This window comes from Apodemus sylvaticus, chromosome 8, assembly GCF_947179515.1.
Source record: "Apodemus sylvaticus chromosome 8, mApoSyl1.1, whole genome shotgun sequence".
Classification (NCBI taxonomy): domain Eukaryota; kingdom Metazoa; phylum Chordata; class Mammalia; order Rodentia; family Muridae; genus Apodemus; species Apodemus sylvaticus.
The window spans coordinates 51634880-51706420 of record NC_067479.1 but is presented as its reverse complement, the minus strand read 5'-3'; the positions used below and the strand labels follow the sequence as shown (position 1 = coordinate 51706420).

Below are 71541 nucleotides of genomic sequence, written 5' to 3'. Positions count from 1 at the left end.
AGCAAACAGTGATGGACTAGAAAGCAGAAGGGCTCTAACTGGGCAGACAGTCGATGGAGGGATGGAGGGAGCTGGAGGTGGGTGGGTGGGGTGAGGAACAAAAATATGAAGCATGTGTGATGAAACTCACTGCTTTATATGATCATTTTTTAAAATTGATACAGCTAGTAGTACTTCTGAGGGCCTTCCAAGTTCCTCTTATATAATCAATCAATCATCTTCATTTTAGTCTGTTCCTTCAGTCTACAGTCTTAAACTGTAAGCACACACTCTTCCCTTCATGTTCTCATAAATCTCTCCCATTACACTGTCTTTTTATAATCCTTTCCTATCCTTTATTGAAAGTGCACAGTGAGGGGCAGAGAGATGGCACAGCAGTTAAGAGCACTGGCTGCTCTTCCAGGGGACTAGGGTTCGATTCCCAGTATCCACATCAAATGGCTCACACCTGCTTAGAACTCCAGCTTCAGAGAATCTGATGCTTTCTGACTCCAAGGGTACTTTGCACACGTGTGCATATGAGCTCACAGACACATAAATAAGTCTGGAAAAATCTTTTTTTTTAAGTGTACAGGAAAAAACCAAACTCAACACATACTTACAAAATATGGTGTTTTAAAAACAGTTTAGAAATGGGACCATTTTTTCCACGAGATAACTGAGCCCATGTTACAAAAGTTGGCAGTACCAATGTTAAGATCTAAATCCACACCTTTCAGCTTCACAATAACACATATCCGAATGCAGAATCTACAAGGGCATTCGTTCTACCATTGTTTTGCTATTCTTAGGCAAGAACATTGCCTATTGAATGTTTTGCCTGAAATTACACCCAAAAGGGCTTTAAAACGCATTAGCACGTTAACTTCTCCAAGCAATTCATTTGGCAGATTCTTGCGAACTCGCAAGCTGCAACCTGGCTTGTCCACGAGCAATTTGTGTGTGTGTGTGTGTGTGTGTGTGTGTGTACACGCGCGAGCGCCCGCGCGCCCCTGCCTTAAAGAAAATGGAAATTGCTTATTATCTGTCTATTTAGCAACGCTGATGATTGAACCCGGGATCCTGTATACGCTAAATAGCTCAACCCAACCGCTGAGCTACATCCCCAGCCCTCCACCAGCAATTCAATGGGTGAAGCCCTATCCCGGGTACAGAGCTCGCGGGTGCTGAAGCTATACTGTCTCTTCCCAAGGATGGGAGGGACGCACACTGGTGGTGGGAGGAACAAGTGCCGCAGCAAAGGGCTCAACCCTTGAGCCTCCCTCCGCGGCTCCCGCAAAACCACCCGAACCCCGGAGCGAGCCCGGGCCCCGGAGCCTCGTGCCCACCGAACGAAACACGCGAACCCCAGCGAACTTCGGGTTGGAGCAAAGCCGCCGCAGCGGTTCTCCCGCCGGGTCCACAAGGCAGCAGCGCGGCCGGGAACTCACCCCGCAGCAAGCTCCTCCTGCTACTCTTCCGAGCCAGTGCAGCCGCCTGGGAGCACCTGGGGTGGGAGCGGAAGAAAAGGCCGCCGAGAGGCGGGCGCGGCCCAAGCCTGGTACGGCTCCGCCTACTCCCGCCTGACACGCCCACACCACGTTCTCATTGGTTACTGCCGACACCGGCTCCCTCAAGGCCACGCCTCCTGCCACAGTAGGGGACTCAGGAAGAGCCGATTCCAGAAGCAACCAGACTCGGGTTCTCAGGCTCTCACTGCTGGAAAACGAGCTCGGGCTGCTCGTTGCTCCCCACAGCCATCCGTCTGTGAAGGAGAAACCGGGAAACAACAGGACCGAATGACTTCTCCAGAGGGGCTTCTCTGTGTCTCCCAGATTCTCTGCAGTCGCAAAGAAATCATCTTGCATTTATTTACCCTAGAGCTTTATAATTTGAAATGTGCTGACTGAAAACTGAGAACCCAGAGTCACCAACCCTAGCATTTTGCAACTCTTGCATTCTTTGTGTGCATATTCCTTTCACACCGAACTCTTGAAAAATTACCACTTATCATATACAAGAGACTGATTACATTTTCAGTCATATCCCGTACACTATTATATTTATATCCCTTTGCTGTCTCAAAAGATCATACACTCATGTGCACATTAAACTTGAGAGCCACTAAAAATTAACCCAGTACATCTGAATTCACCTCTTGTAAACTTCTTAAACCGGAGCTCTCGTTTTCTTTTTCTTGTTTTCATTAATTATTTATTTACTTTACAACCGGACCAGAGCTTCTCATTTTCTAAATTCTTCTTAACTTCGGCATATTTGCGGTCCAGACCAATTGTCTTGTCATGTTCTGGACTCACGGATTATCTCCTTGTGATTAGATGTGGAAGCATTTAGAACAATGATGGATATTCACAAGACTTCCTCATTTCTGGACGTGCACGCTGCCAGTTTGTCATTGTTGCCGCTGCGAAGCAAGATGCAAAGACTCTGCTTGCTCAAGACGCCTCTCTGCTCAACAACGCCCCTCCTCTTTGCTTTGAGTAAAGACGCGGACTGCTGGGTTTGTTTCGACTTCAATAACTCAAGTCAAATACCAGGTCTGTTTCTGGCATTCCTTTGCCAGCCTTTGCCCTGGCCCTCTGTCGTTGCTCCTGTGTCCTGGGGGTGTCTTATCTTCTAGCACTCCAGCACAATGCCAACCAGTTCTCAAAATGTCTTCCTTGCCTATTGTGCTTGGAAAGTTTTGTTATAAAGTCCTTCTACATGTTTCCTTTTATATTGTATTACATAACATAAAACAGAGTATAGTTGGGTTCTCTTTAGGAAAAGAACCAATATATTAAAGGGGGATTTATTCAACAACCTTTTTTGGGAGGGAAGGATTCGAGACAGGGTTTCTCTGTATATCCCTGGCTGTCCTGGAACTCACTCTGTAGACCAGGCTGGCCTCGAACTCAGAAATCTGCCTGCCTCTGCCTCCTAGAGTGCTGGGATTACAGGCATGCGCCACCGCCGCCCGGCTATTCTTAGATTTATTTATTTCCACTTATGAGTGTTTCGTGTGCATGTGTGTTTGCAAGTGCATGTGTGTTCGTGTGTGACCACGACCTCTATGGACACCACATGGATGTCTGCTGTCCACAGAGGTCAGAAGAGGGCATCAGATCCCCTAGAACAGGAATACAGGTGATTAAGAGCTGCTGTGTGGGTGGTGGGAACTGAACCCTTTAGAAGAGCAACAAGTGTTCTTAACCACTGAGCCATCTCACCACCCTTCCCAGATATTTTTAAATCCCGAGTGATAGATCTCTCTAATTTAGACACCTGTGCCACAGGCTTCATTCTAGTCTCCTCCTTTCTCGGAGTCTTTCATCTAAGCTAGTAAATTCCTATTCCCTGCCCCCCTCCCCGGCATGATTACATTTATCTATTCCTTCTGTCCTATAATCTATACAAAATCAGGAGTGGCAATAACAGGCTAGTAGTATGTGGGCTGTGAATGAATTCACCAAAGACTAAAGGCAAAAGCAGAGTTATTAAAGTAAACGTCAGGAAAACCACGGCAGAAGAGACAGTGGGGAGAACTACCTTGACAGTGGCTTTCTAAGTGACTCTAGAGATGGGGAGATCTCCGCAGGCTGTCGGCAGGGGTTCAATGTCACACTGCACTGGGGAAATTGCAACTGAGGTCCATCATGGTTTGCAACAACCTGACCTTGAAGTAGCAATGGTCTTGCCTAAGTCAGCTCAGCACAATCTCCAGTCCTAACTGGCATCCACACTTTGCAACTAAGGATTGTTATGATTAACTCTTTCTGCCAAGATAACGGTCCTGCTTGGAGGCAGCAGGGACCTTGCCCTGAGCTCAGCCTGCTCTGAGGCAAAACTGCCCTGTCCATCTCAGAATGAGCAGAGCTGAGACACACCAGGAGCACCACCAGCAGCAAACTCAGTAGATTAGAGATGTCTTTGAAATTGTTTTAATCATTATAACCTTTTAAATACAATGCAATTAATGTACAGGACTGCAAAGTTCTTGAATTAATACACTTTTTGTTTTTTTCGAGACAGGGTTTCTCTGTGTAGCCCTGGCTGTCCTGGAACTCACTCTGTAGACCAGGCTGGCCTCGAACTTAGAAATCTGCCTGCCTCTGCCTCCCAAGTGCTGGGATTACAGGTGTGCGCCACCATTGCCCGGTAAAGAAATCATTTGACATATTTATTTATGTATTTTCTGCTTATGAGTGCTCTGTTTGCATACACGCCTGCATGACAGATGAGGGCATCAGATCCCATTACAGATGGTTGTGAGCCACTATGTGGGTGCTGGGAATTGAACTCAGGACCTTCAGAAGAGCAGTCAGTACTCTTAACCGATGAACCACCTCTCCAGCCCCAATACACTTTTTAAAACTCTTTAAACATTCACTTGTGGTGTGTGTGTGTGTGTGTGTGTGTGTGTGTGTCCAACAGGAAAACTTGAGGTATCAGTTCTCTCCTTCCATCATAAGCAGTAGGGTTTGAACTTATGTCATTAGATTCGGTGCCAAGCCTCTACCCACTGAGCCACATAGCAGGCTTTTCCATATGTCATGGTATCAGTTTGCTGACTATTTTATTCTATGTGTATAAATGCTTTGCCTGTATGTATGTCTGTGCCCCACCTTTGAGCAGTACCCAAGAAAACCAGAAAAGGACATCAGGTCCCCTGGAATTGGAGTTACAAACCATTGTATGGAGAAGGTCCTGATCCTGGAAAGGATTGATCTAGCATTGGAGGAGAATATAAGGACAGAGGAAAAAAAGGAGGGGGGTGATTGGAGAATGGATGGAGAGAAGAAAGTTTATGGGACATATGGGGAGGGGGGATCCTGGAAAGGGGAAATCATTTGGAATGTAAACAAAGAATATAGAAAATAAAAATATTAAAAAATAAAAAAAATTTAAAAACAAACCGTTGTGAGCTACCATATGGGTGTTGGGAATCAAGCCCAGGACCTCTGAAGGAACATCCAGTGCTCTTAACTACTGAGCCGTCTCTTCAGCACATACAGTTGGAAACTAATTGGATTTGTCATCTTTCTAACTGATACTATATTTGTCGTTTTTGAATTTTGCATCCATTTCAGAGCTATTGTCTTGCTCCCATTTCCTGAACTCTGCTCCCTTGCTCCTATCAGGAAGCACTGGAGTTGGTAACTAACCATCATTAACTCCTAAGTTACCTTCCTGATTGGCAGGGAGGAGAGACAGACACACTTAGATTAGTACTTCAGCTCCAGATGTCTCACGAGTCTGCTGATAAGGGTCACTTGGGGTTGTGGTCTTCTCCAGGCTTGTCCGCGGAGTGAGAGTGGAATGCTTGCAAGTTGGCATAGCCTGGCTGCTGGCACCCACTCCTGCAAGGTCCTCTTTCAGGCACACGCTGGGCTGTTGGCAGGCTTCCCATCCAGGCTGGCCAGGGACAGATGAAATCATTTCCTGGGACTTCATAGCAAAGTACCACAAAAAGGATTGATTTCTCTCCAAGTTCAAAAATCAGACAGTAACAGAATGATATTTTCTTTTTCTGTTTTTTTTAACATGTATCTATTTAGTTCATATATGTGAGTACACTGTGGCTGTCTTCAGACACACCAGAAGAAGGCACTGGGTACCCATTACAGATGGTTGTGAGCTATGGTGTGGTTGCTGGGAATTGAACTCAGGACCTCTGGAAGAGCCACAGAGACCGCTGAGCCATCTCTCCAGACAAGAATGATATTTTCTATGAAGGCTTTAGGGCACAGCTGATGACCTACAGCCTCTTTCTGGCAGCTTCCTCAGTTTACCTCTGCCGGGGGCCTTTGGATAGTGTTCCCCATATATGTCTCTACTCCTAAATTTCTTTCTTAAAAATATAATGAACAGTTGGGCTAGAGAGATGGCTTCAATAATAAAGTAGAACTTCAATCCATTCTTTTCTCTCTGTCACTTCCTATGAGTTATTTTTTTTAATTTATTTATTTATTTTGGTTTTTAAAGACAGGGTTTCTCTGTTTAGCCCTGGCTGTCCTGGATCTCACTCGGTAGACCAGGTTGGCCTCGAACTCAGAAATTCGCCTGTGCTCTTTTCTCTTTGCAAGTAAAGGTATCCCCGGTGTTTGTTATAGTCACAGAAAGCTGACTAATATTTCCGGTATGACCATACCTAAATTTATTGTGTTAGTTAAAAAAAACAAAACAAAACAAAACAAACAAAATAAAACCCAACAACAGTCATAACCAAAAAAAAAAAAAAAAAAAAACCGCTGTCTCCAAGTAATAATATCTCAAGACTTTATCTTTGGGGTTTAGGAAACATGTTTAAACCAAAACAGCTGAAGGTGGCAGTTTCTTGCATCGTGGACCTCCCCATACAACTGTTCATGACTGCTTCACTTAAAACAGAGGCTCAAAGACAGAAGCCACAGTCTTCTGTGTGTTAATAGTGAATGTGGTGGTTTGAATATGCTTGGCCCAGAGAGTAGTACTATTTGGAGGTGTGGTGTTGGAGTAGGTGTGTCACTGTGGGTGTGGGCTTTAAGACCCTCACCCTAGCTGCCTGAAGCCAGTCTTCTTCTAGTAGCCTTCAGATGAAGATATAGAACTCTCAGCTCCTCCTGCACTATTCTTGCCTGGATGCTGTCTTGATGATTCAGAGGACTGAACCTCTGAACCTGTAAGCCAGCCCCAATTAAATGTTGTCCTTATAAGAGTTGTCTTGGTCATGGTGTCTGTTCACAGCAGTAAAACCCTAACTAAGACAGTGACATTCCATCATTTCTGCTGCATTGTTTCCAAAAGCAAACCGATAAATCTACCCCATATTCAAGGGCAAAGGACTGAACACAGACACAAATACCAGGAAGCAGGAATCCTTGGGTCCCACCTTCAAGAAGGCACACCACAACATACATACTTTGTATTACCTCTTAGTACATGAGAAGTAACACACTTGTTCCACTTCTGTCCCAGTCTGTCATTGAGGGAATTCAGGGCAGGAGCTCATTCAGGAAGTAAAGCAGAAACTGTAGAAGAGTGCTGCCCATTGGCTCCCTCTTTCCATGCCTTGCACTCTGCTAGCTTTGATAGACAGCTTAGGGATACCTCGTAGGGAAAGTGTTGTCCCGGGCGGTGGTGGCGCACGCCTGTAATCCCAGCACTCTGGGAGGCAGAGGCAGGCGGATTTCTGAGTTCGAGGCCAGCCTGGTCTACAGAGTGAGTTCCAGGACAGCCAGGGCTATACAGAGGAACCCTGTCTTGAAAAAACCAAATCCAAAATACCAAAAAAAAAAAAAAAAAAAAAAAAAAAAAAGTGTTGTCCCTGAGCCCCACCTCAATCAGACACAGTCAAAATTCAATCTGATTGAGTCATTCTCTAACTAAAGCTCACTCTTCCCAGATGTCTGGGTTTCATCTAGTTGACAACAAATATCAATCAGAATGATTCTTTTTTCATTGCTGTAATATAATGCCAGATGCTAAGTTAACTTATTTTTTTAAGATTTATTTATTTATTATATGTAAGTACACTGTAGCTGTCTTCAGACACACCAGAAGAGGGCGTCAGATCTCATTACAGATGGTTGTGAGCCACCATGTGGTTGCTGGGATTTGAACTCAGGACCTTCGGAAGAACAGTCAGTGAGTGCTCTTAACCACTGAGCCATCTCTCCAGTCCTGCTAAGTTAATTTAAGAGAAGAGATTTACTTTGTTCATTTCTGGTAGCTAGAAGGTCCAAGCATCATACCATCTGGTATGGGTCTTCAGATCGAATGACATCTGGAGAAACACAAGCTGCGACTCACATGTCTTGGAGAAACAAAAGAGAGCAAGCTCACTTTATCAGAGGACTTCCCAGGGAACGAAGTCTCCTGAATCTGTCACTCCTAAAATAGAATCCCTGCAGGGGGGTGGAGCTCCTGCTACCTAATTGCCCTCTCTCAGGCCCCACATTAATGGTTCTATCACCTTAGGTCATCACACTGAGGCCCGCGTCTAGAATAATGTATGTAGAACCACAGCAGGGCCTTACCCTGTCATAGAAGCCCTATGAAAGTCAAGAGTTTTCCTCCAGGTAATCACAAAATGGGAGTCAGAAATTCAAATCCTGAGAAGGATCTGACACATCACTCACTGATGGTGTGAGTCAGGGAGTGGTTGTATAAAGTACCCAGATATGCAGCTGCCCAGATATGCCAGTCTCTCATGGAACTCCACCGCTTATACCTGCTGAGTCCTTTCTCCTGCCAATTCCTTAGTGTGTGCATGTATGTGTGTGTGTGTGTGTGTGAACTATAGTAAACATATCCAGGTAGCAGAACAAAGTCTGTTTCTACCCAGGCCTGCCTGCAGCTTGAGCTCTCTGCCCTTAGCTAACTGTCTCTGTTAATGAAAGTCTTCAGTTACACAACGGAACCAATATTGATCCTACAGGATGTCATGTGAGGTAATGTGTGCCTTAGTTTTCCATCACTATTACAAATACCTGGGGTATCTTTCAGCTTGTAAAGAACAAGATTGATTTGGGATCACCATCTTCACACTTCCCATCCAAGATGAAGCCAGCACATTGCCTTCAGGTCTCCAGTGGTAGGCTGGCACAGCACAGCAGGAGCATGTGGGATGAAACTGCCCCGTTCAGGACAGGGAAGGGAAAGAGAAAAGAAAGGCCTGAAAACCCCATGTTAGCCTCGCCTCTTAAAACTTCCACCCTTTCACAGTAGCACAAGCCTGAGGGCTAAGGGTTTAATACATGGCTGTTATTGTCAGCTCTGCAAACTGCCTCAGCACCTGCTGAGTGCTTTCTCTTCACGTGAATTTCTCCCCAATCTTGGGTCTCGGTTTTGGTTTCCCCTTCTCTAGGAAGCCTCTCCTAATCCCTCAAGCAGGGTGAAGCAGCAGACTGCATCCAAGCGACTACCAGGACTCACTGTGTCACAGCAGAAGGAATAGTTTCCATTCATCTTTCTAATACAGTGAGCTCCCTGGGGTAAGGACTCGGCAGAGAGTCTGTCATCGTCTGAACCTAATCAATACAATCATATTGGAAGGACCCATAATTCGGGAGCTGGCAGGGAAGAGAAGCCTCTGATGCAGGTTTGTCCATGATCTATTCTTTCCCTGTTAGCATCACCACATGTGAGCCCTGTTCAAAGTACACCTGTTCCTTCCAGCATATTCTAATGGGGTAAATGCATGAGGCCATAGCACGCGGGTTCTCTTGTGGAGTCTGGTGTAAATCTTGTGGAGTAGCTGTAAATCTAGTCTTCTTAATGTCAGTTACTATCTGAATGTATTTGTTGCTAATACAGCACTACAGACAGAGTTACAAGGAAAGGAAGATTCTTTCAGTGTATGGTTCTGGAGATGTAACATTGAAGGGCCATGTCTTGTGATGACCTTGGTGAAGTTCCCAGAACACAAATGTGTGTTAAAAATTCTACAAGGCTGGCCTACTGATTCGAGTTTTGTCTGTGATCGCAGAGGATTGAAATGTTGCAGATCCAAAGATAAATTATCCTGAGCTACCTTTAGCCTCGTAAACAGCCATTCAGTGTCCGCCACCATCAGTGCCGGAGCACACACACACACACACCGCTTCATTGTAAATCTGCCTGTCTGGTACCTCCACCTACGCATTTTAGTTTTTTATGCATATGTATGAATGTTCACATCCTATGTGTGCACATGAACCTATGCATGTGGTGAACATGTGTGGGGACACACCTTCAGATGTCGTTCTTGGGAATGCTGACCACCTCCTCGAGACAAGGTCTCTCATTGGCCTGAGGCTCACTGATGAGGCAAGGTAGGGCTGGCTGGCCAGCAGGCCCCATGGGTCCCTCTGTCTCTGCCTCCTCAGTGCTGAGATTAGAAGCAGGTGCTGCCGCTATGACCAGAATTTTAGATGTGGGTTCTGGAGACTGAATTCGGTCCTCACGACCTCAAGGTTAGCACGTTACTGACTGAACTCTCTCCCAGACCTGACCAGGGTACTTTTAAAGTCTCTTCATTTTCATTTTCTTTGATCCATGACTATAAAAAAAAAAAAAGCAAAACAACCACAACAACAACAACAAACTCAATGAAACCGTTACCACGTTGGAACGTGGCTCTTGGAATCACCTGAATTTATGTTCCCAAGCCATGGTTACTTATATTTGGCTCCAAAGAAACCACTACTGCACATGACAGAGCCTTGAGGCTGCACAAGCTGTCATGTGACAAGAGACAAGGAGTGTGGATGTCTTTTCCTCTCTTTTCTTATAAAACCACCAGGATTTGATTGTCTGGCTCTTCCTTATGGCCTTATCTAGAACATAAGGTCTCTGCTGATGTATCACACAGAACTTCTCTATAGATAGACAAAGGGACAGTGGACACTGTGTATCCTGTGTCCTTGGCCCAGTGTCACATCTCTTAAAGGTAAACAATCTCATCTATGTCCCTTTATTTTATTTTTCTATCTAATCAGGTTTAAAACACCCACTGCTAAATCTCATAATCAGTCAGTTTCCCTCCCCACCCCACCCGGCTCAGGACAAGGATTCTATGTCACTACCTGGGGCTTTGGGGGTACACTCAAACCTGATTCACACCATAACACATAATCTTTATCTTTGCTTGCTTGTTTGCTTGAAACAAGATCTCTTTATTATGTAGTTCTGGCTGTCCTGGAACTTACTATTTAGACCAGACCGGCCTCGAACTCACAGAAATCACAGGTGCCTTTGCCTCCTGAATGTTGGGATTGAAGGCACTTGCCACAACACTCAACTATAACACACACTTTTAACTTTATGCCGGGAGTCAGTACACCATAACTCAAGGTCCAAATTCAGATGCTTGTTATTGTACAACCCCAGAACTAAAAATGGTTTTTATAGTCTCTACATAATATTCTGGATTTGCCTCCTGGCCTTAGGAATACAGTATTTGCAATGTAGTCCTTGACTGCAAACATTTGCAGTTTCGTGACCCAGCCTTCAGCAAACTGCTCTCGCAGGTTCTTATCTGGTCTTTTCTGTGTGTTGGCTACTGTATTGGCTGGTTTTGTGTGTCAACTTGACACAGGCTGGAGTTATCACAGAGAAAGGAGCTTCAGTTGGGGAAGTGCCTTCATGAGATCCAGCTGTGGGGCATTCTCTCAATTAGTGATCAAGTGGGGAGGGCCCCTTGTGGGTGGTACCACCTTTGGGCTGGTGTTCTTGGATTCTATAAGAGAGCAGCCTCAACAAGCCAGGGGAAGCAAGCCAGTAAGAAACATCCCTCCATGGCCTCTGCATCAGCTCCTGCTTCCTGACCTGCTTGAGTTCCAGTCCTAACTTCCTTTAGTGATGAACTGCAACATGGAAGTGTAAGCTCAATAAACCCTTTCCTCCCCAACTTGCTTCTTGGTCATGATGTTTGTGCAGGAATAGAAACCCTGACTAAGACAAATTGGTACCAGCATAGTGGAGTATTCCTGTGACAACCTGACCATGTTTGGGGGAGGACTGTGGAAGGACTTTGGAACTTTGAGCTAGAAAAGCCATTAGAATATTAAGAGCTCAGTGGAAAGTTCTGTAGGAGCTTAGAAGACAATGTTAAGAACAGTGCAAAAGATGGAGGCCTGACTTGTGAAATTTCAGAGGGAAGATTAAAGACTATTACAGTGTCCGTGTTTTGATTGTGAAGAGTCTGTGGTTTTGGTTAGCTGGGGCTGAAGAATCAGCTGTGAGTAATAAGATACCAGAACCACTAAAACAACCCTTTGTGTTACTGGGACTATTAATGCTGGTTAGCTGGAGCTAAGAAATTAGCGGTGATTAAGAAGAGACCAGCATCACTGAGGTGAAATCTTCTGGGAGGTGTTTTCTGAGAGCACAGAGAGTGTGTTCCAGAGATAGCCACAGTTGTATTTTGTGCTGTGGCTGGACTTGGTACTGTGTAAGAGTCACCCAGATGGTACTGGTTTTGAAGGCATGAAGGGGTCATGAAGAGCAGCTGAGGCTCTTGGCACAGTGAGAAGCCACAGAAGGCCATTGGTGAAGGGGCAGCCTCAGTTGCAATTGATGGTCCAGTGTCCCTTCCCCCACAACATTGAGCCGGCTGGCAGCCCCCACTCATCCGATGGTGTTACCTCCGGCCTTTGTTCCTTGGAACAAATGCTTTCACCTTGACTACCAAAAAGGCCTCAAGGCAATCTCACCTGCCTTGACCTGGCAGAGACCCGGCCAGACTGGAAGCAGGCAACCCGCTGAGAATTGGAGTCAAGGAGTTCTCAGCCTGCCTTTTGATGTGACCACCTTCTGGGAGGCTGGGTTATTCCCCTAAGACTATATATCTTGACAAAATAATATTAAAGTCAGTCTTGACCAGCACTGTCTCCTTGACTCAGTTTCTCTTTTGCCCCCTCCCATCACCCCCAGAATTCTCTTTCAGGTATTCCGGTTCGCATGTGGCCGCGGGCGGCTACTTATTGGTGCCTGAACACGGACAGACCTGATACGGGAGAATTTCCTGAGGTGACCCTATCTGGTGAAGCTTCGCAGAAAAAGTGGAAAGAAGATGGTATCCGCACGGTAAACAACATAGGAGTCAAATGCTAGCGCTAGTGTAAAATTTTATCCTTTGAAACTATTGTTGTGGGTGCAGATGGATACGGTTTAGCAAGCAAAATTGTGTTGACCCGGCACAGTGGCTGCTTGGGATAGATAGGGAAAATGGGATAGGAAGTTTGCTTCCAGCTAAAGGGAAAGGGTTTGACTCCCCACCCTAAGTTACAAAAACGCAGAGATAGTGCTGATGAGCTAATTGTAAAAAAGGCAGCTCATCCCAAAAAGAGAACAGCTGAATCTCATGGGGAAGAATGGGCCCCTATCATGCCATCTGCTCCGCCTATGACTTTGATGGCAGAAGACGAGATCCAGAGAGATATGCAGTTACAAAAGTTGGAGTTTGAAATTAAATTGCAGAAATTGACTAATGAATTACAGGAGCTAAAAAGGGTGTCAAATACTAGAGAGAACAATAATTCTGAGACCCGCCAATCGCTACTAGAAAGAGTGATAAGCCAGGCTCGTGGAGAAGGGCAGGATATGTCAGAAAACTTAGCCTTTCCCGTCCTTGAGATAGAAGACCAGAAAAATGTGATTAGACAATATCAGACTTTGGAATTTAAAGTGATAAAAGAATTAAAGGTAGCCGTAGCTCAGTATGGCCCTACAGCCCCTTTGACACAAGCTTTATTGGATACTGTGATAGAGTCGAATTAAACTCCACAGGATTGGAGAACTTGTCAGGCTACCTTGTCAGGAGATTTTTTGCTTTGGAGTTCTGAATGGCGTGAGGCTAGCAAAAGAACTGCCACCACAAATACTCAGGCAGGCCATCCAAAATGGAATGCTGATATGTTACTGGGAGAAGGTGTATATGAAGGAAATACTAACCAGAATGGGTTTCCCATCGCAGTGTATGCGGTAGCTGCCCGCCATGCTTGGAATCTTTTACCATCAAAGGGAGATCTTAGTGGAAACTTAACAGGTGTCAAACAGGCTCCTGATGAGCTTTTCCAAGATTTTGTGGATCGATTGTTAAAAACAGCTAATAGAATTTTTGGAAATTCTCAGGCAGAAAATCCGTTGGTTACTCAGCTAGCCTATGAAAATGTTAATGCAGCCTGCCGGGAGGCGATCAGACCTCATGGGGGAAGACTGACTTGGCTGGTTATATCCGTCTCTGTTCTGAAATTGGTCCCTCGTATAATCAGGGTCTAGCAATGGCTGCAGCGTTGCAGGGAACCACCATCCAGGGAATACTTTCGCAGAGACGAGGAAATAAAAGGTGTTTTAAATGTGGCAGTCTGGGTCATTTTAAAAGTGCTTGCCCTGATAACAGGAGTGCTATAAGCGGGCAATCAGGTTGTTCCCCAGGAACCTGTCCTAAGTGTAGAAAAGGAAACCATTGGGTTAAGGGATGCAAGTCCAAAACTAATATTCAAGGCAGACCCGTGTAGGGAAACGGGAGGAGGGGCCCGCCCCAGGCCCTGATTCATCCAGGACAGACAGTTTATGGGGCAACACAGCTGCTGCCAAGCCAAGAAAATCTATCTTCGAGCTTACCAGAGCAACACCAGGGAGCGCTGGACTGGATCTCTGCAGTATCTTCCATGTCGTATTAACCCCAGAAATGGGTGTCCAGATCCTGCCTACAGGAGTTTTTGGACCATTACCTGAAGGAACTTGGGGATTACTGCTAGGACAGAGCAGTTCTACTGTAAAGGAACTGCAGATTTATCCAGATGTCATAGACAGTGACTATGAGGGAGAAATAAAAATTATGGCTGCTTCCCCTCATGGTGTCATAACTATACCTGCTAACCAAAGAATTGCTCAGCTTGTCTTGGTTCCTTTACATCCACTGCCTTCCAAATTCATTAAAGATAAAAGAGGACAAGAAGGCTTTGGCTCCTCCGGAGTGTATTGGGTTCAATCTATTACCAACAAGAGACCTAACCTTAAATTGACTATTGAAGGAAAGAGTTTTGAAGGATTAATAGATACAGGAGCTGATGTAACAATTATTAAAGGACAAGATTGGCCGTGTAGCTGGCCCTTGACAGAGACACTTACACATCTCCAAGGCATCGGATATGCTAATAATCCAAAACAGAGCGCGAGACTTCTAACTTGGAAAGAAAAAGAGGGAAATTCAGGGCAAATCCAGCCTTATGTTATGCAAAATTTGCCTACTACCCTTTGGGGAAGAGACCTCTTGTCACAAATGAATCTAATTATGTGTAGCCCTAACGAAATTGCCTCTAGGCAAAAGATAGAGCAAGAATCTTTGCCCGCTCAGGGGCTTGGGAAAGAAGGGCAAGGCACTAGAAAGTTTAAAAGCCCCCAGCCAAACCCTAACTCTAGAAGTCTGGGGCATTTTCAGCAATGGCCACTATCTTACCTGCATCCCACGCCGATAAAATTCAATGGCTTAATGATAATCCTGTGTGGGTTGATCAGTGGTCCTTATCTAAAGAAAAAATGGAAGCTGCCTCTTTGCTAGTGCAGGAACAATTGAAGGCGGGACATTTAAGAGAGTCTCTATCTCCATGGAATACTCCAATATTTGTTATTAAGAAAAAATCCAGTAAATGGAGATTGTTACAAGATTTAAGAAAGGTTAATGAAACTATGTTGCCCATGGGAACTTTACAAGCTGGTCTTCCATCTCCCATGGCTATTCCTAAAGGATTTCATAAAATAGTCATAGATTTAAAAGATTGTTTCTTTACTATTCCATTGCATCCTGAGGATTGCAAAAGATTTGTGTTCAGTGTTCCTTCTATTAACTTCATGGAACCTTTGAAAAGATATCAATGAACAGTTCTTCCTCAGGGCATGGCTAACAGCCTGGCTTTATGTCAGAAGTTTGTGGCACAGGCCATTCAGCCTGTAAGACAAAAGTGGCCAGATAGTTACTTTATCCATTTCACAGATGATTTTCTAATTGCAGGAAAAAATCCTCAGACTTTGCTTTTATGTTTTAAAGATTTACAGCAAGCTTTAGCCGCTAAAGGATTGCAAATAGCACCAGAGAAGGTGCAGATCCAGGATCCATATACTTATCTGGGTTTTAAACTTACAGACCAAGCTATTTTTTCCCAGAAGATAATTATCCGCAGGGACAATTTAAACACTTTAAATGATTTTCAGAAGTTATTGGGTGACATTAACTGGCTTCGGCCATATTTAAAGCTTACTACAGGAGAATTATGACCTTTATTTGATATTCTAAAGGGGAATGCTGATCCTACATCCCCTAGATTATTAACTTCAGAAGGACTTTTGGCTTTACAGACAGTGGAGAAAGCTATTGAAAATCAATTTGTTACCTATATAGATTATTCTTTACCTTTGCATCTGCTAATTTTTAATACGACTCATTCGCCTACAGGTTTATTATGGCAAAAGGCTCCTCTGGTGTGGATTCATTTGAGGGTGTCTTCAAGGCGTAATATCTTGCCATATTATGAGGCAGTTGCCCAAGTAATTGTGCTTGGAAGAAAGCAGGCGCTAACATATTTTGGCAAAGAACCAGATGTTATTATTCAGCCTTATAACGTAGATCAAGATGCTTGGTTAAAACAGCATAGCACAGATTGGTTGCTTGCTCAAATAGGCTTTGAAGGGACTATAGATAACCATTATCTTCAAGACAAATTGATAAAGTTTTTAAATATGCATGAGGTTGTATTTCCTAAAATGACATCTTTACAGCCATTGCATAATGCTCTTTTAATTTTCACAGATGGCTCTTCCAAAGGAAGAGCTGGATATCTTATTAATAATCAACGGGTGGTCATAGAGACCCCTGGGCTTTCTGCTCAGTTATCAGAACTGACAGCGGTGTTGTGTGTCTTTCAATCTATAGATAGTACTTTTAATCTCTTTACTGACAGTGCTTATGTTGCATTTTCTATACCACAATTAGAAACCTGTGGCACATTTAATTTTAATACGCCAGCTGGATCCTTGTTTTCACAATTGCAAAGTATCATTCTTGCTAGGAAAAATCCCTTTTATATTGGCCATATACGAGCTCACTCAGGTCTTCCTGGACCTTTGGCTCAAGGTAATGAGCACATTGACAGAGCTCTTATAGGAGAGGCTTTAGTTTTAGAACCTGTAGAAATGGCTAGACGTGATCATGATAAATTTCATCTTTCTAGCCATACGTTGACTCCGTCATAAGATCACAAAGGAGAAAGCAAGAATGATTGTAAAACAATGCCCTAATTGTCTTACTTTAGCACCAGTCCCCCACTTAGGGGTTAATCCACGTGGCCTTATGCCCAATCAAATTTGGCAAATGGATGTAACTCACTATACAGAATTTAGAAAATTAAAGTTTATACATGTTTGCATTGATACGTGCTCGGGACTCCTTTTTGCCTCCCTGCATTCGGGAGAAGCCTCTAAAAATGTAATCGATCATTGTTTACAAGCTTTTAATACCATGGGATTACCCAAAGTCATTAAGACAGACAATGGACCAGCCTATTCTGGTAAGAACTTTATCTCATTTTGCAAGGAATTTAATATTAAACTTAAAACTGGAATTCCTTATAACCCAATGGGTCAAGGAATCGTAGAGCGTGCTCACCGCACCCTTAAAAACTGGCTTCTTAAAACAAAGAAGGAGAATCTATACCCACCCAGGTCTCCCAAAGCACATCTTGCCTTTGTCTTATTTGTTTTAAATTTTCTCCAAACGGATGCTAAAGGTCAGTCTGCAGCAGACCAACATTGGCACCCAGTTACTTCCAATTCCTACGCCATGGTTAAGTGGCGGGACCCTTTAACTAATACATGGAATGGTCCAGACCCCGTTTTAATCTGGGGGAGAGGGTCCGTCTGCATTTTTTCTCAAGGAGAAGATGGGGCACGCTGGCTGCCAGAGAGATTGGTATGACAGGTAAACACACCCTAAAGCTGCTGGTAAGTATAATTAATTCAAAAGGCTTTCCCTAAGCCGCTTCCCACTTACTTGGGAAGAAAGGTTCCTTTGTGTTCTTGCAGTTAAGTTGCAAGCCAGGCCTCTTGCCTGAAGTCACAAATTTTCAATCAAATTAAACATCTTGGGCCTTCCGATACTGACCAAACAGGGTTTTTCTCTTAATCTCCTTTTATATTTCAAGCAGATAACACTCAGAAGATAAGCTCCTCCAGCAATGGCCGCCAGGATGAGGATGAGTGGTTATTATAGCCAGCCAGCCAGCTCATATCCACAGAGCATTTACTTTACCAGTGGATCCTCAAAAATGAGGCTGCATAGTATTCGGAACTATGCATGTTTGTTAATATAACAAACATGGGCATCAGTTTGAGGTGCGAGGCGAGGCACTGCAAGGGAAAAGGAAAAAATCCTGTCTCCGAATTTCCCTGAAAAGCACGTCCAGCTGCATGGGGGTTGACATTAAGAGACTGTCCTTAAATTATTAAGGCAGTCTATTTCCCCTCCCCTGAAAAAGATGTCGTTAATGTTTAAGGGGGTTGGACCTCTGTTTTCCCTCACTGGTGAAAGCCCATCGTCCATCGGACGAATATATTTATATCCACTGAGTTGTTAAAAATTAATAATTAACGGGGAATTGTCCCTTCCCCCACAACATTGAGCCGGCTGGCAGCCCCCACTCGTCTGATGGTGTTACCTCCAGCCTTTGTTCCTTGGAACAATAAGGCGCTTTCACCTTGACTACCAAAAAGGCCTCAAGGCAATCTCACCTGGGAGGCAGCAGAGACCCGGCCAGACTGGAAGCAGGCGACCCGCTGAGAATTGGAGCCAAAGAGTTCTCGGCCTGCCTTTTGATGTGACCACCTTCTGGGGGGCTGGGTTATTCCCCTAAGACTATATATCTTGACATAATAATATTAAAGTCAGTCTTGACCGGCACTGTCGCCTTGACTCAGTTTCTCTTTCGCCCCCTCCCATCATCCCCAGAATTCTCTTTCAGGTATTCCAGTTTGCATGTGGCCGTGGGTGGCTACAGCCCAGGACTTGAAGGGGTCATGCATGGGAGCAGAGGCTTGTCACCATGAAGAGAGCCTATGAGATGCTATTGGTGAAGCCTAATTACAGTGGAAGATAGCAGCATTTTGGATATGCCAGTACCATGTGATGACCACCAAGAACAGCAGCAGCAGTGGAGTACAGGCAGCTGGAGCCTAGAAGACAATCTGTGTGCTACAAAGGGCAGAGGTGGAGAAGTGACCCAAGCCCTTGGAGGAGCCCAGAAGATCGTGAGTTAGGATCCCAGACATTGGATGATTGGAGTTTTGAGTTTTGCTTTTGGCTGTGCCCTGATATGTTTCCCTCTTGAAGGAAGAAAATATTTTAGTGGAGCCCACAGTTAAGAGACTTTGAATTTTTAAAAGACTTTGAATTTTAAAGATATTGGACATTTTAAAGTGATTGAACTTTTAATATGTAAAGACTGTGGGACTTTGAAAGTAATTTAGATCTTGGGGATGAATAAGAAAGTAAGGGTTGAGGCTTAATAGTGATGTGTTTGTGTGTCAAGTTGACAAGGGGTCAATTGTACTGGCTGGTTTTGTGTGTCAACTTGACACAGGCTGGAGTTATCACAGAAAAAGGAGCTTCAGTTGGGGAAGTGCCTCCATGAGATCCAGCTGTGGGGCATTTTCTCAGTGATCAAGTGGGGAGGGCCCCTTGTAGGTGGTACCACCTTTGGGCTGGTGTTCTTGGATTCTATAAGAGAGCAGGCTGAGCAAGCCAGGGGAAGCAAGCCAGTAAGAAACATCCCTCCATGGCTTCTGCATTAGCTCCTGCTTCCTGACCTGCTTGAGTTCCGGTCCTGACTTCCTTTAATAATGAACAGCAGCATGGAAGTGTAAGCTCAATAAACCCTTTCCTCCCCAACTTGCTTCTTGGTCATGATGTTTGTGCAGGAATAGAAACCCTGACTAAGACAGCTACCAATTTCTTAGCCCATGGGGCACGTTGTTACAGAGGTTAACACAGCCTTGTGACAGCAAGTGGTGGCAGGCAGGCTAAGAATCATGAGATCTTCATAAAGGCTCCTGGCAGCCTTAAAGGACAGAGCAGTAACATGATCTCTTCATAACATCAGCACAGTTGATACATTTAAATTCTGCATATAGTCCATCTAAAATCACAAGTATAAAAGCTATTGCACATTTCAAATGGCAAACAGGAACATGTCAGATTTCTTTAAAGCGTATAATTTCAGTCTTTTCTACTGTACGGGCACATAAATCACAAGCCCTTGCAGATTGGCTTACATTGGATGACTAATACTAAAAATATTAGCTATGAGTTTAACTTAGCTCACCATCTCTATATTTAATCCTAAACCTTTCTGGGGTTATACAATTATATAATTGATAGCAGGTTTTGCCAGCTGAAATCAACTGAGTAGTGGATGGTAGGGAAAATGGGGACATAGATGAGATTGTTGCCTTCCAGAGATGTGGCAATTGTGCAGGACATGATAGACACAATACTGTGTGTCCCTTTTAAGTTTGAGAAAGACACACACACACATACACACACACACAGACAGAAAGAGACAGAGAAATAGGCAGAGACAGAGAGACAGAGAGGCGGGCAAAGACAGAGACAGACAGAGAGACAGACAGAGACAGACAGAGACAGACAGAGAGACGGACAGAGAGACGGACAGAGAGACGGACAGAGAGACGGACAGAGAGACGGACAGAGAGACGGACAGAGAGACGGACAGAGAGACGGACAGAGAGACGGACAGAGAGACGGACAGAGAGACGGACAGAGAGACAGAGACGGACAGACAGACAGCGACGGACAGAGAGACAGCGACGGACAGACAGACAGCGACGGACAGACAGACAGCGACGGACAGACAGACAGACAGCGACGGACAGACAGACAGACAGCGACGGACAGACAGACAGACAGACAGCGACAGTCAGAGACAGACAGCGACACAGAGACAGAGAAACAGAGACAGACAGACAGCGAAACAGAGACAGAGAAGCAGAGACAGCGAAACAGAGACAGAGAAGCAGAGACAGCGAAACAGACAGAGAAACAGAGACAGACAGACAGCGAAACAGAGACAGAGAAACAGAGACAGACAGACAGCGAAACAGAGACAGAGAAACAGAGACAGACAGCGAAACAGAGACAGAGAAACAGAGACAGACAGCGAAACAGAGACAGAGAAACAGAGACAGACAGACAGCGAAACAGAGACAGACAGCGAAACAGAGACAGACAGACAGCGAAACAGAGACAGAGAAACAGACAGACAGACAGCGAAACAGAGATAGACGGAGAAACAGAGACAGACAGACAGCGAAACAGAGACAGACAGCGAAACAGAGACAGACGGAGAAACAGAGACAGACAGCGAAACAGAGACAGACAGCGAAACAGAGACAGACAGACAGAGAAACAGAGACAGAGAAACAGAGACAGACAGACAGAGAAACAGAGACAGACAGACAGAGAAACAGAGACAGACAGAGACAGACAGCGAAACAGAGACAGACAGCGAAACAGAGACAGACAGCGAAACAGAGACAGACAGCGAAACAGAGACTGACAGACAGCGAAACAGAGACTGACAGACAGCGAAACAGAGACTGACAGACAGCGAAACAGAGACTGACAGACAGCGAAACAGAGACTGACAGACAGCGAAACAGAGACTGACAGAGACAGCGAAACAGAGACTGACAGAGACAGCGAAACAGAGACTGACAGTGACAGAGAAACAGAGACTGACAGTGACAGAGAAACAGAGACTGACAGTGACAGAGAAACAGAGACTGACAGTGACAGACAGAGAAACAGAGACTGACTGACAGTGACAGACAGAGAAACAGAGACTGACTGACAGTGACAGAGAAACAGAGACTGACTGACAGTGACAGACAGAGAAACAGAGACAGACAGTGACAGACAGAGAAACAGAGACAGACAGACAGTGACAGAGAAACAGAGACAGACAGACAGTGACAGAGAAACAGAGACAGACAGACAGTGATAGACAGAGAAACAGAGACAGACAGACAGTGACAGACAGACAGAAAGAGACAGACAGTGACAGACAGACAGACAGACAGTGACAGACAGACAGTGACAGACAGAAAGAGACAGACAGACAGTGACTGACAGACAGAAAGAGACAGACAGACAGTGACAGACAGACAGAAAGAGACAGACAGACAGTGACAGACAGACAGAAAGAGACAGACAGACAGTGACAGACAGACAGAAAGAGACAGACAGACAGTGACAGACAGACAGTGACAGACAGACAGTGACAGACAGACAGTGACAGACAGACAGACAGTGACAGACAGACAGACAGTGACAGACAGACAGACAGTGACAGACAGACAGTGACAGACAGACAGACAGTGACAGACAGACAGACAGTGAGAGACAGACAGACAGTGAGAGACAGACAGACAGTGAGAGACAGACAGACAGTGAGAGACAGACAGTGAGAGACAGACAGTGAGAGACAGACAGTGACAGACAGTGACAGACAGTGACAGACAGTGACAGAGAGAGACAGACAGTGACAGACAGTGACAGACAGTGACAGAGAAAGAGACAGACAGACAGTGACAGAGAAAGAGACAGACAGACAGTGACAGAGAAAGAGACAGACAGACAGTGACAGAGAAAGAGACAGACAGACAGTGACAGAGAAAGAGACAGACAGACAGTGACAGAGAAAGAGACAGACAGACAGTGACAGAGAAAGTGACAGACAGTGAAAGACAGTCAAAGATGAAACAGAAACAGATGAAGAGCACAATGAGAAATATCACATTTAAAGGATTAAAAATAAAAATTTCACTGGACAGTGGTGGTGTAGAGGCAGGCAGATCTCTGAGTTAAGGCCAGCCTGGTCTACAAACTGAGTTTCAGAACAGTCAGAGCTATACAGAGTATGTGTCTTTAAAAGCAAAACAAAAGAAAAGAAAAATTTATAAATAAATGAATAAATATTGCTTTAACAGGTAGATATGAGATCTCACTGGGCAATTTACCCAGGTTATGGGCACCAGGTTTGGTGAGAGACCCTCCTTATACAGTAAAAATAGTTATAACACAGTGGAAAGAGCTAACAACACCTGACATTGACCTCTGGTCTCTCACATGTGTGCCTACAGGTGTGTGCACTTGCACACACACAGGTACATGTATATATACAACATGCACACATACAAAAAAAGCAAACAACAGTGAGGTTAAAAAGCTCAAAATTCTTGTCCATGTGTGTTTTTTCCTTTGGCTATTAGTCAGGATTGGCTACCTACAGCGACATGACTTCCAAACCTCAGCAGTTTAACACAGGGGAGGCTACTGCTCCCTCTCACCCACACCGTCAGCAGCCGTTGTGCTGTGCTCCACAGTGTGGTTCAGGCACCAAGCTGCATCTCTCTGTAATGCATCTTCATATGCAGCATCCAGGAAGTCTACAGGAAAGAAGATAGAAAAAGCAGGGAGGAGGTCCCGTTCGTATTTTCAACCTCTGCTTACAATCTGTTGGCAAGAAATAGTCCTGAGGTGTCACTTGCCTACGAGATACTGGAAGACAGGCTCTCACTGTATTAGTGAGAAGGAATGTTTGGGTGGGGTTTCAGGGTAACCTGTCTCTACTTCTGTGGACTGTGGTTCAATGAGGGCTCCGGGAGATCCAACGCCCTCTTCTGGCATCCACAGGCACTGCATGCACACGATGCACTGGCACATTTGCAGGCAAAACACAATTACTTGGCTAAATATATTCTTCTTGGCTAAATATATTCTTCTCTAATTTCCTGGGTTGCCTTTGGGTAATTACCACCAACAGCAAAGGATCAGCCCTGTCTATTGGGAACAAAGTTGAAGACAAGTTGCAGTTTCTAGCCAATGGGATAAAGGGCTTTCTCCATTAAAAAAGACTAGGGGAACTTCAAGTGCTCAGTGACAGCACGGTACTGAGAGACAGAAGCTTGAACTGAACTGAGCAGGTGGCTCTGGTGGGTAATCTTTGGGTGTTCTCTGTAGACTAACTCAGGAGTGTAAGGAAACACACGCACACAGAAACACACAACTGTGTCAAGATTTTCGGAGGTATTTCTTATTGTGACTGCATTTATTATCCTGACTTGTTTCATTTCTTTTGTTCATGTGGTTCACAGCTTACTGAAATGAAAATACAGTTTGGAAACTTGTTTACAAAAGTACCACTTAGCTAGGCAGTGGTGGTGCAAGCCTTTAATCCCAGCACTTGGGAGGCAGAGGCAGGTGGATTTCTGAGTTTGAAGCCAGCCTGGTCTACAGAGTGAGTTCCAGAACAGCCAGGGCTATACAGAGAGACCTGTCTCGAAAACAAATGAACAAACAAAAACAAAAAACTAAAAAAGGACCACTTAAACTATATTCTCTCTGTGCCTGGGTGTGTGTATGTGTGTGTCCATAGTAGGTCTCTCTGTGGCCGGGCGGTGGTGGCGCATGCCTGTAATCCCAGCACTCTAGGAGACAGAGGTAGGCAGATTTCTGAGTTTGAGGCCAGCCTGGTCTACAGAGTGAGTTCCAGGACAGCCAGGACTATACAGAGAAACCCTGTCTCAAAAACACCAAATCCAAAAAACCAAAAAATAAAATAAAATAAAGAAAATGCTCTGTTTATGTCCATTGTATTACTTTTATGGGGGCTTTCTACCATATTCTTTTCTGTTCAGTTCCTAGATAAAAGACACGGAAACCTGGTATTTTATTTACAAACTGCTGGCACTGTGCTGAGCAGGTTCTGAGCTATTCTAACCCAGCTAGGAGATTAATAAGCAGATAAATGCCCCATTGCATGCCAACTGGGTCTTGTTCAGCTCCGTGCATAGCCTCAGGATGGGATTTTCTTAGCCACAGGTTCGAGGTCCATTCCGCCTCACAGAGACCTCTTCTTCCACCTCCATCTCTTCCTCCTCATGGTCCCTACACACACACACACACACACACACACACACACACACACACACACTCGATCTCAAGTCCTGCCTTCCTCTCTCTCCTGCCCAGTCAGGGGTTCTAGCCTTTTGTTAACCAATCAGGGATTATTGGGGATCATTCTTTACAGCACATTGGTTAATACAGAGCCTCAAGATCAGGTTGCAGGCAAGGCGGTGGTGGTGCACACCTGTAATCCCAGCACTCTGGGAGGCAGAAGCAGGTGGATTTCTGAGTTCGAGGCCAGCCTGGTCTACAGAGTGAGTTAGTTCCAGGACAGCCAGGGCTATACAGAGAAACCCTGTCTCCCAAAAAAAAAAAAAAAAAGATCAGGTTGCATCTGGACAGAGGCACAGAGTTCAGTTTCTGAATACACAGCACACAAGACTAATTGTGTGCCTGTGTGTGTGTGTGTGTGTGTGAGTGTGTTTTGAAACTACCTGAGGAATCTGAAGCACCAAAATTCTGAAGAAAAAAAGGTGTACTTCTCCTGAGCTACCCTGCAGCAAATGTATCCTCCTCTTCATCTCTAAAGAGTTCCAGAAGAGGAAGGGGAGAGAGAGGGGGCAGACACTGTAAGGCCAAGGCTCCTGGAGCCTATTTCTGATAAAACAGCAACACCTGCCCTGCCTGCTCTATGACATTGTTGCTGAGATTTGCTGGGATGACTTAGGAAAGGTACCAAGGAAAAGACCTTTGCAATTGGAGTTGCTAAGCAGCTGGGTGTGATGCCTGTGAAGACTGAGAAAGCTAAGTAGGGAATGTTATGCACATATCCTGTCTTTGTTTATTTGGTTTGGTTTGGTTTCTATTTTGAGGCAGGGTCCCTCTATGTAGTTCTGGATATCCTGGATATCTCTCTCTCTCTCTCTCTCTCTCTCTCTCTCTCTCTCTCTCTCTCTCTCTCTCTCTCTCTCTGGTTTTTTTCGAGACAGGGTTTCTCTGTGTAGCCTTGGCTGTCCTGGAACTCACTCTGTAGACCAGGCTGGCCTCAAACTCAGAAATCCACCTGCCTCTGCCTCCCAAGTGCTACGATTAAAGGCATGCGCCACCACTGCCCGGCATCCTGGAACAGGACAGGCCTCGAACTCACAGAGATCAGTTTGCCTCTGCTTCCCAAGTGCTGGGATTAAAGACATGTAACACAATGCCTGAGTATATATAACCCATCTTTTCAAAAACAGAAGATTTTGAATTGCATCCCCACCCCACTTCATATTTCCCACATCCTCCTCCAGGGTCTTTAGCCTGGTAAGTGTAGTCTTCACCCCTCATCAAGCAAATTTTTCTTTGCCAAAGACAAAAACCACTACTGAAAACCACAACCAACCAAAATCCAGAATTGTAGAGCCCAATCCTGATGGATGTATTTATAGAACATTCCCACACGTAAGGCCCAGGGAACATTGATGAAGAGATTGTAAGACCCACTGGGCGGTGGTGGCGCACACCTGTAATCCCAGCACTCTGGGAGGCAGAGGCAGGCAGATTTCTAAATTTGAGGCCAGCCTGGTCTATAGAGTGAGTTCCAGGACAGCCAGGGCTACACAGAGAAACCCTGTTTCGAAAAAACCAAATCCAAAAAAAAAGATTGTAAGATCCAGGGAGTTTGCTGCAAGATTGTGTTACCACATAACATAAGAAGCCCTATCCATAAAGTCTCACCAACATGACCGCCCAAATGTCATCCGCCCAAGGATGACAGCAATGGACATGCCAAACTGGATGTGGACAAGTCCAGGAGGTCTCAACCCTACAGAGCACTATAGGCAACTAGAGAGAGCTGAGGAGCCCCAGTGAGAAGCACACTGATTGGTTTCCCAGTGCCAAATGACATATACAAGTACCAGTATATGGACTCATCAAAGTTATGTTTAGGAATATATATAGGAATATACACAAATACATATGTGTATTAATTTTTAAAAGCCATCAATTCGAAGGAGGGTGGAAGGGGCAAAAGAGATGATTTAGAGGGAAAAAAGAGAAGGGAGAAAATTTGTAATTCTATTATAATCTCAAAGAAAGGAGGAGGAAGAAGAGAAGGAAGTGGAGGAAAAGGTGGAGAAAGAGAAAGAGGAGGAGGTAGAGGAAGAAAAACCCTGTCATGGTCGAATTGCAGTGGACCTAGAGCTGTAAACTGGAAAATTCCTTCCCAGCTGGTGTCTAGACACAGCGCATCTACGGTCATGTCAGCTGAAACAACCTGTGACCCAGGCCGACTCTGGTTTGGTTTTTTGTAAGTATAACGGCTCTTGACGCTGGCATAAAATGGTGTAAGGAAAGCGATGGCTAGGCTCCAGCACTCTACTATCAACCCAGTCTGGGCCACAGAATTCCAGGATGGAAGAGAGGAGGAGGAGGAAAAAGAAAGATGGGATTGGGGGTGGGGGGGAGGGCCCTCAGCAAACTCAAGCTCAGGGGTGTGGGAAGGTAATGAGATCCGATGAGAGCGGCCCAGGTGCATTTTTACCCAGAAAGACATCTTTCTCTTAAATCCATTAAAGAGGTCAGTTCTACAAACCTCTGGCTCCGGGGGATGGTGGGCCGTGCAGATAAGTGTGTCCATTAAAAACAAGTTTGTGAGTTCCAGGACAGCCAGAGTTACACAGAAAAACAAAAACAAACAAACAAACAACAACAACAACAACAAACCCCAAGGTAGCCTTCCCCTTGCTCGGGCACTTGTGCAGTGAGAGTTGCTGGCTGCACACGTGGAATGCACTAAATGCACCAAAGTGTGTGTTTCAAACTGGCTAAAGTTCTAGTCAGGCACGGTGTATAAATCTGTAGTCTAAGACAGGAAAAAAAGTTTAAAAGCCAGTCTCAGCTAAAAATCAAGATCTTATCTAATAAAAATATAATAAAAGAAAGAAAAAGCTAATGGTAGGGGATGGGAGAGAAAGCTCAGCAGGTAAAGCACTGGCTGCTCTTCCAGAGGGCCCGGGCTCAGTTCCAAGGTCCCACATGGCAGCACCCAACCACCTGTAACCCAGGGGGTGTCTAACACCCCTTCTGACCTCTCCAGACATCAAACATACAAATGGTGCACAGACATATACACAGACAAGACACAGTAAGTAAAAATGTCAAAGTTAGTTTTATTGTATATGAATTTCACCTCAATTTTTATTTTTAAGTTACCACTGACTGATTGCTTGATCGAGGCACAGTAGTCTCATTCTGTGGTGCAGGCAGACCTCAAACTCAAGGCCTTCCCCTTACCTCAGCCTCCTGAATGCTGGGTTTACACGTGTGTACCGCTTTGCCTGACTTCAACTCAGTTGTTTTTTTTTTTTTTTAAACTGGGAAAAAACAAAACAACCACAAAATCGTGGTGGATCGCTTAAAGAACTCTGTAACCATGGACTCCACGTCTACCCCAAATGCTCACTAAAAAGCCTAAAGAGCTCAGTAGGTCAGACACTCAGTGAATACTGATAAACTAGCCCGTTCCTCTGCAGAGGGGCAGCCTCCAGCTGCAGAATTTACCCTATGCTCACGTTGGTGCTGCTAACAGTCGTGAGGTGGGTGTTTCTGTCATTGTATCCCCTCTAAACCACAGCTCAAGGTCATCGCTCCCTTGATAGCTCAAGTCACAGGGACACGCATTCCCCTCAGAGGAGATATGTTCCAGACGTGTTCTTTGAACACCAACCACAAAAGGGTTTTGAATTGACAGAGGTTCTTCTAGGACCAGAAGCTGCCTGTCCTTTTAATAGTTTGGATTTTCCAAGAGGCTGGGAAAGATTCTACAGTGAGAGCCGTGTGTGCCCACAGGCCAGCCGCACTCTTTCACCTGATTGCCTAAAGGAAACAAGACCTGGGCTTATTGATCGGGTGGGTCACCGAATGCCCTCTGAACTGTCTCTCAAACAAACAAACAAAAAAAGTATGAAAAACAAACATAAACATGATGACCTTTTCCTCAAATACATTTCCTTTAACCAGAGTTCACTGAAAGATATGCGCCAGCCAGAACAGCTATGCGCCCTGACTCCTGCTCTGTGCCCTGAGCCACTGTCTGTCTATCTCAGTCAGCACCTTCCACGCCTCAGGACCTGAAGTCCAAATGAGCCTCTTTTGTTCATAAGCAAAACAAACCAAAAAGCTAAAGAGGATTTGACAAACTGGTCTGTATACTGTTGGTCCTTTTTAAATGTATGATATAAGAGAAAGAAGAAAAAAAAAACCCTGTGAGGGATGGGCTGAGAGACTCTACCATACAGTGTGAATGCTTAGTTAACATTAGCAAATAGTCCACCGAGCTTCTGTGAATCCAGCGGGAACTGTTTCCGGTTCTTTTTTACTTGGGTAGTAAACAGTACCACCAGGTCGTGCCCACAGTGAAAGTCTCCAATGCCAGACCTTACTAATTACTCTCACTAACACTTCATTGGAAATGCCTCAAAAGAGCAAACCACCCCCCCCAAAAAAAACATGACAGAAGTTAAACCATCTAACTTCCAGCTTCATATCTATACAGAGAGTATACCACCACAGCCAGACTTTGGATTTTGATTGACTCTATTAAGTATGTAGCAAATGAAAGTAAAATAATAAATAGCAAGAGATAAAGAGCAAACCATCAGCAAATAGGCCACTTAAAACATCCAGCAGGAATGGACTGCTGAAGCCCCTTTAAGGCAGGTAACTGAAGTTTCCAATACAGAGAGGCATGGACAGAACAGAATGTCCTAGCTGATGCGCTCCAAGGATACCAGCAGAAAGATGACATCATCAAACTGGGCACTCAACAGCAACCAGCAGAAACTGGCTGGGGAAGTTGAGGCCGTTGGCTGGAGTTCCCGATTGAGTTCGTTCTCCATATATGAGCTTCCCATGGCTTCTCCGTCCCACTGTAGACATTTTTATATCGTAAGGTAGATAATAATCTCCTCTGTTAAAAGTGGTTAATCTCCTGACTGTTATCAAGGACATAATGTTTTTATTCTTGGGCTGCTTTCTCTTCCCTGTCACAGGAGGTGGGGGAGGGGATAGCCCAGGCTCAGGCAAGAGTTCTCAGAGGACACTTGGCACAAACATACATATGTGGGTCTCAAATGGAGGTAGAGGACAACGCCACTCCTAGAGACAGCTTCTCAGCGAACTCAAGCAGCACATAACGGAGGATTGACCACACCACACGCTACGCTGTAGTGCTCCCAGAGCCAGCCCTGAGAGGGGCACATGTTCCCCCACCCAGAGCAGTAGCAGTTCTACTTTGTTTTTTTCTTTTGTGATCCTAGGGATTGAACCCAAGGCCTTGCCCTCAATATGAAAGTCCTCTACCAGTCGGGCCGTGGTTGTGCACGCCTTTAATCCTAGCCCTCAGGAGGCAGAGGCAGGTGGATCTCTGGGAATCTGGGGCCAGGCTGGTCTACAGAGCTATTCTGGACCAGTCAGAGCTGTTACACGTAGAGACCCTGTCTCAAAAAACAAAACGAAACAACAGTCAACCCCCCAACCGCCCCTACACACGAGAGAAAGAGGGGGGAGGGGAGGGGGGAAGGGAGAGGGAGGGAGGGAGAGGGGGGAGAGGGAGAGAAAGAGAGGGGGGAGACAAAAAGGAAGAAAGACCTCTACTATTAAACTTATTCCCCTAGCCCAGAACAGTATTTCCAATTAATTCTATCTGACTACATTTTACAAGTTCAGCTTCTCAGGGATCTATAGTCATTTAGTCTCTTGCTTCAGAAAACTAGAACTGGGTTTCTGGCTTGGGTCAAAACTTGACTAGTGCTATGACCCATAAAAGATGTTTTTATAAGCCGGGCAGTGGTGGCACACGCCTTTAATCCCAGCACTTGGGAGGCAGAGGCAGGTAGATTTCTGAGTTCGAGGCCAGCCTGGTCTACAGAGTGAGTTCCAGGACAGCCTGGGCTACAGAAAAATCTTGTCTCAAAAAAAAAAAAAACAAAAAAAAAAAACATGTTTTTATGTGCATATTTGTGCATGAGTACACATATGTCAGTTTTGAGAGTCTTTCCCAATTGCTCTCCACCTCAGTTTTGGAGGCAGGGTCTCTTCCTGAGCCTGGAGCAGAAGATTCAGCTGGACCGCTGGCCAGGGAGCCCCAGGGGGCCTCCTGTCTCCACCACCTCAGTCAGTGCTGGGATTGCAGGTGCACATTGTCACACCTGACCTTTTCACACGGAAGCTGAGGGATGAACTGGGCTCCTCACGCTTCAAGAGCTAGCACTTGACTCACTGCGCCATCTGCCTAGCCTCCACCCAGCAGATTTTAGGGAAAAGGAGTCGTTTAGATACGGAGATGAGGATTCTGAACATAGTGACTCAAGGTGTCTAAGACTTAAGGGAAACTGTCCAGTAATCGGTCTGATATATATACACGCCTAGGGTTTCAGAAGCTGGGGTTAGCTAGATGTGCCTGGAGACTCGGTGACATCACACCAGCAGTGGCTGCGTCCCAGCTGGATGGAAGCCCCTAGGGACAGTGAGTGGGGCAATGAGTGAGGAAGTACCAACAGGGAGGATGCGAACCAACAACATGGGGGTTCTCACAGCAGAGCCGGAATCGGAATCGCCAAGGCACCACAGACCAAAGGACGGCTGTGAGTTAAATGTCTGGGCTCCTCTGTAATTCCTGAGTTGGATTCCCTAGCCCCACGAGATGGTAGGGAGGGTAGGAGGGTAGGAGGTGGGGCATTTGGGGAAGGAGTTAGGTCTGGAGTGCTCCACCCTCAGGAGGAGTGCTCTTATAACAAAAGCGGAAGGATGGCTACTTGCTACTTCCGATGATGCCCTTCCTTCCCTCCCAGCACAGGAGGACTCCACAGCCATAGCCTTCCTCAGATACAACAGAGAGGAGGCCACGAAGCCAGCTGCTGCCTTCATCTTGGATTGTGACATCTGTAAACCGAGGCATGGGTCCACATCGGAAACCCAATGATGCTGGTACCCTGATTCTGGACTTCTAGCCCCAGAGCTATGAATTAGAAATAAGAGTTTTGTTGGGTTTTTTGTTTGTTTGTTTCTGTTTTTGTTTTTCTTTTGTTTTGTTTTGGGTTTTTCGAGACAGGGTTTCTCTGTGTAGCCCTGGCTGTCCTGGAACTCACTCTGTAGACCAGGCTGGCCTCAAACTCAGAAATCTGCCTGCCTCTGCCTCCCAAGTGCTGGGATTAAAGGCGTGCACCACCTCTGCACTGAAGAAATGAGAGTTTTATGTTTAAGCCATCCAATCTGTGGTAACCCAGGCTAAGACAGGACACACGAGCTGAATTTTTAGCCGTGGAGCATAGTGTTCTTTCTCCTGCTAAAGAAAGGCAAAGGGTAATATGGAAAGGAAGAAAAAGGTGAAGGGCACAGGCACCGTGTCTCTGCGCTCTCCCTTCCCCCACCCTAGGCTTTTCCCCCTCAGAAAGCAGGCGTGGAGGCGGAAAGCGGCTTGCTTGCCTCTGTGTCTGGCTTTCCCCAATCGCTGCCACCTGCAGCAAACTCGGGGAGTCCCCGCTCCTCGCCCCCCTCCCCCCTAGCCGCTCCAAGATGACTCAAGGAATCACGGGTGCCAACTCCCCAGCTCCAGTGGCGCCTAGAACAGCACTCTCCCAGATAACCAGGTGCAGCTGGTACCTGTCCTTGGGGTAGAGAGATTAGGGTCCCACGCTTAAATCATTAAAAAAAAAAAAGCAATTAGAGGCCACAGAGAGTTATGGCCAGCCATAAAACTAGTACCTGATAGCTCCACAAAAGATAACCTCTAGGTCAGAAGAATCCCTCTTTCAGCTCCGCGGTTTCCGCCCTGCCAAATGCTGTGTGTCTGAACTATGACTCACCTAACTCGCCTTCCGTGCCCCTTTGCCCTAAACATTCAAAGAATTCCTAACTATTCTGTATATAAAGTGCCAGGCACCCAAGCTAGGGGTCGCGCTCCTGGCCTACGCTGTGGGAAGGACAGCGATCCGAATCAAGACTCGGAGGCTCTTATGTGAAAGACTCTGCAGTTCTTGAGCTCTCCTGGGTTTCCCGCCGAACTCGGACATAACAAAGGCAAACAAGTGTGTGTGTGTGGGGGGGGGCACATAAAAGATAAGGTTACTAAATTCACTAACTTAGGAGCTGACCAAAATGGCTGCCGTCGTGTGAGCACTTCGCCAAAGAGCTACTCTCCGTAGATTTTTGAAAGCAGCAAGTTTCTGACAGGAGGATACCTTGGCTCTAAGTCGGTGAAGTTGTGGGGATCTCCCACAAAAAGCATCCAGGGTTCTCTTGTTTGCACAAGGCGTTGTATGCTATAGATCATATTACCAATATGGGTCTGGGGAAGGCAGGAGGTGGTACTGTCCTGTCACTGGGAGGTCCTCTGCGATGGTGAACTGAGTGGCCTCTATGTTTCTTCTTCCTCTCAGAGGTTAGATTACCCAGCCTGCTCTCTGCTAGCCTTCTCAAAGCTGAGAGGCATTTAATTGAAGGGCAGAAAACCATTCCACTAGGCCCGTCAGGAGCCCTGGTTATGTATAATAGAAGCCCACAGGCAGGACTCAGGTGCCTGGGGATGTAAGTGAGTCATGGCTGGCACAAACCCCGTGGAATCCCTCTGTGAGCCGCAAGGGCCTGGGATTAGCTTCCCTAATATGGCCCAAGCTTGCCCCAGACCTTTATCCCAGGCACCCCGCCAGGCTCCAGCACAGCTCGACCTTCTCTGAGCACAAAGTGAGAGCAAATGACCTTCCTTCGGAGAGCTCAGAACCGCTCCATCTCATCACCTGGTGCTCGACATCAGGTCTGCATGTGTGGCCGCGGCATCAGTGAGCATCTGCTACCCACTAAGGTGTACATAGCCAAGAAGCTGGGAGTTTGCCAAAGGCTTTCTTCTGGACCCAGCCTGGTTTCCCTCTAATCTCAAAACACTGCCCTCCACTAAAACTTCTCTGCTTCAGAAAAATCCAGAACAGCGCAGTGGAAACAGAAAGTTCCCGGGAAAGGCAATTAAATGGAATGCAGGTGCCCTTGGGAAACATTCTGAGGAACTGAAGAAAACATTGAGAACTCATCTGAAGCGAAACAGTCCTGAGGCTAAAACGACTTTCCACTGTGAACTGCATTATGAGGCTCTCTGTTCACTGCAAGGTGACCCTGACAAAAGTAGTTAGAGAGGGCTAAGGCAGAGAAATTCAAAAAAAGAAAAAAGTTACCATGGGATTTGTCTCAAGAAACAGTTCTAACATTTTCCAAGGATTTAGAAAAGAAGGTGAGACTGTGAAAGGTTTGCTGTCAGCAGTACTGAGATGCTCTATCAAGCCAAATACTATAGCAACGAGAATTTCATAGGCTAGACTTTTTGGCGTTACTGTCTTTTTTCTACATATAGCCTTTGTTAGATACTTCAGAATTAACTCTGGCCACGGTCCATTCTTTCTGACTTCTGCTTGTCATGAATATCGTTACCTCTGTCTAGGGATATACTTCAGTGGTAGAGTCCTTGTCAAGAATGCATGAGGCCCTGGATTCTATCCTTAGTAATACACTCAGGCACGCACACACTCACACACACACAAATGCAGGTAACCGGTAAGGCAATACAGATTGTTAACAATTATAAATTGTTATAATTTATATATAATAAATATATATATATATATATAATATATAATTGGGGTTTTACTTGTTGTTTGTTTGTTTTTTGGTTTTGTTTGTTTGTTTTTCTGAGATAAAACACCAGGACCAAAAAGCAAGTTGGGGAGGAAATGGTTTATCCAGCTTACACTCCCCTATTGCTGTTCATTATTGAAGGGCAGGAACCTGGAGGCAGGGCTGATGCAGAGGCCACGGGGTGGGGGGTGAGGTGGGGGGAGGAGGGGTGCTGCTCACGGGCTTGCTTCCATGCTTGGCTCAGCCTATTTTTCTGTAGAACCCAGGACCACCAGCCCAGGCATAGCACCACCCACAATGGGCTGGGCTATCTCCCATTTTGTTTGGCTACAAAATGAGGAGCCAGGGTGTGGATGTGGATTTCATGAACCCACTGCACTTCACTGTGGCCAGGCCAGTGGGATACATTCAGTCCTTTGTGTAAGTCCTGAGCTACACAAGAGGCAGCAGCCCTTCCCTAGCTTGCTCTTTGAAATCTTAACCTACACTTGATGTACCTATGCTTCATGTGTGGATACCAATGAAATAAACGAAAGCTTGGGATATGGTTTTCTGGTCAGCCTCAGGGCAGAGGCTGAAGGTAACAATGTAAAAGCTCAGAGGCATTGATGAACCCTGGGAAAGTGGAGGGAGCCAGGCAGTTCTTGCCCCGCCCCGCCCCGCCCTCGCCCCACCCCGTCCCCGCCCCCTGGACTCTTCTGTGCGGAGCCCTTTGTCCATTGGATGTGTCCATTGACCAAACCTGATATGTTTCTCTCTTCACAGCTCATTGCCAATCAGCAGCCAGTGGCAAATCTTAGAGCCAGTCAGGCATCTGTTCCTGCTCTGCTCCCCCTCCCCCCACCTCACTACCCCCAGTCTTGCATACCGACATCCATCAGTGACATCCGTCAGTGTGAACATCTTAACATCTGTTTCAGGTCAGGTGTGGTGTTTGAAAGAAGAGGCAAAGGTACCAATCTTTACCAGAGGTACAGAGCCACAGCTAGGAAGCTCTTGATTCACATGATCCCAGTGAGATGTGGTGGTAAATATTTGTAACCTAACTGTTCAGAAAGCTGACCCAGATGACAAGCTTACAGCCAGCCAGGGCAACACAGTGAGTCTCCGTGATGATAAAATGCATGATGATCTATCTGGTGCCCTCTCCTCAGGGTCAGCCTTTCCAGACAGCACGTGTTCATTTCCTGCTGCAGTTGTAACTCGTGGACATAAGCAAGGCTGTAAGTATGAACCAGGAACATATTCTCTTCCAGTTCTGTAAATCAGAAATCTGAATTCAGTCTCACTGACCTTAATGAAGATGCTGGCAAGTCTGGCTCATTCCACAGGATTTGAGAAGAGAACACGTTTTGATGTTTTCAGCTTTTAGTTATACGAACTGATAACATGACCGTCCAGGACAGGGCTAAGTAGAAGACTGTGACTGGAGATAGGAGACAGAGAGAAAAGAGAGGCATCTAGAAGAGTCCAGAGCAGAGAGAGAAGGAAGTAGACAGAATATATCCAGCAAATACTGGACATGGCGAGGGCTAGGGAAGTGGGAGAGAACAGAGAGCCCAGTGAGAATGGCTGTGTAATAAGGAGGGTGAGTTGCCTTGGGAGTGAAGGACCAGGAGTTAGAGTTTAAGGAAGAGGCAGAGGGCTAGGAAGCTAACAAGGCCTTTGAAAGGTAGAACAGGTCTATCAGAATAGGGCCTGAGGGTGCTGGGAGCCCTGTGTGGAGCTTGGTATGCAGATGGGTACCACAGGTAAGTGTGGATTAGAGCACCATACTTCCCTTTTGCAGGAGATAAGGGACTTGGCTTCTTTTGACAGATGGAAACTGGCTTCACAGGTTTCTGAGGAGGAATGCTGGCTTTATCTAACTGCCAGAAATCCTCCTACAGTCCTGACTGAGGTCAGTTCTGGATACATAGACTGCCTTTTAGAGTTTGGGAAATTGGCGTTTCCTTTGGACCTGACAGTAGTGTTCTTGGTGGAAGGGTTTTATGGTAAAAGAGTACCCCAGCCATTGGAGGCCAGGGAATACCACAAAAATTACACCACGCAATGGACCTCACAGGAGAGATTTATTAAAGGGGGTGGGGTCACACGAAACGGTTGCCTGTGGAGGGGATGGAGATAGGCCAGGCCAGGCCATGACGGCAGGCGTATCTATAGGGATACGCGTGCACACGAGGAAAAGATGGCGATGGTGGCAATGTATCACATTGGCTGTTGGTGATGGCATTATGCACACGGTCCTCAGCGTGTGGCTCCTTCCTCTATCGTGAAAGGTCATTCTGATCACAGACACACAAAGGCTCAGCAGGCTCAGCACAATGACTGTGAAAGCCGGGTAACCTGACGTTGACCCCTCTGAGCCCACGGGAAGGTGGATGGAGAAGACAAGCTCCGTCCAGTCAGTCGCCCTCTGACCTCCAATCACATGCTGTGACATGTGCACCCCACCAATATCACACATGCTTGCACACGCTTGCACACACTTGCACACACACACAACAGAAATTAAATCCTTAATGTCATCTTACTTGTAGACTCTCTTTTGACATGTAAGGTTTTTTGTTTTATTTTTTGTTTTTTCAAGACAGGGTTTCTCTAGACAGAATTTCTCTGTAGTCCTGGCTGTCCTGGAACTCACTCTGTAGACCAGGCTGGCCTTGAACTCAGAGATCCACTCTGCCTCCCAAGTGCTGGGATTAAAGGCGTGACATGTAAGTTAACATGCACAGTGTCCAAGACATCTTTGGAGGCCGTGACCCAGCTTCTTGCTGCACAGAAAATCCTTTGCACCTACATATTCATTCCCAAGTGTAACACGTCAGTTATCTCTCAAGGAGTTCTCAGCAATACGTTTTCACCCCAGTGTCAGACCCTTGTCACAGCATAGCTGTCTTAGTCATTGTTCTATTGCTGTGAAGAGACACCATGACCAAGGCAACGCTTATAAAAGAAAGCATTTAATAGGGGCTGGCTGACAGTTTCAGAGGTTTAGTCTATTATCATCACAGCAGGAAGCATGGAGGCACAGATGGTGCTATAGCAGTAACTGAGAGCTACATCCTGGTCGGAAGTCAGGGAGACAGACAAACAGACAGACAGACAGACAGACTCTGGGCTTGGCATAGGCTTTTAAAGCACCAAGCCCCCCCGCCCCACCTCAACAGGATCAACAGCAGTGGTAACTATCACTATATCATCTAGATGTGTTTCAACTGAATCTTGCTTCATTCCATATCTCCCTGCTTTGCTACAATCTGTGTATGGAATTATGGGCTGTATGTCACCTCTGAGGCACTTAGACAGTGAGCTCCTTTCAGCCCTACCAGGCCTACTGCAGCATCCCAGCTCCGGCAGCAGGACCACCAAATAGACACCCTAGGAAGTTGACACTACAGGGTTACCTAGCACAGTGAACTTCTCCCAGCTGTGGGTCTTCAGGAATTAAGCAGGAGCAGAAAGGCTGTGGCGGGTTCTCTGGGTCTTGTGGCTTAAGGGCAAAGCAGGATCCACTTCTCCTGTCAGGGAATGTGGGAGACCAAACTGGGAAACCAGACTTTCAACAGCTCTCACCTTGAGAATCCAATGACCTTCCCATTTACAGCTGAACCACCCCCTTCTTCACACAAGGCTGATCTATTGGTTCTTATCCTGGCCGAACACCTGGGGTTGTCTAGACGGAACCAGCATTCCAGAAAAACAGCTAGATGTTTCGAGCCGCAGTCAGCATCCGCCCTAGATGACCTTTCCTCTTTCTGTGCCTTTAGCTTTACCGTTCAGTCCCTCCCTACTTCCTCTCACGGTGTATTAAAACCAGGGTCCAGCCTTTCATTAAAGAGGCCTTGACAAGACACCCTTTTTGCTTGGCTCTGCTTTTCTTTCCTGCCTGTTTTTCTTTCAGGCTGGTCCTCCTTGACTCCCCGAATAACTAGGTCCCGTGGGAAGGGATAAGGGAAGCCTAGGTCCATGGGAGACTGGGGTTTGCTGATGTCTCTTCAGAAGGCACTCCAGCAAAGGACTCAGATTTGGGCACCATGGTACCAAATAGTGCAGAGTAGGTAGAACCTCAGAATTGGGCTCTCACAGGAAATGACAGTCAGGAACACTAAAAGAAAAAGAGCCCCCAAGACACCACTGAAATGCTGGGGTGCTTCAGAACACTTTGCACCTGATATTGGAATATGCACCTAAGTCAGCGACTCAGGTAAACGGGATGGGTAAAAGCCCAAGAGGGTTGCTTCCTGACTCACAAGCTATTCTGTTTGTTTGGGGGCACAAGTTAGCCTGCGTTCTAGTGAATGCTTCTGCTTCTTCAATCTGCCTTGTCCACTAATACAGAGGCAAATTCCTTTCATCGGCAAGGCTCAGTCTCCCTATCTCTAAAATGGGAAGAATGGTATCCATGAGCTAAGTTTACTCTGAGATCATGACTATGCATGCATGGGCATGCACACAGTGCGTGATCCCATTTTGCTGACTAATAGGGCAGACAAAACCGTGCAATTCTGTGGATTACTTGTGGTTTTCCAAGCATGTTGCTTCATGCCCCACTCACGCTGCCCCCTGGCCTGGAATATTCCTCCCCTACTAGAAATTTCCAACCACCTAACATGCCACTCTGCCAATGCACTACTTCAGAGCCTCCAAACCAAAGAAGAAAACTTGCTTCAGTCTCTTCATAGCCTTCCTATGTTTCTACAGACATGTTTACTTGTATAGGAGTCAACAGGAATCTTTTTTTCTGCCACCCTGTCTTGGTTAGGGTCTCTATTGCTGTGAACAGATACCGTGACCAAGGCAACTCTTATAAAGGACAACATTTAATTGGGGCTGACTTACAGGTTCAGAGATTCAGTCCATTATCATCAAGGTGGGCAGCATCCAGGCAGACAGTGCTGGAGAAGGAGCCCAGAGTTTTACATCTTGATCTGAAAGCAGTCAGGAGAAGACTGTCTCGAAGTCTTCAAAGACAGGCAGCTAAGGTCTCAAAGCCCACCCCCAGAGAGACACTCTTCCTCCAACACAGCCACACCTACTCCAACAAGGCCAAAGCTCCTAATAGCGCCACTCCCTGAATCAATCATATTGAAACCACCACAACCACCATAATAAAAGTCAGTCTATCAAGAAAAGGGCATAGCAAATATATTTGCTTATGGTGTTATATGATGGAACACAGCCAAGGTGTCCCAGATCACGTTTGAGGTACAGTCAGTCTTTTTACTCACTTATAAATAAACGTTTTGAATCAAGGCCTCAGGTAGCTCAGGCTGAACTGCCTGCCTCTACCTCAGAAGCATAGGATGATAGCTGTGTGCCACTAGGCCAGGCTTTATGCAGGCTTGGAATTCGAACCCTTGGCCTAGTGCCATTGGGCAAACATCCTTCTTCCTGAGCTGTATTCTCAGTCTTAACAGATGGTAACACTTGCTTTTCCTGCTATTCTTCTTTTTTCTCAATAAACACTTTGTTTCCAACCTCTTTTATCATTTTCCTGTCACAAGCACCCAGAAATTCCCCAGGGAGTGACAAGGGATAGTTTGTAACCAGCATGGCCTGGCACACTGAGGGCTGAACCTACGACCTAGGAACCCCTCCAGCACCGAGCTGCTTCTCCAGCTCTGGAAACTTTGTTTTAAAAAGAGGGTCATTTCTCTCAGAGTTCTGAAGGCGCAGGTTCAAGGAACAAGAGTCTGAGGGTAGGAGCGCGAAGCCAGAAAAGGGAGTCCAGCCGTGCTCTTACTTGCTTGTTCAGGTTTGTTTGTTTGTTTATTTGATTCAGGGCCTCACTGTGTAGCCCTGAATGTCCTAGAAATTGCTCTGTAGACCAGGTTCCCTCTAACTCATGAAGATTCACCTTTCTCTTCCTCCTAAGTATTGAAATTAAAGGTGTTCACGTGCACCAACACTCTACCACCAATACCCAGTCCTGTTTTTATAAGAATCCACTTCTGGTTTAGAAAGAAAAAGAAAAGAAAAACTGCTGTTCTGTGTTGTTCTTCCTGGTTTATGTGCTGTGTGATTTGCTCTACAGCTGTAAGATCCTATTGACAGATGGAGATATGTTCTGGGAAGCTGTTCACACACACATACACACACACACACACACACACAGAGAGAGAGAGAGAGAGAGAGAGAGAGAGAGAGAGAGAGTTTCTAACTCTCCCAGGTCTTTAAGGAAGCAGATGACTTTCTATCCAAAACAACAGATGTCTTTTTGCCTCTCGTGTGTTTTCTGCCTCATCTTTTTTTCTTATACAAGGTCATTTCTATCCAAGGTCATTGAAACCCTTTTGTCTTACTGGAATGTAGCATTCTGTAATCTAGAGTTGTAAAACTCTAGGCTTGGTGAGACTGCAGTTTTTGATTCCCCTCTAGGGGAAAACAACAGATTTGTGGAAGAGCCTGAAAGTAGATTTAAGGCTCTTAGAGATCTGTTGCTAACCAGGCCTAATTCCCACAATTCGGAGGAAAGCTATTGTTTTTAATTCCCACTTAATATAGACAGGGGTGATTATTTCAATTAAACACAAACTTTTGATTTTAAGCCACGTTTTGCTTATGGTACCAAGAGCTGGTCACTATTAAGAGAACCTTGGAGTTTAAATGGAGTGCTACATTTATTTTTGTATCAGTGTACTGAATTTTGAACTTGGAACAATCATTGTACCTGTAAACTTCATCTCTGTAAATCTTGTGGAATGTGTTCCCTTAAGAACTTGTCCAAAGGGACTGGAGAAGTGGCTCAGCCAATAAGGCATTTTATAATCTTGCTTTTTTAGTTATTTTTTTAAGAATTATTTATTTCATGTACATGAGAACCCTGTAGCTATCTTCAGACACACCAGAAGAGGGCCTCAGATCCCATTACAGATAGTTGTGAGCCACCATGTGATTGCTGGGAACTGAACTCAGGACCTCTACAGTCTGTGTTCTTAACCACTGAGTCATCATCTCTCCAGTCCCTGGTTTATGATCTTGTGGTTATTGTCCTGCTTTTGTTTCTGCTGCTGTGTGTAAATGCCCTGACAAAAGCAACTTACAGATAAAGGGTTTACTTACGCTCACAGTTTCGTATACAGTTCATAACTGAAGGGAAGTCACACCACAGTCAAGGGGAGAGGCAGAATGAGCACGTGAATACTTCCTGTTTGCCTCAGTTTCTCTTCTCTTACACAACTCAGGACCCAAACCTAAGGATCAGTGCTGCCCACTTTGAAGCTACGTTGTCCCATTGCAATTACATAATCAAGACAATCCCTCACAGACATGCTTCTAGGCCTGTCCATTCTAAAGACTTCTTACTCCTCACAGGGACTCTCTGCCCAGGTGACTCTAGATTGTGTCAAGTGGATAAAACTCTGTGGTTACAAATGTTTTATGTGCTCCTTTTGAAACTTTCATGACTGTTGTCTGTTGATAATCTGTAGAAGTATAAATATCAACAACAAAACTCCGGGGCTCTTGAGATGCCGGGACAAGGTGAGAGGTGGTTGTGTACACTGTTAATCTCAGCACCAGTGAGGCAGAGGCAGGAGGATCTCTGGAGTTAGAGTCTAGCCTGATCAGAGTGAGCTCCAGGGTTGCCAAAGCTACTCAGAAAAACCCTATCTTGAGGGGAAATAATAAAAATTACCAAAACATCACTCACAGACAGACAAAACTAAATTCTGCTGCTCTTCCAAAGGACCCATTTACCCGCATGATAGCTCAGTTATCTGTAATTCCAGTCCCAAAGAATCCAGCACCCTCTTCTGGCTTCCACAGGTACCAGATATATATGTGGTACACAGACATACATGCAGGCAGAATATTTATAGAAGTAAATATTTATTTATCTATTTATTTATCTATCTATTTATTTATTTATTTATTTATTTATTTATTGTAAAGTGGAAACTTCCCTTATCAATTCAATATTGGTTTAATGGCTTATGTGTTCCAAGGTCACTCTTTGGGGGGGGAGGGGCATCTCTCTACTTATCCCTAGCTATTTTGCAACTCACTCAACATATAGAGCAGGATGGCTTTAAGACCATAGAAATCGCCAGGCAGTGGTGGCGCACGCCTTTAATCCCAGCACTTGGAAGGCAGAGGCAGGCGGATTTCTGAGTTCAAGGCCAGCCTGGTCTACAGAGTGAGTTCCAGGATAGCCAGGGCTACACAGAGAAACCCTGTCTCGGGGAAAAAAAAAACAAAAACAAAACAAAACAAAAAACAAAAACAAACAAAAAAGATCATAGCGATCCACCTGCCTCTGCCTTCCAAGTGCTGGAATTAAAGGCATGTGCCCCACACCTGGCCTGGGTTCACTCTTACCCTAGCCCAGAGGAAGAGTACAAGGGTCATACTTGTAGACAAACCTGAAACACTTCAAGAAGTGCATAAGTCCAGATATCCAGAGAACTAATGAAGAGTGCAAGAGATGATATAGAGAGAAATACCACAAGTCTCAAAATGTGGTCGACTACCCAAATGGAAGGGAAGACTGACCTCTGAAATGACTGACCTTTGCCATCGACTGTTGTACCCTCCCCCTAACACAGATACATAGGGATACACACATACATGTACACCCATGCACACATATAGATACACACCCACACAGATACATGCACATATGCACACATATGAGCATACACACACACACACACACCAGCAGTCATATGAACACACAGAGATACATACCAACACAGATACATGCATATGCACACATTGCACAGAGGTACACACTCACAGAGACACATATGCATGGGTGCCTAAGTACGAATTCCCAGTTAGGCGTGGCAGTGTGCATCTATAATCCCAGTGCTGGGGGGGGAGGGGCAGGAGGATCTGGGGCTTGTTGGCCAGCCTGTCTAGCCAATTGGAAAACTACAGGTTAAGTCAGAAATACCCTCAAAGATAGATAGACAGATAGACAGACAGAGCACTGACTGTTCTTCCAGAGTCCCGAGTTCAATTCCTAGCAACCACATGGTAACCATCTGTAATATCTGATGCCCTCTTCTGATGTGTCTGAAGACAGCTATAGTGTACTCACATACATAAAATAAATAAACCTTTTTTAAAAATTAGGTAGAAAGCAAGCAGAGAAGACTTCTGACATCTTCACGGGTCGGGGAGACTAATCTGCTGCTCTCTTCAATTCCTGGGTCTCTGAATGAAGCACAACTTAAAGATTCAATCCCTGTCTCTGCTCATTGGCCTTTGGAATGACAGCCCAAGCTCTATATTCCAGTTGAAATTCCAGAGGAATAAAATCAGAGTCAAAGGCTCGGGGTAGACCCAGTTCTTCCTGGAACCAGTGTGACCCTGAACAAATGGCTTCCCTTTTCTAAGCAAGCAGCATCACAGTGACCTTTAACCTCCTGACCCATCCACCGGCTTCCCTAGGTGGAGAGGAAGATCAGACCAGTTGCATGTGTAGGAAGGTTTTATAGACTCTGGCACTGTATGTCTGTTGTGACTTCCTAAAGTTCAAAGACCTAATCATGGTCCCAGTGCTTGGCTCACAGCTAGGGCTTGTGTAAGCACATGACAGAGAGGAACAAACTGGGCCAGATTCTCTTCCAGGCAGAGTCTAGAGCTGCTATTGCTGGGATGAAACACGACCAAAGCATCTTGGGGAGGAAAGGGTTTATTTGGCTTACACTTCCAAACTGTTGCTCATCACTGAAGGAAGTCAGGATAGGAACTCACACAGGGCAGGAACCTGGAGGCAGGGCTGATGCAGGGGCCATGGAGGAATGCTGCTCACTGGCTTGCTCCCATGGCTGGCTCAGCCTGCTTTCTTGTAGAACCCAGGACCACCAGCCCAGGGATGGCCCCACCCACAACGGGCTGGGCCGTTCCCCATCAATCACTAATTAAGAAAACCCCCTACAGGCTTGCCTACAGCCCCATTTTATAGAGGCATTGTCTTGATTGAGATTCCTTCCTCTTCAGGCGACTTTAGCTTGTGTCCAGTTGACACAAAACTGCCCAGCACAAGGCACATGGCTCAGAGGAACAAACTGGGCCAGATTCTCTTCCAGGCAGCATTCAGAGAGAGGGGTGAGGCAAGGGTCACTCAACTGAGTCCTAAAGGAAAGAGTCTGCTTGTCTTGGAACTAAAGACAAAGGTGCTTCTCTGTAATTCCCCAGAATAAAATATAATCATAATTTATGTGCTAAGGATACCTCCCTAGTCCCAGGAAGTCTTTGCAGGGGAACTTTGGCTCAGATATGACTGGAACGCTCCGCTGGCATCATTAATACGCAGAAGGTGGGGCATTGGGTGTGAATTCGAGGTAGCCCTTTACACAAAAGGGAACGGAGCTCTAATTTCATTGGGCTTAGCAACCTGAGTTCTTACAGGCTGAGGGCTGTGGCTGAGCTGCTCAGACACTTCCCTGCTGAGCTAGGAGAGAGGAAGTGGGTTGGGGAAGGGCAGTGAGGAACAGAACCGGGCAGAACGGACGGTCTGGAGTGGAGGTGGGAACAGCGACAGATTACAGGCAGCAACAGAGCCAGGCACACAAGGGACATCATGTTTGGAAGGAAACCAAATGGAGGCCACCATTCAGTCTGCCTTGCCTCAGTGCACAACACAGTTATATAATACCCAACCTCTGCTGAGCACATCTGTTTTCCAAAACTTTCCATCACTACTCCAGAGTCCCATCTGCCCTGGTGACATTTTCCCAGGGGAAAGGCAAATAGTTCCTGTCTCAGGGTAAGGCCAGGATAGACTGGGCAAGCAGGCTTGTCCAGCCCTGAGAACCTCCCCTCCGGCTCCCGCCTGCTCTGCCCAGTACATTGCCAGGTCAGCCCCGTCACACGCCAATCTCTGCCCAGTGCATCCTCCCAGGCACTACTCACACCCTCTGGCCTCTGATAACTTAACTTGCCTTTCCTCTTTCCGGGAGCCCTCCTCCCAGGTCTCAGTGTGGTGGCACTTCTCACCAGCTAAGTCTCTGCTCAATGGCACTTCCTTGGAGAGACCTTCCATGACACACAGCAATAAATAGGACAAAAATCATCCCATTTGTGTGATTGTGCCCAGCGGCCTCTCTCTAGAAGGCATCTTTGCTTACTGCAGCATCCCTAACCCTTCAAACCCTTTTAACATCCCTTTCAGAAGGTGTAGGGATTGCGTGACCATGTGGAGCATTCCGGGTAATATATACAATGTCGTTCTTTATTATTACTCTAAATATGTTCCTTCTTTTAAGCCTTATCTATTGGATAATATGGTAATGATGACCCCAAAGAAGAGCAGCAATCACCCCCCACAAGCCCCCTCACCCAATACCACCAAACCTTTTAAAGGCTGTAGTGTGTGCTTGCAAGAACCTCAGTACAGGAGCTGGGGAGATGGCTCAGTAGTTAAGAGCACTGACTGCTCTTCTGAAGGTTCTGAGTTCAAATCCCAGCACCCACATGGTGACTCACAACCATCCATAATGAGATCTGACGCCCTCTTCTGGGGTGTCTGAAGACAGCTACAGTGTACTCATATATAACAATAAATAAATCTTTTTAAAAAATAAAGTAAAAAAGAACCTCAGTACAGCTTCTTGCCAAGCAAGTATGTCAGTCTTCCTGAACTCAATATCGTTTAAAAAATACACTAGTGGGCTGGAAAAATGGCTCTGCTCCGCGGTTAAGAATACTGACTGCTCTTTTGATTTGATTGCCAGCACTGGGGCGCATCAGTAACTCTTAACTGCAGTTCTGGAGAATCCAGTATCTCAGACTTCTGCCAGCACTAGGCACACACGTGTTATATAGGTATACATGCAAGTAAAACACCTACCCACGAACAAAATAATAATAATAATAATAATAATAATAATAATAATAAATCTAAGGAAATAATCTGGGCCCACTAGATGCTGTAAAGGCCCTTCAGTTAGAAGCTCCAGTTCCCCACAGTTCCCCATAGCTAGGGGTGAGGGGAGGGCGTGCAGCACTGAAGAGGAGAGGCGGACCGGTGAGCAGGTGGGGCGGGGCGGGGTGCAGGGAGTGGCAGCGGAAACAGATAGAACCCTGCTCCACCCCTGTGCCAACTCCTCTTGTTGCCAGTTCTCAAATCACAAGACTGGACAGTGTTCCGCTCCACGGGAACAGAGAGAACTCTTCACCTGCCTTTGATTCAGAGTAGACTAGCCTTAAATCCTCGCTGCCAACAGCCGGATACCCTTTCAGCCATGAAGCAAACTGGGGCGGGGTAAACAAAGAAGTAACAGCATCATCTTTATCACTTGCGCTCCGCTAGTGGCGGTGGGGCGGGGACACACGGAAAGGTCACAGAGATAAATAACAGACTCAGAGTGGAACCAGATGCATCTCTTCCTCACTCAGCTGAGTAGGACCCAGAAATTCCCGCCAATGGGTACCAAGCCTCTTAATTTGCAGAAGCTTCCTCAGAAGAGAGCCCAGGGACTGCCTGATTCCTTCAGGACTAGAACCTTTGGGTGTACCGGCCAGAAATCCGTCTTTTTTTTTTTTTTCCAAATCCTTCTGCTTCTCTTCTAGTTCTGCTTTGCTTTTCCATTCAGCAGTTGGAAAGCGGTCAGAAGCTCACCCTTCCTACCTTCAGCTCCCTTCAGCTTTGAGGCTCGCACTCGGTGATCTCGGCATCGCCATCTGCCGGACACACAGCGGAACTACAACTGCAGCTCTCTAAGATTAAAGCTTGACTCCTGCTATGCGCTCACTCCCATTGCTTCGGAATACAGAAAATGAAAAGCCGCTTCCTATAGCGATCTCAGCCAGTACTGCAGATCTGCTGCTGAGTGTTTAGCAATCGAATCTATTAATACACGAGCACATAAACAAATGAATTAGGAATTAGGGCTGGGAGATAGTTTCGTGGCATGCCATCTGCACAAGAGGCCCTTTAGTTCAATCACGGGCATTTTAAAAAATTGCCTTTAATTAGAACAACAATAAGCAAGACACTCGAAGAAGAAAAGCAAGTACACTATCGTTTATTCAAATGTTGATATTACCCGTGGGTGGAGGGTACAGTTGCCTAGACTTCATTTATTAATTTTCTCATTCAGTTTTTCAAAAAGTATGTTTAGATGGAGGAGGAAAAATAAAGAAGGAAGGAAAAAAGAAAGGAAGGAAGGAAGAAATGAAAGAAAGGAAGGAAGGAAGGAAGAAAGGAAGGAAGGAAGGAAGAAAAGAAAGAAGGAAGGAAAGAAAGAAAGAAAGAAAGAAAGAAAGAAAGAAAGAAAAGGAGGAAGAGAGGGAAGGAGGGAGGAAGAAAAAGAAAAGAGAGAGACAAAAAGGAAAAAAAGTAACAGAAGTAGATGACATTCTGTCAAGTTTCTAGGACAGGAACTCTAAAGAACTTGAAGGGGGAGCAGGGCGTGGTGGTGGCGCATGCCTGTAATCCCAGCACTTGGGAGGCAGAGGCAGGAGGATTTCTGAGTTTGAGGCCAGCCTGGTCTACAGAGTGAGTTCCAGGACAGCCAGAGCTACACAGAGAAACCCTGTCTCAAAAAAAAAAAATTGTATTTTTGTGCACATCAAATTATAAAGATTTGTTCTTGATGTCTTCAATTTCTACCTCTACCACATAATGGTGTTAATCCTAGAGGACTTAATTTTTACAGATGAATGATACTCATATTTCTAATTTAGAAAATTAAAATATGTGCATATAACTATGATTCATTTTTGGGCATTCTAGTTGCAACTGCTCTAGCAAAAAGCAACTGGGAATGCTACGTTTATTTTCTATAATTACACAGTTATTGCCTATGTTATGGTATATGCTTGGTGTTCCAACTTGGATTAGAACAAACAATGGAACTGGCCATTTAATGAATAAAGGTTATTCATTTGAGATGTCTTTGACAATTTGATTGTTATCCTCAAAGACGAGGATAACATTTTTTATATAAAACATTTTTTAAAAACAAAACAATATCTTCTTTAAAGAGGAAAAGAGAAGAGAAAATTGTGTCCCTGTGCATGTTATTTACATTATACTTGTTTGTATATCTGGATGCCAGGGAACTCCTTGCTGAGTGTATATGACATCCTGTAATTAGGCATACTGATGTCTAGGTGACATGAAGGAATTCACTTATTGACATATGGCATGATCCTGACTGATTTAATATTGGGGAAGAAGGCATGTCCCCTATGTTTTTTCCACAGAATGTTGCAGAAGCATGCTAGCTGCCAGAGTGATTGGTGTGGCATGCTGAAGATATGCTGACTGTGGGCTTGCTGAGTGCCCAGACAATGGTAACATAAGAGCTATATTGGGTATATGTTCTTGACTTACTTTAATTGTCAAATGTCTCAGATTAGATAAATTGCCTTGCTTTAAGCTTTTAGACTTTGTGGGACAGAATATGGAGACTGTTAAACTAACTTAGAAAAAATTGATCTAAAGAGGAGTTATAATGATTCTTCTCTTTCCTTTAATGTGATCAGCTGACTCAACCATAGACTGGTCTAGAAATAAATCCAATACTGGAGATCCTAATTATGAAGATGGCTAACAATCTTCTTCAGCCAGCTGTGCTAATTTAAAATATAGTCTCCACTTTTCATAAGAAGTAACAGCTTATCTCTTGTTACACAAAGTTACCTCCCCCAGAGGCCAGGCTTTGTGTCATTTAAATTGCTAATTTGCAACTGAATTGGATATTTCAGGGGCATGCAGACAAGTTAATCCTGTCCCACCTTTAACTCTTGACCTTGTTTGTTAAGCAGACTGGCTGTCTCCACCCAGGCTCACCTGGATGGAAGGATTGCCGGTCAAAGACACTTGCAGACCCCCTGGCTTCAAAATTTATACAAGTGGATCTCCAAAAAGGGAGCCACATAGAACTCAGATCTATGTGGGTTTGTTTATGAAAAACATGGGCACCAGTGAGAGGTGCAGGGCGTGGCACCACATAGGGAGGACCATGGTTTCACATAGGGAGGACCATAGTTTCTGCTTCTGAGTCCCCAGGAAGTACACCTAATTGCATAGGGGTTAACATCAAGAGGCTGTCCTTAAAATCATAAGGGAGCCTATTGTCCCTCCTCTGAAAAAGACGTTATACAATATGTAAGAGGAATTGAGGTCAATGCTTCCCCTCCTGGTTAAGACCCGCCTTCTTATGAAGGATGTTTATCCACTTGTTTTCTACCTCCTCATTTTCAAATTAATAAAAAAAAAAGGGGAGGAAATGTACAGAGCCATATTGGGGAGTCATGCCACATGGTAAGAACTTGACACTGGCCAAGGTATCTGATGTTAGGGCATAATAGGGAAGTAGGTTACAGCAGGATCCTGTTCCACCTAGGGTGGAAGGCTCAGAGTGAAGGTGAAGTTCATTGTTCCTCCAGGTCTACGAATTCCTGAACTATGCAGGTGACCACCCAGCTGCCTGAGCAGTGGAGCCAAGAACTGCCAGAGGACTTCCCCAGAACTCAGCCCGGGGTCTGGGGGGTGGGGGGGGAGGGCTTGCCCAAACTGTTAAAAGGTCTGACTGACATTAAAGTTGTGGCCTCTATTGGCAAACTCGCCCTGACCTCGTTCTTTTCCCCCTTTCCCCATCTATCCCTTAACTTCTGTTCCAGCAACCCAGTTTGTTGTAGCTGCAGGCAGCTACAGAATACAACACCTGGGAACTGGAGTTACAGATGGTTGGGAGCCACCATGTGGTTTCCTGGGAATTGAACTCAGGACTTTTGGAAGAACAGTCAGTGCTCTTAACCACTGAGCCATCTCTCCAGCCTCCTTTGAAATTCGTCTAAGTTACATGTGTTTTCTTACCTATGCACAAGTGCCGCGTCATGCTTGCAGAAGTCAAAGTTCTCTTTCTACCATGTGAGTCCTGGCTGTCATTCGGGCCATCCTTTCCCAGAGGAACCTTCTCACCAGCCCTACTTTCCTTTTTAAGATCTCTCCCTGGAGTGGAGAGCAGGCTGGGGGGTAGCAATAGCTCAGCTGTAAAGAGCTCTGCCTGCTCTTTTGAAGAACTCAGGTTCAATTCCCAGCACCCACAGGGTGGCTCGCGCTTGTCTGTAACTCCAGGCGCAGTGGATCTGATGTCCCCCCTGGGCCTTCTCCAGTGTGTGCATGAACATGGCACACGGGTGGGGTGTACCAGAAGGTGAAGCGCCCGGTACACATGAAATAAATGTCTTCAAAATATAAAACAAAAAAGAGAAACTATCTCCCTGCCTCTGATTTCACCCACTTCTCTTTCTCTGTTATTATTTTTCCCTAGACAGCATTGTGATTTTAGCAATCTGTCCCCATAATCCTGTGGTAACAGAAACATCACCATTAATTAATATGCTGACTTATTTTTTCCCTTGGGCACTTCTGACATCAACGTCTAAGACTTGTTTTCTCTCCGTGGTAGGAAGAAAGGAAGGCTGAACTGCACCAAACACTCAGCGACTGTCAATCATCAAGAAAGAGCAGGCCTGCAGACACGCACCTCCAGATTCCTGCCTCGCAGACCAAACATAAGGACTACTGGATCCTGGGAACACAAATCTCTCTCATTCTTCCAAGGAAGGAAGGGTCTGGTAGAGTCGGACTTCTCACAGGGGACTCACTAGTGTCTGGCTATAAGAGGCAGAGGAGATGCAGCCTCACAAGTTACTATCCAGAGTCTCCTTAATAGCAAGGATGTGGGACCCGTCGGTGTGTCTCTTCAAAGGGACATCCTGCCTCTCATTTCTCCCGCCTGCTGAGGTTTGGGAGTGCATGCTTGTATTTCTGGCACTCTGAGGATCAATGGGAGTTTGAGGACAGCCTGAGTTGCACACTCTTTCTGTGTTTCTCTCTCTCTCTCTCTCTCTCTCTCTCTCTCTCTCTCTCTCTCTCTCTCTCTCTCTCTCATTTCTATAATATATAATACTTGCAGCGGGATTGGCTATAGATGAAGATTGGAAGTATTTGACCAAGTCTGTTAGATGGGAAGGGACCCACTGGGAAAGGAGAAAGTCAAAGGTAAAGGTTCTGTGCCTTGGTGTATAACTGATGCTTGGCCTCCTCCTGAGGTAAGGTCGACCTCACTGGGGTCCTCTGGGCCAAGAGAAGCATCACTGCAGAGCCTCAGCTGGAATAATGGCACAGATCTATAATCCTAGCACTTGGGAAACTGAGGCTACATAGTGAGTCTCTGTACCAGAAAGAAAAAGAGGAGAAAATGGAGAAAGGAGGTGACTATAAAGAAAGCAGGAGTAAGAGCTGGAGAGATGGCTCAGCAGTTAAGAGCACTGGCTGCTCCTCTAGAGGTCCTGAGTTCAAATCCCAGCAACCATCCAGTGACTCATAGCCATCTATGATAAGATCTGGTGCTTTCTTCTGGTGTATAGGTATATGTGTAGACAGAACGATGTATGCATAATAAATAAACAACAACAAAAAGCAAACACACACACAGTAGGAGTCATGAAGTACAGAAACAGAAGTGTCAACACCCAGGTCAACAATGAACAGGAAGGGGACTGGGCTCAGTGATTAAGAGAACTGACTGTTCTTCCAAAGGTCCTGAGTTCAATTCCCAGCAACCACATGGTGGTTCACAACCATCTGTAATGGGATCTGATGCCTTCTGCTGGTGTGGCTGAAGACAGCTACAGCATACACATAGACATAAAATAAATAAGTCTTTAAAAAAAGGGACTGTTTGGTTCCTCCTCAATCTCTCTGCCCCTTCTTTCTCTGACTCTCTTCTCTCTCTACCCTTTTGGCCACCTCTCTTCCTCTTCTTCTTGTTTTGTTTTTTGTTTTTTGTTTTTGTTTTTGTTTTTTTTTTTGAGACAGGGTTTCCTAGAACTCACTCTGTAGACCAGGCTGGCCTCAAACCCAGAAATCCACCTGCCTCTGCCTCCCAAGTGCCTCCCAAGTGCTGGGATTAAAGGCGTGCGCCACCACGGCCCCGCTGGTCCCAGGACTTCTTAACACTCCTACACTGGGGCTTTTAGTGTGAACCCTGGTGACGAGAAAGCATGCTCAAACCATAGCACTTATGGACCTGAGAACAGAAAAACCCAGAGTGGCTGGGAAGCACTGAAGGCAGCAGCCCACGGCAGCGGTATGGTAGGCAAGGAGCCCACAGCAGAACTGAAGATATTCGCCAAGCTGAATGATCTGTGGAAATGAGGGCTCGAGCAAGAGAAGGTAGAGGGTAAAAGGCTGATCTGAGTTCAATCCTAGGGACACACACGATAGAAAGAGGAAACTGACTCCCACAAGTTATCCTCTGACATCTGCGTGTCCACCATGACACACACATCCACACATAAATGTTAGGGGGTAAAAAATAAGAAGAAAGAAGATGCATGTAGCCGGAGGGAATCAGAGCCAGGAAATCCAGGAGCAGATGCTGCCATGGAAACAGTGGGGGGAGGAGCCAGGGGATTAGAGAAGCCGCCCCCTCAAGCCCAGCTCCCTAGGAACTTTCAGGAAACTGCTTTAGTCAGTAGTGGAGAGAAGTGAGATTTGAGGTTATCCTGTGAGGCCTAACTTCCTGCTACCAAAACTTCAAAATCAAGGAGGAGCCAACGCCTGACATGGCAGGTCTAATAGAAAACCCAAGCTACCCAAGAGCCAAATCTGGGTCTTCTTAAACTTCTGAATCTAGCAGGAAACCCTTGCCGGAAATTCACACAAAACACAGGCACATGACCCACACACGTCTGGACTGGACAAAGACGAGTCACAGGATCTGCATTTTTTTTCCACTTAGCATTAGTGGAAAAGAAAAGGAGGAGATGTGCAGATTAAAAATTCTCGAAGGTAGTGATGCGTAGGGGTACCTAAGGCTTAAGAAAGACAGGACCCATGACTCACAAAGACAAGAGGCACATGTCTCCATCCCCACAGCTCCACGGGAGAACAGGAAGGCAGGAGGTTGCTTCTAAAGGCAAACCAGGCGGCTCTGGTGAAGACAGGCTTCCCTCATGGCAAGCTCACAATACTCAGAAGCCTCAAAACTAGTTGTGAGGTTTGGTGAAGACAATGATTCCTCAGTGACAGGTCAGCAGCGGACAGGGATCACTCTGTATGACTCAGAGGTCGTGTGCCATCCACAGAGAGGATCTTCAGTTTGTAATAACTCCGGAGTGAGAAGCAACTGTGGGAGGCAGTTATGGGGAGTGGAAGGGTAAGTCTGAAAGTGTAGGTTGGCAGGCATCCGGAAGTGAGATCAACTCTGGCCGGGGTTGCTGGGAGCTGATCTCACTGAGAACAACCCTGGAGTCTGGCAGCCCGCGGTCCACAGAGGGATCAGGTCACCTCTAGCCTAGATCTAGAGTCACCTGGCTGCTGTCACTGCTATAAGAACCGCTATAGGTGAAACTTCATCGAGCCCCTTGCCAGCCACCGCCGCCTCCCGCAGCAGCCTGAGCTGCCCTTGCAGTATCCTCCACCTACTGTGGTTGCCACTTCGTCCCCAAGGCAGCTGGGTGCCCTGCCGGCTACTTTAGCCATCGCGGGCTTCGGAGCCTTGGGAGGCTGAGAAGTAGCCCCAGCCGCAGACCGCAAAGCCAAATATGTGGGCAGTAGTGGCCCCTAGTGCGCAAGGAAGGAAGTAGCCAACTGCCCACGGCTTAAACCTTAGCAGATTCCACTCACCTGCCGCCTCTCTGGCCAGGACCAGTGGTCCCAGTTTCTGAAAACCGGAAATAAGTAGCTGCGTTGGTTTTTGTTTGTTTGTTTTTGTTTTTTCTTTTGTATTATTTTCTCGTCTCTTCTTCCTTTATGCTCCCCTCCCCTCTACTCCCCTCTCCTCTCCGGTCCCCTCCCGTTCCCTCCCCTCCCTTGTCTTACTCTCTCCCCCTCCGGTCTCCTCTCCTTCCTTTCCCTCCCCTCTCCTTCCTTCTCCCCCTCTTCGGTTTTTTTGTTTTGTTTTGTTTTGTTTTTTTGTTTGTTTGTTTGAGACAGGGTTTCTCTGTATAGCCCTAGCTATCCTGGAACTCGCTCTGTAGACCAGGATAGACTGGAACTAGAGGTCCACCTACCTTTGACTCCAGAGTGCTGGGATTAAATTAGGCATGTGTCACCATCACGTGGCTATTTATTTTTTTTGCTTACTTACTTACTTATTCCCCATTTTTTCATTTGATACCTTTAGCAGTGTCTTCATGTCTTAATTTACCGCATCTATAAAATTCTCACAGACTCGCGCAGAGGCTTGTTTCCATGACGATTCTAAATCCCATTAAATTGGCAACCAAGTTAACTTTCACAGGAGCATAGAAGGACCAGGGGCAGTGGCAGGAGAGGGCAATGGGCTCAACCAAGCAAAATAACCCATTGTGTGTGAAAATGGAAGGGTTTCCATAACCAAGCCCTAGACTTTGAATGCTAACAAAACAGTCAATGGATTAAATTAGGATGGAGAGTATCTGTTGGTCTATGTAGGTTGAGTTAGGCATAACATACTCAGCAGATAAATGCATTGATGTGTTCTTTAGTGCTGTTCTAGGTTCAAAGTGGGGGGGGGGGGCTCTGGGGTGCTTGTAATTACCGATAGCTCTAGGTGCTAGGAGTTGTATTTATGAAAAATTAGACTGTGCCCTTCAAATATGTATGCTTGCCATATGTTTATTACAATGTTTTGTTTACAAAGGTTTTGTTTTAGCCGGGCGCCTTTAATCCCAGTACTTGGGAGGCAGAGGCAGGTGGATTTCTGAGTTCCAGGCCAGCCTGGTCTGCAAAGTGAGTTCAGGACATCCAGGGCTACACAGAGAAACCCTGTCTCGAAAAACCAAAAAAAAAAAAAAAAAGAAAGAAAGAAAAAAAAAAGAAAAAAGAAAAAAAAAAGGTTTTGTTTTGTCTTGTGGAGTTTTTGTTTTTGTTTTGTCTTCTGAGACAAGATGTCTCTATGTAACAGCCCAGCTTTAGCTGTCCTGGAACTTGTAGACCAGGCTGGCCTCAAACTCAGAGAGATCCTCTTGCCTGTGCCTTCCAAGGAATCCACCAGCAGGTGGATCTCTAAGTTCAAGATCAGCCTAGTCTACAAAGTGAGGTACAGGTGCAGGACAGCCAGGGCTATGCAGAGAAACCCTGTCTCGGAAAAAAAAAGTTTTGATTTTTTTTTTAAAACAACAACAAAAAAAATCACTTGTTCATTGTACTTTTGAGGGCTTGTTAGGGCAAACAGATGCACTCAGACCATCAAAGTAGAAATTCAGTCCTTTCCACTTATTAATTAAGCATGAACTGTAATTAGACCTGACTCATTGGCTTGCCTCCTCTCGACTGGAGGAGTGAAACCGCCTTGGTGACTCTATCCCTGTGTGTTGGCCAGGAAGGGACTTTAGCACCTCAGTCCCCATAATGTTCCACTGTGTGGACCTCAAGAATAGCCATGGTGACTGAGTGTTTTAGTCAGGGTTCTCTAGAGTCACAGGACTTATGGAATGTCTCTATTAAGGGGATTTTTTTAATAACAATGAATGAAAAATCTTAAAGTCTAGTAGTTGCTCAACTCACAAACTAGACATAGTCCAACAGAGGCTACTTGTTTCAGCTGTTCTGCATTGAATCCTGAAGAAGTAGGTTCCAGTAGATGTGCTGGTCAGGAAGTGCAAGCAGGCGAAGAAGATTCTTCCAATGATCCTTTGTAGGCTAGAAGTTGTGTCCCAGATTAAGGGTGTGCACTACCACACCTGGATCTGGAACTTTGTCTCAGGCTGACCTTGAACTCACAGATCTTTTTGCCTCTGTCTCTGGAATTAAAGGCCTGTACTACCTTGCCTGGGCCTAAGCTTTTCATGGCCACTAAGCCTCAAGATCTCCATGCCAAGATATTTGTCAGAAGCCTGTGTCTTCCAGCCTCAAGATCTGGATCCCAGGTGTGCCCTCCATTTCTGGATTGTAGTTAATTCCAGATGTGGTGAAGTGGACAACCAGGAACAGCCATCACATGATTTTTTTTTTTTTTAAATCTTGAGGCAGGGTCATTTTGAATTATCCAGGCTATTCTCCTGCTTCAGCTCCTGTCACTGATCACAGGCCTGTACCACAAAGCCCAGTGCTAATAGTGACTCATAATGAGTTATATTCCTCATTTGTTGCTAAAAAGCCGGTTCTCAAATCTAGAGCTCGCCTCTAGGTTTTTAGACTTACATCTAATTTGCTTTTTTTCTGGCCTTGTCTTATCTCATTTGCATTTTTTGTTTGCACTAATTATCTCACCAAACTTTTTAATGTTGTTCTTATTGTTTTTGAGAGAGGGTTCTTCTGTGTAGCCCTGGCTATCCTGGAACTCACTCTGCAAACCAAGCTGGCCTCCAACTCAGAGATCTGCCTGCCTCTGCTTCCAGGGTTCTGGAATTAAAGGTGTGTGCCATCACTGCCCAGCTACCTTAATTTTTGAAGGAAGTTGTGTTGCACACAAGAGCTACTACCAAGCAGGCACAAGGTAGCAGAAAAGCCAAAGGCTCTCCAAGTCATGTGATCTCTAATTCCCACTTGGTATGTGCTATTGGAGAGAGTGGAAGGCAGAAGATAAGTTATCTCTCTCCTGCCGGCAGCTGACTAGCACTCAGCCTTCCCTTCTCCCTATGAAGGACATGTTGCCATTTTTAGAATCGTAATTTATGAGTTAATTTTCCAGATCAAAAGAGTACTGGATTATCCCCATATATGGGCACACACACACACACACACACACACACACACACACAACCTCCCCTCCCAACACACACACACCTCATATTTACGAAAGCATCAGAAAACCTGTTACAGCCACACAGTTCAGACAGGAAACTCCTTATGCCCCTCTTAGGTATCTATGACCCTTATTTAATGAATTTTTCTTACTAATTGTCTACACATAGTAGACACAGGACCCCTTTCTTTGTTTGGGTCATTGTTTGGTATCTATGGGGAATATAAATGTGCAAAGGGCATTGAAGTGACACCCAGCCAATAAAATCAACACTGAGGCCCTCTTTCCCTTTGACTCTTCCCCAGCCAGCCACCAGCCGACACCTGCAGTTATCTTATGGATGCATATCCTTCCAGACTCTTGGGTGCACTTCTGCAAAAATTCATGCATGTTTTTAGCCGGGTGTTTGCTTTTGAGACCAGGTTGCATTATATAGCCCTCGCTAGTCTAGAACTTGCTGTGTAGACCAGGCTAGCCTCTGACTCCTGAGTGCTGGGATCAAATGAACCAAATGTGCATGGCACCACAGGCAGGTGCATGCTGGCTTTCATTCTGTACAACTATGTGTTAAGTGAAGGGACAAAGATACAGGCTTTTCTAGTACCAGTTACACTGTAACTTTACACCATAGAAACCTAGTTTCTGGCTATTTGGGAATCTAGAAAAAAAAATCTGACCCTGTCTCAAAAAAAACAAAAATCTGATTCTCCACTTGGACAACCTCACAGGCTGCTGGGATAGAACATGGTTTGGGTTTGCTGACATGTGCTATTTTAAGTTTTGGTCTCAAGTTCATTCATTTAAGTCACCTACTGGCCACCTAGCTAGGCACCGATCCAGGCACTGGGGACTGGCTATGGGCAAGACAGACAATCTCTGCCTCCCTGGTTTCTGTGGGACCCAGGAGGAGAAACAAGAAAAAACAGATAGGATGCTGATAGATGAAGCGCTCCAAGGAAAAGTTAAGAAGAAAGGGAAATCTAAGAAACCGGAGAAAAAAAACAGTAAAGAGCAAAGAGGAGGCCAGAGATTGTAATTTTGTTTTCTTTTTTGTCTTATAGACTATGAAGAAGGTAACAATTGAAGTCAAGTTTGTGTCTTTGGTTGAGCAGCACCTGTGTGGTCTTGGGAGTGCATACAGTTTGTGCAGTTTGTAGAAGCTTGGCCCAGGGAGTGGCACTATTAGGAGCTGTAGCCTTGTTGAAGTAGGTGTGTCACTGTGGGTGTGGTCTTTAATACCCTAGTCCTATGTGCCTGGAAGTGACTCTTAAAGACCTTTATAAGAAGATGTAGAATTTGCTGGGCGGTGGTGGCGCACACCTGTAATCCCAGCACTTGGGAGGCAGAGGCAGGTGAATTTCTGAGTTCGAGGCCAGCCTGGTCTACAGAGTGAGTTCCAGGACAACCAGGGCTTCACAGAGAAACCCTGTCTCAAAAAACCAAAAAAAAAAAAAAAAAAAAAAAAAAAAAAGAAGTAGAACTCTCAGCTCCTCCTGCACCGTGCCTACCTGGATGCTGCTGCCATGCTCCACCTTGATGATAATGGACTGAACCTCTGAACCTGTAAGCCAGCCCCAATTAAATCTTGTCCTTATAAGAGTTGCCTTGGTTATGGTGTCTGTTCACAGCAGACACAGTTGTAGAGAGGCCAGAGGGCCACATCAGGTGTGCTCTGTCACTCCCCTTGTTTTCCCACTGTTACAGCCAGACTGTCTGGAAGCCCCTCCTGCTGCTGCCTACCGTCAGAGCTGACTCTCGTGCAGCCATGCCGCACTTTTATGTGGTGTTCAGGTCCTCACGCTTGCACAGCAAGCTCTTCACTGGCAAACCTGTGTCTTTTTTCTTTTCATAGAGGGCACGAGGACCTCATGCTCACAGCACTAAACCAGGACCTTTAAACTCACAGGCTTTTCTCTTCAATGAAAAGGTTTTATACTTGTTTCCACCCAGAAAGCTGGGATTAGATGTAGTTAATAACCTGGCAATCTTTGCTATTGGCAGGGCCAAGCCTGACCCGAACCCCCAGACTATTACGTTTACCCCAGGCTCTTCTCAGACTCCTGAGTGTTATTTCTCTGCCAATGTGGTCACTGCCTTAAAACGTTGTGATAATTGTCTTGACAAAACCTTTTCCCAAAGGTGTACTATAAACGTGTCAAAAATAAACTGCTTAGGGTCAGACTCTAGAAGTCTGAACCAACACCATATAATTAAGTCTGTCAGGCCAGACTTCCCTCCTGCCTCGTGAGAATCACTTCCTGCCAGCTGTGGCACTTGCAGGGAGCCCCCACTCTTTTACCTCTTATTTTCATAGACAATTAGAAGCTCCCTTTTTTACCTATTTAAATTTTCTATTCTGCCAGGCAGTAGTGGTGCACTCCTTTAATCCCAGCACTTGGAAGGCAGAGGCAGGATGATTTCTGAGTTCAAGGCTAGCCTGGTCTACAGGACAGCCAGGGCTATACAGAGAAACCCTATCTTGAAAACAAAACAAAACAAAACAAAAAACAAAAGTTAAATTTCCTTTTCTCTGCGTAGTCCTGGCTGTTTTGGAGCTTGCTATGTAAACCAGGCTGGCCTTGAACCCTCAGTGATGCTTTCAAGTGCTGAGATTAAAGGTGTGAGTGCCACCAAGCCCACTTTAGAGAAATGAGTTATTTTCAGTCAGGTCTTCCTCAGGAAACACTCCCTCAGCTGTCTAACCTGCCAAAAGCTGGCCATTGAGCAACTGCCTGCTCAGGGAAAATCAGGTGATCGGCCAGCTGATCTGGCACAGACTGGCTTTCTCTCTTTGGCATTAGTTAGCTAGCACCTGCACTTTGAAAGGGTATCAAATTCCTTCTTTTGATGACTATTTTGAAAAGTCCTTTTACTAGTGGTCTCTCTCAACTTGGCTACACATTGGCATTCTCTGAAGACTTAAAACACTCAGATGCCTGGGTCCCGCCCTCTAGAACTTCAAACTCTATTGATCTATTTCTCTCTCTCTCTTTCTTTCTTTCTTTTTCTTTTTTAATTTTTCGAGACAGGGTTTCTCTGTGTTGTCCTGGCTGTCCTGGAACTCACTCTGTAGACCAGGCTGTCCTCGAACTCAGAAATCTGCCTGCATCTGCTTCCCGGAGTGCTGGGATTACAGGCGTGCACCACTACCGCCCGGCTGGACATGTCCTTCCTAAGTGTGAAAATTGCAACACTAGGATACAACGGACTATAACCAAATTTGGAACGGAAGAAACTGATTTCATCCTGCCATACATGTTTACCTGAACGTTACATTTTGTTTGTTGTACTTCCTAGTGGATGTCAAAGCCCTTCAAGTGACCCGGGCAAGTGAGGAACTCATTTTGGTATGTTTAATCCTGCATGACCAGGGATAAAAGTGACAATACAGAACTGTCCAAACAAAGGACACCATTTGAGACTAAGTGCTGTCCGGCCAGACCCACCGCAGCCTTTGATTTTCGGCACCCACTAGAAGATCAGTCCCCACGACATCTCCCTCCACACGCAGGACGGGTGAAGTCCGTGGGCAGCCAATGGCGGGATTTCGGAGACCCCGGACACCAGCCCGGCGCCATCCCGGTAGTCCCCGCAGGCTCAGCGGAGCGCCGGACAAGAGTCATCCAATTCTGCTGACATTTTCTTTCCGAGAAAGGGGTGGGAACTGGAGCGGCCCGGCGGGAGGCGGGCGCAGTCACACCCGGGCCACACCCGGGCGGGGACTCAAGGGGCAGGCCGTCGGTCCGCCGCAAGTCCCTTTCTGTCCCTTCCCGCCCCAGCATGCCCTGGGCGCACTCTCCGTGCTCCGCGTCCCAGTGGTCGCGCGCACCTAGGGGAACTCGGCATCGTGTCCCGGCCAAGTCCCCGGACGCCAGCCGCTCTCCGCGGTCCGGCCATGACGTGGCCACGCCCCCGCGCCGCTCTGCGTGCCACGTCACCGCTTACGGCAGTTCCGGGGGCGCAGCGGGCGATGACGTAGATGAGCGTGCCCTCTATATGAGGTTGGGGAGCGCCCGAGTCGGCCTTTTCCGCCCGCTCCCCCCTCCCCCCGAGCGCCGCTCCGGCTGCACCGCGCTCGCTCCGCGCTGTCAGGCTAGCGCCGCTGTCCCCAGCCGTCACCATGATTATCTACCGGGACCTCATCAGCCGTGAGTCCTGGCCGCCGGCGGGTCTGGGTGCGGGTGGGCTCGGGGAGGCCAGGGCGCGAGCGCAGAGCTTGGGCCGGGAGCCTCCGCGTGCGCCCACCGGGCGCGGGAAATGGCGGGCCTTCGCTCGCTGACGGGCGGTTCTGTGTCCCCTTTCAGATGACGAGCTGTTCTCCGACATCTATAAGATCCGGGAGATCGCGGACGGGCTGTGCCTGGAGGTGGAGGGCAAGGTGAGCCGGGCGCCGCGGGGAGGTTGGCTGCCGGCCGGCCGGCGGGCCAGGTCGGGCCGGGCTGGGCTTGCCGGGAGGCCGCTGGAACTCGTGCAATCCTCCCAGCCGCCTCCAGGCGGAGGAGACGCTCTTTCCGGCCTTGGGTTTTTCTAGAAAAGTGGAGGCGGAGCCGAGTCTGGAAATAGGTCCGCGAACTCAGCGCCATCCTCCTTCCGGGCGAACGGGGACATATTGTCTCTAAGATGTGTTTGCGCCGTGTGCGCTTAACCCGTGGCGATCCTCTCGAGAGAGCCCACAGCAACTTGGTTCCGCTTAGTTATAATGACCACCGCTTTCGTACGGGGCAGTGACTATTTTGTAGGGGGATTTTAAAGTGTTTGGGAACTTGACAGAAGATCGATGCGGGAGTATAGGATTCTTTTCCCCCTTAAAATAAGTTGTTTTTTCTAAATGTAGATGGTCAGTAGAACAGAGGGTGCCATCGATGACTCGCTCATTGGTGGAAATGCTTCCGCTGAAGGTCCGGAGGGCGAAGGTACCGAAAGCACAGTAGTCACTGGTGTTGACATTGTCATGAACCATCACTTACAAGAAACCAGCTTCACAAAAGAGGCCTACAAAAAGTACATCAAAGACTACATGAAATCGTAAGTGACATGTACATCCTGTTTTGGTGGTCAGCATCATAGAAATTGGTTGCTTAGTTGTAAAGGGCTTAAAAAGGGATCTTTTGCTTTTCAATAATGTGAGTATACTGGAGCAAGCCTGCTGGCTTTAGACTTACAAAGTAAAAACAGTTACTTTAAGAGCTAATATAGGAAATACATTTTTTAAATGCTTTTTGTTACTTAGTAAACTATCATTTTGTTCATAGCCATTGCCTGTTGAGGTTTAGTCTCTTACTTGAAAATTAATTTGCTCAAAGTTCAATATTTTGATGGCCTGTTACTTTACTGTTTTAGACTCAAGGGCAAACTAGAAGAACAGAAACCAGAAAGAGTAAAGCCTTTCATGACTGGAGCTGCGGAGCAAATTAAGCACATCCTTGCTAATTTCAATAACTACCAGGTAAATGGACCACCGAGTTGTATAATCTTAACCATGGGAGCAAAAAAAGTTTGTTTCATGTCTGTACGTGGCTCTGGCTGTCCTGGAATACCATGAGACCCAATTACCTCAGCCTTAAGGCCTGTAGCACCACACCAGACAAGGAGCTGGTATTTAAACTGATAGACACTGCTTTCTTTGAGAGTGGGTTATCTGTAGTCTAGGCTGACCTTGAACCCAAAGGTCTACCTGCCAATGCCTCGTAATTGCTGGGATTAAAAGTGTGTGCCAACATACGGCTAGCATATGTGCTACTTTTGAGTACGAGAGATTTTTCTTGCCAAATTTTGGCTAGGGGTTATTCTGGATCTCCTTTTTATAGTTTGATTTTATGTTTGTGTGTATAAGACAGTCTAACTGTAGGTTTTTGTTGCGTGTTTCTTAAGTTTTTTATTGGTGAGAACATGAATCCAGATGGTATGGTTGCTCTCCTGGACTACCGTGAAGATGGTGTGACTCCATTCATGATTTTCTTTAAGGATGGCTTAGAGATGGAAAAATGTGTAAGTATCTGTTTAATTAGTAGTGTAAAGACAGGGAGTGGAGCAGTGTGATTCTTTGCCATTTGCAGGTGGTAGGCCGTGTAGATTGTGAGATCTCTTTATCCTGTGTGCCTTGAACATGAAAGGGGCCTGGAGACTAGACTAGTTTGCGTGGTAGAATGCTCATGGGCAGGTGTGGAAGTAGAGCTTTGCACTAGCCTGGGATAAACTCATGCGGAATGAGTGTGAAATGGTGCTAATGGTCTCTGCCACATGGTAGTTCAAGTCCATTTCATATTATATGCGACAGGATGCTTAGTGTTTACTGGCTTTGGTAAGAAGGAATCTGTTGGATGAGGGACTGCTGGAGGTGGTGTAAAACAGGTCTTAGATTTTGGAGACTTTCTTGTAAGCACAGTAGGTGAACTTAGAAGTACTGGAGAAAGTGGGTGACCACCCAGGACAGTGGGAGTAGGAGTGCTATTTAGTTTTGTGTTTGTTAAGAGTCGATAGAAAGCTGGATGGGCGAGTGCTGCGACTGGTGAGGGTGGTCTGCATCCACTGATAGACCTGGAACAGTTATGGTTGTTCTTGTGGTTTGCACTAGGATGCGAGAGGAAACTCCCTGCGCTTCCTGCCTGCCACTGTGGCAGTCCAGATTGAATTGGGGAGTACATCTTATATGCCAGGAAAGTTGCGTGCTCAGGGCTGGGGCAGTTGTTAATGCCGTCTCTTTGTTTTGCAGTAACAAATTGGATCTATCACCTGTCACCATAATTGGCTGCTGCTTACATCCATACAACACCAGGACTTTAGGACAAATGGGACTGATGTCATCTTGAGCTTTTATTTTGACTGATTTATTTGGAGTGGAGGCATTGTTTTTTTAAGAAAAAAACATGTCATGTGGGTTGTCTAAAAATAAAGTGCATTTAAATTCACTTAAGAACTCCTCTTTACTGTGATTGTGCCGACTCCTGTAGTCCTGTAGTGTCTGAGAAGCTAGAGCTGGGTTGAGCATCGCCAGAAAGCTAAGCCTCTTCAGTTAAGTGCTGCGGTGGGGACTCTACAAGGCTGGAGTATGAACCCAAGCTGAACGTTGTGAACCTTTCAGTGAAGGGAGAGGTGAGACGTGGACTCATCACCTCCAGGGGAAGAGCTCACCACAAGCACAAAAAGACCAACTGGTTGGAATCAAGTACTCTCTGCTTCTCCTGGACTACTTTCAGATTCCTGGTGACTAGCAGAGGTTGGCCCACTGGCTGCACCACCTTAGAGTTGTACAACACAGACCATGGGTGGTGGCCACTTTCAGATGGGGAAAGTCAGTACCTGGTGGGTTGGGATGTGAGGAACCTTGGTCCAGCTGGCTGGCTCAGTATTCCTCCCATTGTGTATACCCCAAGTAATTACAGAGTGACTTCCTGGAGCGTGCCAGCAGCCCAGGCTTCATGGGGTAGGGTTAGATAAGCCAGTAAACCTGCATGAATCTGATCTTGTATATACGTCTGATTGGAGAATAGTTACCCAAAAGTAAACTTTGCATTTATTTGAGAAGTCCCATACTTGCTGTCCGATAATGTATCTCAAAGCTAAAACTTAATTTGCCATCTAAGGTTTTCCCAGTGATGGGAGCCTAAAAAATGTACTGAGCTTGAGGGAGTACCAGCACCCCTTTGCGATGTGAAGCCCAAATAACTGGCTACTAGGTATTGTGATGAAAGAAGTACTGCTGAGTCTGGGGACCCAACTGGGCTGTGAAAGGTTACTGGATCAACCATTACACTGTGGAAGGAACTTCAGAAAACTTCAAGTCTAGTGCTAGCCCCAGAAAAGTGAACACAAGACAGCAGAGGCTTGGTAGGGAAGGAAGACCAGAGGTCAATAGTATACACGGTTTGGATTAAGAGTATTCATATGTATGGGTTTGTATAGGTGACTGCAAATACCCAGAGTCAGGAGAGTCCCTGCAGCAGGAGCTTGATGTGAGTGCTGGGTACCAGGGTCCTGCTGAACCTTAACAGTTTTTGGTTTGTGTGTGTGTGTGTGTGTGTGTGTGTGTGTGTGTGTGTGTGTGTGTGTGTTGGGGGGGGTGGTGTTTGAGACAGTTTCTCTGTATTCCTGGCTGTCTTGGAACTTGTCTTATAGAACAGGATGGCCTGTTAATCAGCCTGTTAATGCCAAATGCTGGGATCATAGTCTTGTGAACAGACTAGCTAGATTTGTTTTTTGAGATGACTTTTACATCCAAGGTTGGCCTTAAATTGCTGAGGAGATAACCTTGCCTTCAGCACCTACAATTATAAGCGAGTGTCTCTTAGTTGATTGGTCCTTAGCTGAATCTAGAGATTATGGGGTTAGCAAGCACAACATCAATATTGGCTTCATCCTCAAACCTTGGCTTTTTTTTTTTTCTTGCCTCTGTAGAGATAGACCTTGAACTCCTCACCCTCTTAGTGCTAGGTCTGGCTTGCCCGACCATACCAGGTTCCCAGCATCTTGTGAAGACAACTTTTCATGCTTTCCTATCGTCCCTGCAATGTTCTGCAGTCCAGTCGGGTAGGTCCTGGTGTGTGTGCCTTGGGTTATGTGGTTTTATTTCAGAAGGCTAGGAATTTACTTTATGAATTAAGTTGTCTTCAGTCTGCTTTTATAACTTATTTTCTAGTTATTGCTAGAACCACTTAAGAATGACAAGCACCCACGCTTTCTGTATAGATCAGGGGTGATCTTGGTACAAAGAGGTTTCGGGTACCTGTGGGTCCTAGGCTTTGGTGTGTGTGGAGCAGTGGGATGAGAAAGGCCTTACAGGGTTGTGTGTGAAGGCCTTTACAGTATGGATGTGAAGCAGTGGCCATGTGACTGAAAGCCACAAGAGTAAATACCTTCATCTAGAACCTGTGGGGTATTCAAAGAAGGCTGCTTGGACATGGTTTTAAACCAATATAAAGTCTACTACACTGGGTATTTGGGATATCAGGGTATAAGTCTCAGGGTGAGCTTTTAACCACAAACCAATAATTAGGGGATCCATCCCCACCCCTTTGTGACCCTCTTCATGCTGGTTGTGGTGGTTTAGTTTGTATAACTTCAGCCAGGGAGTAACACTTATTAGGAGGTGTGGCCTTGTTGGAATAGGTGTGTCACTGTGGGTGTGGGCTTTAATACCCTAGTCCTAGCTTCCTGGAAGTCAGTATGAAGATAAAGAACTCTCAGCTCCTCCTGCACCATGCCTGCCTAGATGCTGCCCTGTTCCCACCTTGATAATGAATGGACTGAACCTGTAAGCCAGCCCCAACTAAATGTTGTCCTTGGTAATGGTGTCTGTTCACAGTAGTAGAACTGTAGACTGTTCAGCTAAGGCAGGCTCTCTGTGTTGATTGCTTTTGTCAGCTTGTTGATTTGACACACCCTAGTGTTACCCGAGAAGAGGCAACTGCAACTGATAAGATGCCACTTGAGATTGGTCTGTAAGAATATGGGACATTTTCTTAATAATCTTGTGGGAGGCTTTAGCCCATGGTGAGTGGTGTCACTTGTGGGCGGGTAGTCCTGGTGTGTGTGAGAAAACAAACTGAGAAGTTGAGGGGAGCAAGCAAGCCTGGAGGCAGCACTCCTCCGTGACATCTGCTTCAGTCCCTCACTCCAGGTTTCTGTGCTGAGTCACAGCCTAATCTCTCTCCGTGATGTGGAAGTGGAGGTGGAAGCTAAAGAAACCCTTTCTTCCCCAGGCTGCTCTTCATCCGGGTGTTTCAGCACATTGTGTTAGGTTCTCTAGAGTAGAACGGAGAGAATGAATCTCTCTCTATGTATGTATGTATGTATGTATACATATGTATATATAAAATATAAATCATGTATAGTTTATATATTAATTGCAATTTATAATTATCTATTATATAACATAATTATGTTCATTGATACAGTTGTAAAATATAAAATTATATGTGACATTATATATCTCGTATGTATATGTGCACACAGAGCGCAAGAACACTCACAAACATGGTGGGTTTTTTGTTTTGTTTTTCAAGGCAAGGTTTCTCTGCGTAGCTGTGGATGTCTGGCTGTCCTAGAACTCACTTTATTGACCTGGGTGGCCTTGAACTCAGACATCTGCCTGCCTCTGCCTCCTGAGTGCTGGATTAAAGGCATGAGCCACCACCACCTGGCATAAAAAAAAATTCTTAAAATCAGACAGAAGCATGTCTGTCTGTTCAGCCTTTTCTTAGACCTACAGTACCAGAGACTGAACTAGGAGCCAAAAGAAATCTTTCAAGCCAGGCAGTGGTGGCGCATGCCTTTGATCCCAGCACTTGGGAGGCAGAGGCAGGCGGATTTCTGAGTTTGAGGCCAGCCTGGTCTACAGAGTAAGTTCCAGGACAGCCAAGGTTACACAGAGAAACTCTTGTCTCAAAAGCAATATAACAACAAGATCTTTTCTCCTTTTAAATTGTTTTTTCCTCAGGAATTTGGTTACATCAATGGGGAAAAAACACTGTCCAATATAACTCCCAAAGAAACCAGCAGGGACTTACAGAATCATAGAATTTTATTTTCTGGACCTCCACTCAAAAACAGCCATACATGTAATTTCACTTTGCTTGAATACAGTAATTCAATAGTTTACCCTAAGAATGCCCAATCTGACATTAAAATATCTAAACTGATTTTCCACCTAAGGTGAAAACCTGACCAGTGAAAGTGGGAAATTGCTGCTCATAAAATTAAAAAGAAAAAAAAAAATGGATACGTTGTCTTACCTCCCGAGATGAAAAAAAAAATATCAGCAGCTGGGGAGCAGGTTAGAAGCTAAGGCCTTGGAATCTTCCTCCATCACATCCGTGCACCGCTCTTCCTGTGCCCCCACCCCACCCTAACCCCCAAGGCTGTTGGAAGTGATGGGTTCAGTCAGGTGGGACATGTGTTGAGAGACTGCCCTGCCGTAACATGAGCACGATGGGGACACCAACTGCCACTGTCTATTAAAAGCAAAGGTGACTAAGCTGTTGTTAAGCAGTGTGCTCCTCTGTGCTCCACAGATAGGGAGGAGGGTGAGCGTGGGAGCACTGCGGACTTTACCAAGGAGAGCTAGCTTCCTTCCCAGTCTCAGGCTTGTGGCTGAGGCCCTAATGGTGAGATGAGCTCACCAGAGAAAAGCTTAGCTCCACGCCTCTCCCAACCCCCACCTTCTCCATCTTTTCCTCCTTTCTTGTCACCATGTAGCTCAGGCAAGCTTCAAACTATTTTTTAAAGATTTAATTATTATTTTACGTGTGCATCGGTGTTTTGCCTGCAGGGATCTTTGAAGGTACCAGCTACCCTCCCTGGAATTGGAGTGACCAACAGTTGCGAGCTGCCATGTGGGTGTTGGGAATTAAACCCAGGACCCTCTAGAAATACAGCCAATGCTCTTAACTACTGCCTCTCCAGCTCCTAGCTTCAAATTCTTAATCCTCTTGTCTCTGTCTCCCAAGTGCTGGGCTTACAGGTATGCCCCGTGCCATTGGAGGCCAGAGGAGGGCATCAGATCTCCTGGGACTCCTGTTACAGACAGTTGTTAGCCAGCGTGTAGGTGCTAGCAATTAAACCCCAGTGCTCTTAACAACTGAGCTATATCTGCAGCCCACTGTGTGTGTACATATTTTTTTTTTTTGAGACAAGGTTTCTTTATATAGCCCTGGCTGTCTTAGAACTCACTCTGTAGACCAGGCTGGCCTCAAACTTATAGAGATCCACGTGTCTCTGCCTCCCAAGTGTTGAGCTTAAAAGCCTACACACTGCCACCCAGCTTTAAATGTTTTTTTTTTGGGGGGGGGGGTGGATTTTTTTTTTTCTCAAGACAGGGTTTCTCTGTATAGTCCTGGCTGTCCTGGAACTCACTCTGTAGACCAGGCTGTCCTGGAACTCAGAAATCCACCTGCCTCTGCCTCCCAGAGTGCTGGGATTATAGGCGTGTGCCACCACCGCCCAGCACTTTTTTTTTTAAGATTTATTTATTATATGTAAGTACACTGTAGCTGTCTTCAGACACACCAGAAGAGGGCATCAGATCTCATTACAGATGGTTGTGAGCCACCATGTGGTTGCTGGGATTTGAACTCAGGTCCTTCGAAGAGAAATCGGTGCTCTTTTTTTTTTTTTTTAAGATTTAATTTATTGTTTATGTTATGTATGTGAGTCCAGCATTGCTCTCTTCAGACACACCAGAAGAGGGCACCGGATCTCGTTACAGATGGTTGTGAGCCACCATGTGGTTGCTGGGAATTGAACTCAGGACCTCTGGAAGAGCAGTTGGTGCTCTTAACCGCTGATCCATCTCTCCAGCCCATTTGTATATATTTTAAAACAAAAGTGAACAGGACACAGGAACTTTTGTAAGATAACGAGGACACAAAGAAACAAAGAGGTAAATCTTTTTATACTTAAGTTTAGTGAGAAGTGGACTGGCACACAGTACAGTTGAAGAGTGCCTCAGTTAGGGTGACTATTGCTGTGATAATGCACCATGACCAAAGCAATTCAGGGAGGAAAGGCCTCATTTGACTTACATATCCCAAGTCACAATACACTGAAGGAAGGCAAGACAGGAACTCTAACTAGGCAGGAACCTGGAGGCAGGAGCTGATGCAGAGGCCATGGAAGGATGCTGATCATTGGCTTGCTCAGTCTGTTTTCTTATAGAACCCAGGACCATCATCAGCCCAGGGATGGCCCCACCCACGCTGAGCTGCCCCCCACCCCCATCCATCACTAATTAAGAAAATGCCCCGCTGGCTTGTCTGCCTACAGCTCAATTTATTGGAGGCATTTTCTGAGTTGAGGTTCCCTCCCCTCAGAGAAGTTGAATAAAACTGGGCCGTACAAGGGGGAGGGGGTTGATGGAATGATAATGAACCAAGAGAAATTTGCAAAGCCAGATTCACTCAGAATTTATTCAGATTCTTTGTCTGACTGGTGAAGAGCCTCCCTTCCTCTGCTCTGGGGGAGCTGCAGGGGATGTCCTCTCAAATAGAGGTTCTGTGATCTGGGTGAGGAGAAAATGAGGGTGGCCTTGTGCCCCCCAGTTTCCTCATCATTAATATGCTAAGGGAACGGGGGATGGGGGGAGGGGGGGCAGCTCTCGGGACTCGACTGTACAAACGCCTGGCAAATACTGCTCAACTTCCCCATCAAGTCCTTTGATAATTTTGTTGAATATTCATCCTTTCTAATCCCTTGGCCTCTTTCTGTCAGCGACTATAAATGGGTCTGAGATTTTTACCATTTGCAAGCTAATGTGTTACTACAGTTTCACATACATATTTTGACAGGAGACACCAAACTTAAGTGTCAGAAATATAGCTGTCAGTAAGGCAGAAATAGCAACTGGAGCGGCAAATGGCAGTGGTTCCCACACCCTGTTCCCCGAGGGTGATGTGAAAGTCAAGTGCTGCTGCCCATGCAGGGGGGTGCATTGCAGAAGACTCCCCCAAAGCCAAAGACAGATTTATAAGGCAGGTGGCACCTCTGTTTCCTCTTCCCAACAAAGATGTCACTCATCACTCAGGAATAAATGAGTTCTTATCTCTAGTAGAGAGGGGAAGGTGACCATGACTTCCTTAGGAGAGGCTGTGTCCAAACTTCTTCAGAAAGAGGTACTAGTTTCCAGGATTGTCAGTTACTCTAAGACAGTGGTTCTCAGCCTATGGGTGAAGACCCCGTTGGGATTCTCATATCAGATATACTGCATATCAGGTATTTATATTCTGATTCATAACCATAACAAAATTCCAGTTATAGCCAGGCGGTGGTGGTGCACGCCTTTAATCTCAGCACTTGGGAGGCAGAGGCAGGTGGATTTCTGAATTCCAGGCCAGCCTGGTCTACAGAGTGAGTTCCAGGACAGCCAGGGCTACACAGAGAAACCCTGTCTCGAAAAAACCAACCAAACAAACAAAAAACCCCACCCCACCCCCAAATTCCAGTTACAAAGTAGCTACAAAAATAATTTTATAGTTGGGGGGGTCACCACGACAGGGAGAACTGTATTAGAGGATTGAAGCGTTAGGAAGGCTGAGAACCACTGCACAAAAATGTCCTTTGTTCAGAAAGCCCACACCAGGCAGGAATATGAGAGATTTATAGATAATAGTCCCCAACACTGTAGGCTGGAGAGGAAGAGGGAGGGCAAAGGAGCAAGAGGAAGGGAGGGTCACTTTCCCCTCTCTCCACTGGAGATAAGTCCTCATTCATTCCTGAGTGATGAGTGACGTCTTTGTTGGGAAGAGGAAACAGAGGAGCCAACTGCCTTATAAATCTGTCTTTGGCTTGGGGGGGGGGGATCTTCTGCAATGGAAGGAGGGAGAAGGAAGAGGAAAGACAAAAAGTAAGAGACAGAAAGTGAAATTACAGAGATAATGATACATTTTGCAACAGATGTGTGTGGTGGGTAACTCAAGGTGGGTGCTGGGAACCCTCTACAAGAGCGGTATCCACTACAGAACCATAACTACAGAACCATAATCACAGAAAGGGTGTCCATGATTTGGTGTAAGTCACAGAAGTGGGAACTCAGAAATGCTGTTGACATTTCATCCGTATTCAAGAAGCAAAGGACGCTGAAGGCACACATGCACACACACCCTCAGTGGGCTTTCTCTGTTCTTATGCGGTCCCAGGATCCCCTGACTAGGGAATGGCGCCACCTGCAGGACACAGGTCTTCCCACCTCAAAGTAATCAGGATATTCCCTGGAAGAAATGCCCACTGGATCTAGACAATCTGATCTAGATGATTCCTCATTGAGAGCCCCTTCCTAGTAGATCCTAGGCTGTGTCGAGTTAATCATTAAACCAGCCA

General features: G+C 45.9%; 2 protein-coding genes, 1 long non-coding RNA gene and 1 other non-coding gene across 4 annotated transcripts in view; 2 read left to right on the top strand and 2 right to left on the bottom strand.

The window, feature by feature from the left end:
* The window catches only part of Slc25a30 (solute carrier family 25 member 30), a 25797-nt gene extending 24283 nt beyond the window's left edge, over positions 1 to 1514 (bottom strand). Inside the window, 1 exon segment of the mRNA XM_052190937.1 lies at positions 1431 to 1514. The gene's annotated coding sequence lies outside the window, so the exon portion shown is untranslated.
* A 35520-nt stretch (positions 1515 to 37034) lies between these two features.
* Positions 37035 to 39287, bottom strand: LOC127691283 (uncharacterized). The gene is made up of 2 exons (XR_007979236.1): positions 38930 to 39287; positions 37035 to 37608 (listed from the first exon to the last, which is right to left on the bottom strand). It is a non-coding gene; the product is annotated as an uncharacterized LOC127691283 (long non-coding RNA).
* Positions 39288 to 60751: 21464 nt separating this feature from the next.
* On the top strand, positions 60752 to 63641 carry Tpt1 (tumor protein, translationally-controlled 1). The gene is made up of 6 exons (XM_052190922.1): positions 60752 to 60881; positions 61038 to 61111; positions 61568 to 61758; positions 62074 to 62179; positions 62605 to 62721; positions 63446 to 63641. The coding sequence occupies exons 1-6, from the start codon at positions 60854 to 60856 to the stop codon at positions 63446 to 63448; spliced, it is 519 nt and encodes a 172-aa protein (XP_052046882.1). The 5' UTR covers positions 60752 to 60853; the 3' UTR covers positions 63449 to 63641.
* LOC127691732 (small nucleolar RNA SNORA31) lies at positions 63253 to 63379 on the top strand. Its single transcript, XR_007979329.1, has one exon. It is a non-coding gene; the product is annotated as a small nucleolar RNA SNORA31 (small nucleolar RNA).
* Positions 63642 to 71541: the final 7900 nt, after the last annotated feature.

What these genes read in the sequence shown, in the direction of transcription:
- Tpt1 (XM_052190922.1), top strand. Translation starts at nt 60,854, where the DNA reads ATGATTATCTACCGGGACCTCATCAGCC. An exon ending in GCCTGGAGGTGGAGGGCAAG is followed by an intron (nt 61,112 to 61,567) that starts GTGAGCCGGGCG and finishes TTCTAAATGTAG; the next exon opens with ATGGTCAGTAGAACAGAGGG. An exon ending in ATCAAAGACTACATGAAATC is followed by an intron (nt 61,759 to 62,073) that starts GTAAGTGACATG and finishes TTACTGTTTTAG; the next exon opens with ACTCAAGGGCAAACTAGAAG.